General features: G+C 42.6%; 2 protein-coding genes, 1 long non-coding RNA gene and 2 other non-coding genes across 5 annotated transcripts; 4 read left to right on the top strand and 1 right to left on the bottom strand.

Moving 5' to 3' along the window:
* The first annotated feature begins 824 nt into the window (after positions 1 to 824).
* On the top strand, positions 825 to 5,870 carry rps8a (ribosomal protein S8a). Its single transcript, XM_041207886.1, has 6 exons — positions 825 to 875; positions 1,815 to 1,921; positions 2,561 to 2,660; positions 2,780 to 2,955; positions 4,164 to 4,293; positions 5,712 to 5,870. Exons 1-6 carry the CDS (start codon positions 872 to 874, stop codon positions 5,819 to 5,821), a joined length of 627 nt encoding a protein of 208 aa, XP_041063820.1. The 5' UTR covers positions 825 to 871; the 3' UTR covers positions 5,822 to 5,870.
* Positions 5,871 to 6,238: 368 nt separating this feature from the next.
* On the top strand, positions 6,239 to 6,369 carry LOC121289510. The gene has a single exon (XR_005945599.1). It is a non-coding gene; the product is annotated as a small nucleolar RNA SNORA35 (small nucleolar RNA).
* A 24,903-nt stretch (positions 6,370 to 31,272) lies between these two features.
* LOC121288862 lies at positions 31,273 to 34,336 on the top strand. Its single transcript, XR_005945463.1, has 5 exons — positions 31,273 to 31,414; positions 31,727 to 31,813; positions 32,673 to 32,740; positions 33,537 to 33,614; positions 34,137 to 34,336. It is a non-coding gene; the product is annotated as an uncharacterized LOC121288862 (long non-coding RNA).
* On the top strand, positions 32,981 to 33,049 carry LOC121289497. The gene has a single exon (XR_005945590.1). It is a non-coding gene; the product is annotated as a small nucleolar RNA SNORD38 (small nucleolar RNA).
* A 1,870-nt stretch (positions 34,337 to 36,206) lies between the features above and the next one.
* On the bottom strand, positions 36,207 to 47,075 carry best4 (bestrophin 4). The gene is given in 8 exon segments (XM_041207827.1): positions 36,207 to 36,937; positions 36,940 to 37,118; positions 39,380 to 39,528; positions 41,954 to 42,034; positions 43,598 to 43,750; positions 44,668 to 44,745; positions 44,895 to 44,959; positions 46,937 to 47,075. Coding segments are annotated over 8 exon segments (969 nt in total). The 3' UTR covers positions 36,207 to 36,812.
* Between the last annotated feature and the right edge of the window lie 25,014 nt (positions 47,076 to 72,089).

The raw sequence follows: 72,089 nt of genomic DNA, 5'->3' as shown, positions 1-72,089 counted from the left end.
GCATCCGCAGTTTTTTTTTGTTTTTATCTCTGTGTTTAATTGACTGCTATCCTCTTCAAGAAATGCCTACCTTGAAGAAGTACTGCTCCTCTCTCCGACAAGATTTCCGTATCTCACTTTTGCCTTGTTATTATCTGCTCCTATCACTGCTTGCTTGTCCCTACAACCACACCCCACCCCCCCCAACTTCTCTCCGCAACACCAACCCACACCCCCCCCCCCTTCTCTCTGCACCCCCCAACTTCTCTCCCCTCCACCCCCACCCCCACCCCCAAAACCAGCTTATATTTCACCCTCTCCTAACATTCACTCAGTTCTGTTGAAGGGTCATGAGGACTCGAAACGTCAACTATTTTCTTCTCCGCCAATGCTGCCATACCTGCTGAGTTTTTTCCAGGTAATTCTGTTTTTGTTCTGAAGGAAAATGTTGAATTGGTTAACTTTCATTATAAAACTTCCTAGCTGCCCCTCACAAAGATGGCACAAGTCTCGCGACAACTGCCCCTCGCATAAAGATGGCGCGGGTCTCTAATATAAAAACAAAAAAACTGCAGATGCTGGAAATCCAAAACAAAAACAGAATTACCTGGAAAAACTCAGCAGGTCTGGCAGCATCGGCGGAGAAAAGAGTTGACGTTTCGAGTCCTCATGACCCTTCGACAGAACTTGAGTTCGAGTCCAAGAAAGAGTTGAAAGAGGGTCTCTGTCCGGCTGCCCCTCACAAATGCCCCCAGCAATTGCCTTTCACAAAGATGGCGTCGCCCCTTCCTCACGTCCTGATTGAGTCATTCTCAGTGAGTTCTCGCGAGACTTGGAACTGACTTATTTCCCAGAAAACTTTGCGTTTTCCCTTTCCAATCGGCGCCTGAAAATGGGTAGGTGAGACTGTAGGGTTTGTGAGAATGAAATCCGAATCCATCCGGCAGTTGTGTCTGTTCGGGGTTGGCAAAAAGTCTCTGACTTGCTTCAAGTCGGTGTGGCGATGAGGATGGAGTGCGGCTGGGGCAGCTGCTGGAGCTGATTCTGTTGCAATTTTAATGTTTTAATCTGGTAATGGCGGAGGGATCCGACATGGCCGCCTTCAGCCTTTGGCTGCCATCAGTGGGGTGTCGAATGGAGAGGGCTTCACGAGCCGAATGGTACCCTTACAATTTGTTCATCGCCACCTCATTTACAGATACAAAAACTCTGAGCCGAGCGGCAAACTTTGCGGCCTGACTGTTGGGAATAGGTGGAGAGAGGACAGGAGGCTGCAGCTCTAGGACTGAGGCCTTGTTCATCCACACATAAATAATCTGTAGACACGGTTTAATAATTTCTGTTAATTATTTTGCCCCAGAACATGTTTCGCTAGGGACTGATTATCAATATAAAGTGATGCCCCAAGCCAGAAGCTGCATCCTCACCCAGGTACGACTGAAATTGTTAATATGGATAAAGGGGCAGTAGGACCTGACCATGTCCATCATAACTTGATTATGCTTCACTATCCTCAATTGGATTGTGGATTATGATTTCTTACTTTTCTCAAGAAGTAATTTGAGATTTAATCTAGTTTGCAGAGCAGTTGAAGTACATACCGATTTAAAACAACTTTATTGTTTGGTGTCTGACTTGCTTATTTTAAAGGTTTATCATAAGGGCTCTGATTTGTAATTAAGCAGATGTAAACAATAGAACTCATTTGCTCTGGTGAAGTTATATTCTGGAGAACTACTTTGGAGAGCTAAATACTGTTATAAAAAACTTGGAGAGCTAAAGCCTGTTTTGTATTCTGATTAAATGGGAGCTATTTTAAACTTGTTTTATTACAGGTATTTCCCGGAACAATTGGCACAAGCGTCGCAAGACTGGAGGCAAAAGGAAGCCATATCACAAAAAAAGAAAGTATGAACTTGGGCGTCCTCCTGCAAATACCAAGGTATGGGGAAACAGGACTGCTTTTGGAGTGTGTTCATGGCTGTATTAGAACTGATAGTAGAATGGTGGGGGGACTGGATGTGATTCACAAAAGATTATTGTAAGTAAAGTTAGGTGATTATTTTCTGGCAGTGTGAATGATGAAAATATGACTCGTTGCGATAGGTGGGTTGTCTTGACTGTTCTGGTCATATTTAGACCCACCAATGTTACTCTTGTCATAGTTACACTGACTACACTGCCTGTCTTAATTTTTCCTTCTGTAGGTTGTGATGGGATCATTTAAAGTATTTCTATGTCATTTGGTAGAACTGAACTTGTCTCTATAAGGTTGAGGGGCCAATATGGCAATACAGTGACTTGCATTTTGCGGCAATCTCTACCAAAGTATATTCTCCAGTTTAAGATTTATAGCCATTAAATTTTGGAAATAAAAGCATGTCAAACCTAGCGTGATTAAAGCTGCAGAACAATCTGCATGTAATGCAGTTGTTGTACAGGACAAGGGTTTATGTATTTGGTTCCCAAAATGTCAGACTTCCTTGGTGTGAATGGCAATTTGATTTGGGATTTGCACTGTTGATAATGACTGATATTGAAGTCCACAGAATGTTTAATGATGTTTTTGACACATCTGCAGATTGGACCGCGCCGTATTCACACAGTGAGAGTCCGTGGTGGAAATAAGAAGTATCGGGCGCTGAGGTTGGACACTGGAAACTTCTCCTGGGGTTCTGAATGTAAGTTATTTTTGCATAGTGACTGTAACAATTTTTCCTCTTTCCCCTCATATTTTTGTAGACATTTTCTGGTCAACTGTGTCATTTCTTAACCAGTGGTAAAACATTTCTCTTTACAGGTTGCACGCGAAAAACCAGGATCATTGATGTGGTGTACAATGCCTCTAACAACGAATTGGTTAGGACAAAGACATTAGTAAAGAACTGTGTTGTTCTAATCGACAGTACTCCCTTCCGCCAGTGGTATGAGTCTCACTTTGCCCTTCCTCTTGGCCGGAAGAAGGGTGCCAAGCTGGTATGTGGACCCACCTGTTTGATTGAATTAAATAACCACAAAGTTCATTTCTATTCTGCTGTTAGGTTACAGCTGCTTTTACTGCCAAGATTTTCTCAATAAACTCAAAACATAGAATGCCAGAAACACTCAACAGACCAGACAGCCTCTGAGGAGAGAGAAAGCAAGGTCAATAACCATTCATTGAAACTCTGTTGCAGATGAACAACTTCAAAAGTAAATTCAGGGAAATTGCAGATGAGAAAGAAGGAATAGTGTGAAGGGCAGAAGTAACTGAATTAGAAAATCTTCATGTCACAAGGCAAAGGGGCCTCACTGTCTAAGCCTTTTCCTTTTTGGCAGATTTTCCATCCCTCCTTCCCACTCTTACACTACAGTAGCCATTTGTACCTTTGCACTTAATTTTGTTTCTGTTATCATGTTTTTTGCCTTGAAACACTTAATCATTCTCCACCTCATTGTTGACCTCTCCCTTTTGTTGCTTTCCTGTAACACTTCCACTGGCTCTACTTAAAAAGCTAACATCTTCCAATTATGCTAAGCTTATTGACCAAAAATGGCCTTCACAGACGTTCCCTGAGCTGTTTGTAGCATTTTCCATTTTGATTTTCAGTGGTTCCGTCTTTGGTGAATCTTTATAAGATTTGATGCTCATTTAACAATTAGTGGTTTTAGGTATATTCCTTTTTATGATGCTTGCTTTGGAACCTTTCATGTTCCATTTTCTATAGAAACACTAGTAAGCAATTACCTTACTTAATAGGGTTCGTTTTCAATGCATTTTTCAAGTCTAGATACATAGCTGGGTGGTGACAAGCCTATTTACAGACTGGTTCCATAAACTGATTTTGAAGGTTGATTGTTCCATTTGCTATCAACTCTTAATAGTCACTTTTGCTCTAAGTTTGAATTAAGCTACAGAGTGAAAATTTAGTGCTGCATAATTCATTCAAATTGTTTGAATTAATAAATACACAATATTTTAACCAGGGTGTCTGGAGTATAACTGGTTGCTGCAAATGTATCTCTGGAAATGCTGGTATTATGTGATTATAGTACAAAACGTTATGCATAAAGTCATGGCACTGGTTTGTTTTCGTATTAAACCAACTAACTGCGCATAATGTCCATGTGGTTAGAATTTGCAGGGTCATTTTTTTAAATGCTTTTTCCCTATCCTGTAATACAACATGGCACTTTTGTTTCAGACTCCTGAAGAAGAAGAAATTTTGAACAAGAAGAGGTCAAAGAAAATTCAGAAGAAATATGATGATCGTAGAAAGAATGCAAAAATCAGTCCACTGCTAGAAGAACAATTCCAGCAGGGAAAACTGCTTGGTACGTAATTAAAGATCTTGCCATTGAACATATTTCTTCATGAAGAAGAACCTGAGTTCACAAAGACGCTGAAGCCTTATATCCTGATGAAGTTGCTTGACCTAATGAAAAATTTGCACGGTTCTGCTGATGTGCAAGAGTAATGGTGTTCAGATTAGGCAACAGGGCTTCTCTGATTGCTCTGGATTGCAGGCGGTTAGCCACTCGACTTTGAGATGAGCAAAGGGAATGTTTATATTCCTTCCTGGGATGTAATCATCGCTGGCAAAGCCAGCATTTGTTGCTCATTCCTAGCTGCCCATGAATTGAGTGGCTTGCTAGGCCAGACCAGATAAGGACAGCAAATTGCCTTCCCTAAAGGACATTAGTGAACCAGATGGGCTTTTGCAACAATCTGTGGTGGTTTCACAATCACCATTATTGAAATTAGCTTTATATTCCAAATTTATTAATTAAATTTAAATTCCACCAGTTGCTGTGCTGGGATTTGAACCAGTATTCCCAGTGCCTGGGTCTCTGGATTACTAGTCCAGAGACGTTACCATTACACAAATGTTTCCCCATAAAATGTGGCCTGAAAGAGTTGTGTACAGATGAAGGTTGGTTTAAGCTTGTGCTTGAACCTGTTTGTAGACAAGGAGTCTAGGACTTGTGTGATGTACTGGAGAGCTGTTAGTATCCTTGGTTCTGTAACCCAATGTATCTCGAGGGTTAAGGAAGTTTGCTCCAAAGATAGAGAGCAATGCTGTTTCTTATAATAACTAATGATAACTACCACTTAAACTGGAACTGCTAATTGTTGATGGGTCTGGAAATATCTAGCCCTTTTTTATGCAGTTCATTCCTTTTGTGCCAAAGTTACAAAAAGTAGCATTTTTATCTTGAGCAGTCCCCTGGGAAGATACAAAAAACTGTTTTCGCTCTTTTGGATTTCGATTTGGAAAGAGCACAGTTCCCTTCCTTTGGATGAGCCTTTAGTTAGAGGTCCTGTGACTTCATAGCCCACTTTATTTTTAATGCTCTATTGATATGTTGAAGACAGCGTGATTGGAGATTGGATTGCATGTAGACCATATATAAAATGGAGGTTCTAGACTTTGCCTGAATTGCAAAGTACTACAGTTAAAATCATCTCGAGTTAGGAAAGGGAGAACAAATTTGGGAAAGTTTCAATTGCTGATAACCTCACAGCATGCTGAATAGATAGGTGTCATATCAGAGCATGAATAGTTGTAATGGTTACCACACTCAAAAAGACAAAGCAAGCAGCCAGGTATCACTAGCTTTCTTTATATACGAATGGCTGCTTGTGCACAGGGCAGCCAAAGGAGGAGAGACACCAGCTGAGTAATATATCTACTTCATGTTTGGATTGGAGTGGTCAGTCTGCTATAAGGGGTAATGTTGTTCTTTTGCAGGTTGCATAGCTTCAAGACCTGGCCAGTGTGGCAGAGCTGATGGCTACGTCCTTGAAGGAAAGGAGCTGGAATTCTACCTGAGGAAGATCAGAGCAAAGAAGGGCAAATAAACATAGTACTTTATAAGGAAAATGTGATTAATAAACCATTTTTCACCAATTTTGTTGTCCTTGCTATAAGATTGTGAAATGCGAATCCTCCCCTTCAACCTTTAGTTTGTAACTTGTGACATAAATAATTTGCACACTACATTTGTTTGCCAGTAACTTGGTATGGAAGCAGAAATGTAGGCAAAAATGAAAGTTCCTACTGTGGAGTACTTAATATTAATGTGCTGCCCATGGAAGAGTTTGTGTGCTGTGACAAGCATCTCATTTCTTGGATCCCAAATGGGAAGTGAATGATTTCAGATTTGCATTTGGTGAAGTTGGCTGATTGTTATTCTATCTAACTTCCTTCCAAGGTGCACAGCAATATGCCTTGCTCAAGGATTCATCGTGTGCTGTTTTATAAGACTGGGTGGGTATTAGCACAATTTAGTGACTTGGTGTCTGGCTCGTGACTTCCAAGACTCATTCTTGTGCAAGATCAAATCCCAGTTTGCAGAAGGGCTGAGCCTCTACTTGTAGCTTCTCCCTTTCGAAGGCTGGGGACATTCTTTCCACTTGTGTTTTTTTATTAATCATTTCTATCGAACAGCGTTTGTAAAAGCACTGAACTATTTTACATGGGACTCTAGCCACCTGAGTGGGGAATAGGTTTGCAAAAGCAGCGAATTGTTTCCACATCATTCAAAATAATGAGTCTGGACAGTACATGAAGAGAAGCTCCACATTGGTGGCAAGGTGGAGAACTGGAGGGCACTGATTTAAGGTAATTCGCAAAAGAACTAAAGGCAACATGAGAGAAAATCTTTTTCCACTGTGACTGGTTAGGATCAGGAATGCATTGCCTGAGAGTGCAGTGGAGGCAAATTCAGTTGTGGTTTTCAAAAGTGAATTGGGTAATTGAAAAAAGAAAATTGCAGGCGTATGGGGAAAAGGCAAGCGAGTTGGAGTAGCTAAGTTAGCAGCAGGAGCCAGCATGGAGATGGCCTCCTTGTGCTGTAATCATTTTATGATTTTTTTTGTGCAGAAATCTGAACAGCTGTCTAGAAAAAGCAAGATTATCTTAGGAGCAAAGTGTTCCCTCGGCTCCCTTGACCTGGAAGAGCTGATTCTTTTATAGGCCAGGTGAAATTTTAACAAGCTGGAAATAGTTTGGTGTAAAGCACCATATGATATTAGCAATGCATGATGAGACACCATGTAAAAGTATTTTCGTTACACATTCTTAACTGCTTGTTCATTTGATCAACTATCCGAGCAGGACATTGCACTTATAAGAATAAAAACAGAAAATGCTGGAAATACTCAGCATCTGGAGGAACTCTAATTAATGTTTCAGAGTTGTCAGGACATTTGAACTTATTGGTTTTGTTATATACCTTATGCAGAGGAAGTATAAGCAGAAATAGCATTGAGCTGCAGATTGGAAAGTGAGTTTAAAATATTGAGCTAACCTTTTGGCATTTTAAATGTGTTATGTCACCTTGTGAAACTTAATTGCTATTTTAGATGAAGGTTAATAGTGAGCAAACTAGCATTTTGGATCTTAGTTCACGAAAATGTATAGTAAAGTTACTCACTGGTCTTTAAACTTGTGTTTTAAAGCTGTGATGTATCTAGGCTTTTAAAGTTGTAGATGGGGAAACACTTTTCCAGTATACACAATAGCAGTGGGTGATGATAGATCAATCTTAGTACTGGGAATAAACATGATTTGCCAGCCAGTGAACTTTTAACTTCTTGTGAATTCAAGACCATTTATTTATAAATGTACAGGCACATAATTAAAGTATTGCAGATCCTCAAAAAATGTTGGAAATATTCCACAGGTCAAGGAGCATCTGTGGAGAAAAACAGGTAATGTTTCAAGTCAGTGAAGAAACAGAATTCTGACAAAAGATCTGAAATGATAACTGTCTGCATAGATGCTGCCTGACCAGTATATTAAATTTTATCTAAAGATATTAATGCTGGTGAATACCACATGGTCGAATTTAACATTCTCTTTCGGGGGAGAGGTCAGTTATTGTAAGTTTTGCTGCCTTGTGATCGAGCTTTGTCTGTACACCTGGTCACCTCAAAAGATTTAAACAAACTTGTTAGTCATGACCTCCCTCTGACAAAACTATGCTGACTATCCCTGATCAAACCTTGCCTCTCCAAATGGAGATAGATTCTCTCCTTCAGAATTTTCTCCAATAGTTTCCCTACCACTGACATAAGACACACTGGCCTGTAGTTCCCTTAGATAGCGGAACTACATTAGCTGTTCTGCAGTCCTCTGGCACTTCCCCCTCCCCCGTGGCCAGAGAGGAATTAAAACTTTGGGTCAGAGCCCCTGAGATCTCTTCCCTTGCCTCCCTCAGCAGTCTGAGGCACAAATCATCCGGACCTGGAGATTTGTCCACTTTTAAGCCTGCCAATACCTTGTCACTCCCAATTTGCTCAAGAACCTCAGTCTCTCCCGAGTTTGATACCTGCATCGTTCTCTTGGGTGAAGATGGATGTGAAGCATTCATTCAACACTCTAGCAATCTCATAGATTGGGCCCTCCTCTTTCCCTGGTTATCCTCTTCCCATTGATATACTTACAGAATATCTTGGGATTTTCCCTACTTTTACCGGCCAGAGCTTTCTCATATCCCCTCTTTGCTCTGCTAATTGCTTTGTTAAGCTCCACCCTGCAGTTTCTGTACTCCACTAATACCTCCATCGATTTGCTTCCCTTGTAGCTGCCAAAAGCCTCCCTTTTCCTTCTCATTGTAACCTGAATATCTCTGGTCATCAATGGTTCTCTGGGCTTGTTATTCCTTCCTATCACTCTAGAGGGAACATGTAGAGCCTGTACCCTCCCCATTTCCTTTTCGAATGCCCCCCCCCCCCCCCAAACTGCTCCTCTAGATTTGCCCACGAGTAACTTCCCAGTCTACCTTGGCCAGATTCTGCCTTATTTTACTAAAATCCACTCCCCCAATCCAAAACATTTCTTTGTAACTTGTCGATTTCTTTGTCCATAACAAACTTAAACTGTACCATAACATAAAAGCAAAAAACTGCGGATGCTGGAAATCCAGAATAAAAATACCTGGAAAAACTTAGGTCTGACAGCATCTGCGGAGAGGAACACAGTTAATGTTTCAAGCCCGTATGACTCTTAAGGAAAAATAGAAGAGATGAAATATAAGCTGGGTTTTTTTGGGGCAGGTTGGGGGGGGAGACAAGTAGAGCTGGATAGAGGGCCAGTGATAGGTGGAGATAGCCAAAAGATGTTATAGACGGGTTGAAGATGATAAGGAATAATAATTCCTTATTATCTAAGGATTGTGCTAATTGGTGACATTAAGGGTAGAGAGCAGGACGAGCAAGGTACAGATAGCCCTGGTGGGAAGGGATTGAAATAGGCACTAGGGCTCTCTACCTTGCTCTTCCAGCTTTCTACCCTTAATGTCATCTATTAGCACATTCCTTAGATAATATTGCCACCTTCAACACCTTCTTGGCTATCTCCCATCTATCACTGGCCCTCTATCCAGTTCTACTTGTCCTGTTCTCTTTTCCACCCCCCCACAAATCATCTTATATTTCACCTTTTTTTCCTTAATTCTCTTGAGTCATATGGACTCAATGTTAACTGTGTTCCTCTCTGCGGTTGCTGTCAGGTCTGCTGAGTTTTTCCAGGTATTTTTATTTTTTGTTTTAAACTACCATGTTGTGGTCACTATCACTAAAATGCTCCCCCACCACCACCTCAGCCACCTGTCCAGCTTTATTCCCCAGAATTAGGGTCCAGTACTGTCACATCCCTTGTTGGACCCTCTACATATTGACCTAAAAAGTTTTGTACACATTTCAAGAAATCCACTCCATCCAAGCCCTTAACACTATGTCTATTGCAATGAATGTTGGGAAAGTTGAAATCATCAATCATCTAATATAATTACCCTTCTATTGTTTTTCCACATCTGTTTGCCACTCAGTTTCCCGCTGACTGGGGGTCTAGAATAAACACCTAACAATGTGGCTACCCCTTTTTTATTCCTAAGCTCTACCCACAAAGCTTCATTCAATGTCCCCTCCAAGATATCATCTCTACTGCAGTAACTGACTTCTTAACTAATAATGCAATGCCTCCACCTCTTTGATCCCCTCCCATCTTGCCTGAAGATTCTATATCCTGGAATATCGAGTTGCCACTCCCTCAACCACGTCTCAGTGGTTAAGAGTAGACTTACTGGCAAAAGGGCTTTGTAAGCATATAGTCCCATTGGGATGAACAGAGTTCTATGTCAGTATTTATGCTGTACAGCATCTTAGGTTCTGGAATGCAATGCTGAAAATGGTGGAAACACATTCCATGGTAACATTCCAAAGGGAAGGTGATATATTTTTTGAAGTGCATTGGAAGCACAAGGTCTTCCTGTGGCCTATTTTATATGAAACTGGACATTTGTGATTTTTGTATGTGCCACAGTTGTGGTTTCAGTGCTTTCAAAGGTGAGAAAATACATGGTAAGACAGGACGAGTTATGAACCAGCAAGTCACAGTATTACAGTGCATAAGGCACCTATTTGACCCATTATGTCTGCATTAGCTTTCTGAGCAATTCACTTAGTGCCCTTCTCTCTGTCACCCTGCACATTCTTTTTCAGATAACAGTCTAATTTCATTTTGAATGCTTTGAACATGCCTCTACCAAGCATTCAGGCTGTGCAATCCAGACCCTTAAGCACTCGCTGTTTTTTAAAAAAAATGCAGGGCTATGGAAGAACTGGCCCTAGGTGAATTGCTTTTGCTGGGAACTGTTACAGGCTTGAAGGCCCTACTGCTGTCCTGTTCTGTAATCATTTCAAGATTCCAACTACACCAGAGCAAGATATATTCCTGCGTTGATGCAGGGAAGGTTTGCCAGCCAGTATGGGGAATGAATGTATGACCTTGGTGTTAGCACCATGCTCTAACCACCTGAGCTAACTAGTCAATACAAGCATACAGTACAACGGCTATGAGTGAACTCAGTTCATTCAATCCCTGAGTTGTCTTTCTGTCGAAACATAAGATTTTGGGGTAATAACTAAAACTATCAGCACTTACCATTATGGAGCAAATCAGACCTCTAGTGTCAGCATTTGCTGTCCTACTACTCCACAAGCTTTATTACGCTCACCAAAGTTCAGCATTAAAACACATGCAGTTGGTGTACTTACCCACCAGATACCCAATAAATATGCTAGTTAGTGCTTCTCTATTCAAGAAAAGTTTTTAAAATATTGAAGTAGTTCTTTTAACTTTGTTAGAATTAAATGTTATAACTTACACTCCTGATTTTCTCTCAGCAAGTATTCTTCAACCTGAATTGGTTGACAAGACGCTTCTGCTTGACCTGGCGGCACAGGTCCCAGACCCATGTAGAGGATGTTCCCCCGAAATGAAATAATAACCAGTTGCATAATATCTGTAAGCATAATGGCATCAGCATAAACAGCAATTGTGGTCTATTACCTGCTGACCACAGAACCTGGACCATTAGTACAAATGTTAAGTCCCCCACCGCCCGCTCCATATTACTTTACCTAAAATAAGATGATCTTGGTTATAACCTGAAGGGTTGCCACACAAAGTCCACTGACTGCTTGGACAGGGAAACGCCCAAAATCACAAATGTGAGATGCTTTGATTATGGAACCATGTTAACTAATCAATAGTTATTGGAAAAACAAGAAGTCACTAGGACAGCCCAAACAGTAATAGAAAGCGTAACATAGGTAGTTGGAAAAATAATGGAATCCTTACCAAAAGAATAGAAGAAAATATAGAAGCCAAAAATATTCAGCATGGATTTCAAGTTTTACTTGACCAAATTAATTGAATTTTTTAAAGCGGTAACAGAGTAGATGATGGTAAGTTAACGCGCATGCATGGCTGCATAAAAAAATGGGGCCACACAATAAAATAATTCATCCATGCACTGCAAAGAAAAAGGGAATCAAAAATGCAATCTTAAAATTTTCAGATGGCACCAAATGATCATTGAATTCCAACATATGTACATTGAAGACATTACATTTTGGCAAAAAAAAAGTTTGTTCTTAGTGAAATAGAATCTAAATGGGTTAGAGGAGCAAAGGGGTCTGGGAGTGCAAGTACATAAATTACTAAATGTGACATGCTCACAAGGCCATAAAAGAAAGCAAACCAAGCTCTTGGGTTTATTTGTAGACATAGAATTTAAAAAGTAGTTATGCTAAACTTGTAACAAATCTTGGTTAGACCACATTTAGAATGCTGTGTGCAGGTCCAGTTGCTGCATTATGAAAAGGGTGTAGATGAAAGATCAGAGAACATTCGGGTCACGGGAAATGATCCTTGCTATACAGGCCATGCTGCAACCTGAAAGTCCACACATATGTGTGCTTTAAGTTAACGCGCATGCATGGCTGCACAAAAAAATGGGGCCACACAATAATTAAATAATTCATCCATGCAGAGGAGGTGTAGAAAAGATTTACAGGAACGATACCAGAAATATGTGGACATATCAGGAAAGGATTGACAGACTGTAATAACTTGAGGGAGGAGCAGGTTTAATGCTGGGATAAACTTCTTAACTTTTATTGAGGGCACATTTAACAATGCTTACACGCTTGTTGCCATCTTTCTACCGGAAGCCGCTCCAATAGCTTTTGACCTCTGGTTGATTGACAGGAGGGAGGGACAATTAATCTAATTACTGCATTTCCTCCCCCTTAAGTTCCTTATATGTTTACTACAATAATATGTCTGAAAACTATCAAAACATTTGTGACGTCTCTTGTATTTAACTTCCCTTGTAAACTGCAGAATAAACTCTCTTTAAAACAAACCTAAATCTAGGTGGTTTGGGTAGAGTGCCAAACTCCAAGTGATCGTTAGGGGATTATTCTGCCCCTTAGTGTCCTTGGCAAGCACCCCTAGGATATGGCTACAAATTAAGTCTTTGAGGTGCTCTGTGGGAACGGTCAGAGTAATAATGCAGCCCTTCTGAGGGAGGTTCCAAAACAGGAACAATGGGATCTTGAGCTGCACAAAAAAGATGCGTCTTTGGAACTGGGTGGTTCTGTGTTCAACAGTTTGTTGGCTGTGTCAGGAATAGCAGCTATAGGGCAACCACATGCTTCAGAGGTCAGCAGTGAAACATCAATCACAAGTTGATCTTTCATTCGTTGAGATGTTTCTCTTACCCGAATGTGATCCACACTGCTTTGTTCTCAACTTGAACTCAAAATGATAATGGGCCAGTTTCTGAAATGATGGCTCCTGGAGTCCAACATGATCCATTTTCAAGGTTACCCATGTATGCAGGATTGCCTGCTTTGAATGTACAAGCACTGCTGTGTAGGTTGTAGTTTAGTTCCTGAGCAGTTTGTTTCTCATAGAAGTCTACAGCACAGAAAAAGGCCCTTTGGCCCATTGAGTCTGTGCCAGTCAAACAAGTACCTAACTATTCTAATCGCATTTTCCAGCACTAACAAGTACCTAACTATTCTAATCCCATTTTCCAGCACTCATTCCATATCCTTGTATACCATGGCATCGCAAGCGCACATCCAAATACTTAAATGTTATGAGGGTTTCTGCCTCTACCACCCTTTTAGGCAGTGAGTTCCAGATTCCCACCACACTCTGAGTGAAAAAATACTTCCTCATATCCCCTCTAAACCTCCTGCCCCTTACCTTAAATCTATGCCCTCTGGTTATTGATCCCTCCACCAAGGAGAAAAATTCCTTCCTGTCTACCCTATCTATGCCCCTCAGAATTTTATACACCTCAATCATGTTCCCCCTCAATCTCCTCTGCTCCAGGGAAAATAACCCTAGTCTATCCAATCTCTCCTCATAACTATAACTCTCCACCTCAGGCAAAATCCTGGTAAATCTCCTCTGCACTCTCTCTAGTGCAATCACATCCTTCCTATAATGCAGATTCCAGAACTGCATGTAATACTCTAGCTGTGGCCTAACCAGTGTTTATACAGTTCCAGTATAACCTCTCTGCTCTTATATTCTATGCCTTTGCTAATAAAGGCAACTATCCCATATGCCTTCTTAGCCACCTTATCTACCTGTCCCGCTACCTTAAGGGACCAGTGGACATGCACATCAAGGTCCCTCTGATCCTCTGTACTTCCCAGAGCCCTACCATTCATCGTGTATTCCCGTGCCTTGTTTGTCCTGCCCAAATGCATCCCTCACACTTATCCGGATTAAATTCCATTTGCCACTGATCAGCCCATCTGACCAGCCTGTCTATATCCTGTAATCTAAGGCTATCCTTGCTATTTACCACCCCACCAATTTTAGTGTTATCTGCGAGCTTACTGATCAACCCTCCTACATTCAAGTCCAAATCATTTATATATGCCACAAACAGCAAGGGACCCAACACTGATCCCTGTGGAACCCCACTGGACACAGACATCCAGTCACAAAAACACCATCACCATCTGCTTCCTGCCACCTGGCCAATTCTGGATCCAATTTGCCAAATTGCCTTGGATACCATGGGCTCTTACCTTCGTTATCAGTCTCCCATGCGGGACCTTATCAAAAGCCTTGCTGAAGTCCAAGTAGACTACGTCAAATGCATTGCCTTCATCTACACACCTGGTCACCTCTTCAAAAAATTCAATCAAATTGGTCAGACATTACCTTTAACAAAACCATGCCGACTGTCCTTAATTAATCCCTGCCTCTCCAAGTATAGATTAATTCTGTCCCTAAGAATTGCTTCCAATAGTTCCCCCACCACTGAGGTTAGACTGACTGCCTGTAGTTCCCTGGTTTATCCCTTCCTCCCTTCTTGAATAACGGTATCACAATGGCTGTCCTCCAATCCTCTGGCACCTCTCCTGTGGCCAGAGAGGTATTGAAAATTATTGCTAGTGCCCCTGCTATCTCCTCCCTTGCCTCACTCAACAGCCTGGGATACATTTCATCCAGGCCTGGAGATTTATCTACTTTTAAGCCTGCCAGACCACTTAGAACCTACTCCCTTTCTATGCTAATTTCTTTAATTATATCACAGTCCTTCTGCCTGATTTCCATACCCACGTCGTCCCTCTCACTTGTGAACACCATCACAAAGAATTCATTTACCTCTGAAATTCTATACTGGTGAAAGCTGTTCCATTGTCAGACAATAATCTCATGCAAACCATGTATTCTAAAGGAGTGACACAGCTTTTCAACACCTGCAGCTGAAGTTGGCGTTTTTACTTCATAGACATCAAGCCTCTTTGAATGTGCATCAATGAGTAGCAGGAATATGGTGTCTAGAAACGGTCCCACATAGTCAATATGCAGTCTGACCAAAGGACAGCCAGGCCATTCCCATGGGTGAAGAGCAGACACAGGTAGCTTCTGGTGTTGCTGGCAAAGGGAAGTGTTTAACCACATTCTCGATGTCATTCCCTGACCACCAGACATAATTACGAGCCAATATCTTCATCCTTGATGTGCCTGGGTGTGCGCTGTGGAGCCCTACTGAGAATGACTCTCTGCCCTGGGAAGAGACCACGACTCCGGAACCTCACAGCAAAATTCCATCCTAGCAACTCAGCTCAGTAGTTCTGGGATAAAAGGGGCACAGGTCATCTGACACAAGGGTACTTGGTCAGCCTTGTAAAATGGAGTCATTAACTTTTGACAGTACTGGGTCTCTGCTCATCCAATTCTTGATCTGTTTAGCGCATACAAATCCTGAATCCAAGAAATTTAACAACACTAACTCTTGTGGATGAGTGTGTTGGCAGGGCTGCCCAGTAACGGAAGACGTCTAAATATGTCTGCATTGGCTATATACGAGCCAGGGTGGGACATGAATGTGCACTCATAAGCTGCTAGTTTCAGGGCCCAACGCTGGATTCTTGCTGAAGCTATAGGTGGAATAGCTTTGCCTTCACTGAACAAACCTGTCGGCGGCTTATGGTCAGACACAATTGCAAAATATCACCCATGTAGGTATTGGTGAAACTTCTTGACTCCAAATACAACCCACAGTCCTTCTTTCTCCAGCTGGGAGTAGCCCATTTTCAGCCTGGGAGGGTGTTCTTGAAATGTAGCTGATAGGCTTTTCTGACCTGTCCAGCATTTGATGTGACAGTCCATCTCCTGTGCCATAGGGAGAAGGATCACATGTCAGCATTAATGCTTTAGCTGGGTCATAACATACCACCAAGCGTGATGAATGAAGCAGTTTCTTTGCTGCTACAAAGGCTTTTTCTTGCTGTGAACCCCATGACCAGCAGTGCTTCGTCCTCAGTAACAGGTGGAGTGGTGCAAGCACAATGGACAGATTAGGTAAGAAACAGTTGTAATAACATTGTCCCTAGGGATGACTTAAGCTCTGTCACATTACAGGGTGATGGTGCATCTTTAATGGTTTGGACCTTGTCTTCAACAGGATGCAACCCCACAGCATCCACTCTGTGACCCAGTTAGGTTACCTCACGTGATCGAAATGTGCATTTTTCTTACTTCAAACACATACCTGCTTCAGTAAATCTTTTCAGCACTTCAAGGTTGGCTAAATGTTCAGCTTCAGTCAGTCCAGTGACAAGGATGTCATCTAAGTACACAACCACAGGTGGAAGTCCCTGTAGGAGACTCTCCATGGTTCGCTGAAAAATGGCAAATGCAGATGAAACTCCAAAAGGCAACCGGGTGTACTGTAAAGGCCTTTGTGAGTATTGATTGTCAAATACTCTCTTGACGGGCTGTCCAATTCCAACTGCTGATAGGCATGACTAGCTTTGTATATGACTTGCCTCCCGCTAACTTGGCGTACAAGTCATCGATTCTAGGAATGTCGTATTTGTCTAACTTTGCTGCTCTGTTGACTGTGTCAGTTTGTAGTCCCCGCATAGATATGTGGCCTGGTCTAGCTTGACAACTGACATGATGGGTGCAGCCCACTCAGAAAACCGGACAGGCTGAATTATTCCCAGGTTTTCCAACCTACACAACTCTGCTTCCACTTTTTCTTTTAGTGAATAAGGCACCAGTCTGGCCTTGAAGAAGCGTAGTGTTGCTTGGGATTGACATGTATTTTAGCTTGCCTGTCCTTCAGTTTTCCCAATTCGTCTTGAAAAACAATGTCATATTTCTTCAAGAGCTCTGGAATTTCATCAGACTTCAAATGGAATATTTCTGACTGGTCTAGTTTTATTTTTTGCAGCCAATCTCGATCCAAAAGACTGGGCCCCTTCACCTGTAAGACCATCACATGAACCTGGGCTGCCTGCTGCTTGTAGCTGATTGGAGCAGCAGCAATGCCTCTGACATGAATAGGCTCTCCATTGTAGGTTCTCAGTTTGGCAGATGTGCACTCCAATGTCAATGGCTGACTCTCTTCACTGAATTTGAACATATGCTCCCCAACAACAGTAGCTAAAGCACCAGTGTCCACCTCCATTTGCAGTTGCTTGCCATTCACCTGCACTGTCATTGCAATGGGCTCAGATTTAACAGCAATCACACGATACAGAGTATACATCAGCAGCATCAGCTTCAGCAGTGTCAGTTGACTCAATCAGATCCGTTCTCTGCTTTGCTATTTGTTTATTTTTTGTTCTGCACTGCCAAACTAGGTGCGCTTTCTTATGCCAATAGTTGCACTCTGCCTCTAAATCTGCATACGTCTGCTCCATGATTCCCACCACATCTATAGCAAATGCATACCTGACGCATGTAATTAGGCTTCCTGACTCGTCATTTGCTTGACGAATTGCACTGAAAATCTGCTGTCACTTTTTGCGCTATGCTCAGGGGCAGGCTCCTGCCTAACATGGTGCACCGCTCCATTATTCATTTTGCAGCACTCTCCATTGTGAGAGAAAGTTCCAGAGCGCATTTGAAATCAATATCTGATTCAGCAAGCAAACAGAGCTGTATGGCGTTGTCATTCACCCTGCAAACAAGTCTGTCCCACAGCATCTCACTCAAGACATCCCCGAATTCACAGTATTTGGTCAGCTGTTTCAGGTTCACCACAAAGGTAGCAATAGGTTCCCCTGGAGCACAAACCCTCATGTTGAACTTGAAGCGCTGCATAATTACAAATGGTTTTGGCTGAAAATGCAACTTGACAAGCTTCACCGACTCATTGTATGGCGTAGTACTGGATGCATTCGGAGCAGTCAGGTTTCTGATAAGATTATACATTTTGCTTCCACACACACTCAGCAGGATAACACTACATTTATCTTCATCAATAATTTCATTTGCAATTAAAGAGAAACCGAGTCTCTCAACATACTGAGTCCAATCCTCTGCATCTGCATCGTACGGATCAATCCTCCCGAGCAATGGCTTGGTCAGTCGGTAAGTATTTCTCAACTTTGTGTTATTCACAGCAACCAGGGCGAAGTATGCAGCGTAAGTCAGTTTTACGCTCGTCACCAACTGTAATAACTTGAAGAAGGAGCGGGTTTAGTGCAGATAAAACTTTTATTGAGGACATGTGGTACGATGCTTACGCACTTGTCGCCATCTTTCTACCAGAAACCACTCCCATAGCTTTTGACCTCTGGTTGATTGACAGGAGGGAGGGACAACCAATCTAATTACTACACTGACTGAGCACTGTTTCTTTCCTCTTGTGAAAAGAGAAGGCTGAGGGTTGGGCTAATAGAACTCTTCAAAATGATAAAAGGTTTTTATAAAATAGATAAAGTTTCCACTTGTGGAGATGAACAAAACTAGAGGCCATCAATAAAATAATATAAGACTGTCACCAGAAAATCAATTAGGGAATTTAGAAGAAACCTCTTTACTCAGAGAGTGTTAAGATTGTGAAACTTGCTACCACATGGTGTGGTAGAAGTGAATAGGATAGATGCATTTAAGGGGAGGCTAGATAAGCATATGAGAGAGAAGGGAATAGATGGTTATGGCGACAGAGTTAAATGAGGAAAAACAGAGGGGGTTCGAGTGCGGCATAGGTGCTGACATGGCCTGGTTGGACTGATGGCCTAATTCTGTGCTGTATATCCTATATCATCACTGATTAGGCTTCAGTTGCAGTACCATGTGCACACACATTAGGAAGCCTGTCAAGGTACAGAGAAGGTTAGTGAGGGTGACACCAGCAATGAGGGTTGTCAGCTGACATGGGAGATTGCAGAAGTTGGGATTGTTCTTATAGCAGCACACATTAGGGGGAGACCTAATAGAGGTATTTAAAATAATAAGGGATTATGATGTAGCAACTGAGTACAGGAAAATCTCCAGGCATAGATGAAGTAACAACAAAACACCTAAAAGCCCTTGGAGAAACAGAATTACAAGTGATAACAGAAATTTGTGATCAAATATATGCCCAAGGATACATTCTATGTGAGACATTCATTATTCGTTAAGTTACCTAAGAAATCTAAAGCAATGGAATACAATCATTTTAGAGCTATAAGTTTAATGATTTATCTCATGAAAGTGATCTTGAAAATCATAATAGAAGGAAATAACACATTTGAAGCATAAGATGGTGAAACACAGGCAGGATTCAGCACTGGAGTAGGAACAAGAGGGGCTATAGAACATAAGAACAATCTTCTCTAAATATTTGGAAGTAAATGAAAACATTTACATGTGCTTCATAGATTAAGAAAAAGCACTCAATCTTGTTTATCACCAAAAGTTAATAGACGTATTGCTGAAATGTGACATTGACAGTAAAGATGTGAGATTTATCCAGAGCCTACATTGGGATCAAATAGCAAGCATCAGGCTAGGAGATGGACAATCAGATATGTTTCAAGTGAAGGGAGGAGTACATACAAATTGGGAGCAGGAGTAGGCCACTTGGCTCTTCAAGCCTGCTTCACCATTCAATAAGATCATGGCTGATCTGACTGTAACCTCCCGCCTATCCCTGATAGCCTTTCACCCCCTTGTTAATCAAAAATCTATCTAGCTCTGCTTTTAAATATTCAGAGGTCCTGCTTCAACTGCCTTTTGAGGAAGAGAGTTCCACAGGCTCGCAGCCCTCTGAGAGAAAAAAAATTCTCCTCATCTTGTCTTAAGTGAGTGATCCCTTATTTTTAAACCATGACCCCTAGTTCTAGATTCTCCCACAAGAGGAAACATCTTCTCCATCAGGACCCCTCAGGATCTTAGAGGTTTCAATCAAGTCACCTCTTACTCTTCTAAATTCCAGTGGATACAAGCTTAACCTGCCCAGCCTTTCCTCATAAGACAACCACCCATTCCTGGTATTAGCCTAGTAAACCTCTGAACTGCTTCTAATGCATTTACATTTTTCCTTAAATAAGGAGATCAATATTGTACACAGTACAGTATGACAAGGCTGTGCACTGTTGCTAAACTTATTCAATCCATATACAGAACAAATATTCAGAGAATTAGATGTACTTCCAGGGGTAGAAGTTGGAGGCAAGAACATAACAAACTTGCAGTACGCTGATGACACAGCACGACTTGCAGAATCAGAAGAGGCCCGATAAAATATCATAGATCAAGTAAAATCTAGAAGCTTAGAATGAGGATTGAGTATGAACACCCAGACGACAAAAACAGTGGGAGTTAGAAGGAATACATTAGGGAAACTAGAGCTGGAGTAGGCCAGAGGAACTGAAGTGAATGATTGTCTATTTAGGACAAATGATAACAGAAAATGGTAGATGTGATGCTGAAGTCAGAAGAAGGATAGACACAGACAGAAGTCATTTTGTGAAGATTAAGGATTTTTTAACAACAAGAAAACTCAAGCTTGTAACAAGGAAAAAAAACTCACAAGCTGCTACATTCTATGCCCCAGAAACCTGGACAGTAAGTAAAGATCTGTGGAAGAAAATAAAGCTCTTTGAATGAGAATTTTAAGACATATGCTTAAAATTCCATAGACAGGTCAAAAGACAAATGAAGAGATGCTTGAAATTGCAAGAGTAAAAAGTGACATCCGGGAAAGAAAATGTCAGTAGTTCAACCATCTGATCAGAGCTCAAAAGTTACAGCGATCTTTTCTAGAGGGCAAAGTGAGGGCAGCAGAAAGAGGGGACATCCTAGGCATAGTTGGATGACAGACATTACAATGCGGCTGCAGACGGGCTACAGTAGAGGTGTGAGAATGGTACAAGACATGCAGGTGTGACATACCATGACAGTAAATCTCCTGACAGGAGTAGCTACAATCAGCTGCAGAAGCTTGATGTAGCAAATAGGGAAAAAGTGTTTCCTCTGGCAGGTGTGTCGGTAACCGGAGTTTACCTTCATTATTGGCATCCTTTGTCTACAAAAGATGATAAACATGCAGCAAATAATCCATTTCTGATGGGATGTCTCCATATAGCACAGCTCTGCTAATGGCTGTAAAGGCATCAGCAAAGAGGCAGGTTATGCCACAAGTGCCGCACATGAAACCACCAGGTGTCATTGTGGATTGCTGTTTTCAGTCTGTTGCCAAGTTGCTGTAGCCACTGGTCATCGTGGTGATATATGCCAGCCCACAGGAGATGTCACCATTTTCCTCTATCATCAGCTAGTGACTCCCAGGCGTGAGAATTGATTGTTAAGGCCTTCATGCCATACTTGCAAGCATCCTTGAAGCAGAGCTTTGTGTGTCCTATTGGTCATCTGGCTCTGGCCACCTCAAAATACAGAAAGTCAGAATCATAGAAAGTTTATGGCACAGAAAGAAGCCACTTGGCCATCGTATCTGCACCACCCGAAAAACAAGCCACACAGCCTAATCCCATTTTCCAGCATTTGTTCTGCAGCCCTGCACTTGAGGTGCATATCCAGACACCTTTTAAATGAGTTGAAGATTTCTGCCTCTATACTACCCTTTCAGACAATGGATCGCTACCACCATCCGGGTGAAAAAATGTTTGCTTATCTCCCCTCTAATCTTTCTACCAATCACTTTAAATCTATGCCCCAAGTCACTGACCTCACTGCCAAAGTAGATAGGCCCTTCCCATCCACTCTATTCAGGCTCTTCACAATTTTGTGCATCTCAATCAAATTTCCCCTCATCAAGTCAATCAGATATGATCTTCCCTTAATAAATCCATGCTGACTATCCTTGAGTAATCTGTGCCTTTCTAAGTGACAGTTTATCCTATCTCTCGGAATTGATTCCAATAATTTGACCACTACTGAGGTTAGACTGAATGGCCTGTAATTATTCAGCCTATCCCTCACTCCCTTTTTAAACAAATGTACAACATAATGAGACATCCAATCCTCCGGTACCACACCTGTATCCAGTGAGGATTGGAAAATGATGGTTAGTCCTCCTGCTATTTCCTCCATGCCTTCTTTTAACAGCCTGGCCCTGGCGATTTATCCACTTTCAATGATGACAATTCCATTAATACTTCCTCCCTCCCTATCTTTCTCACATCCAATATTTCACATTCATCCTCCTTATCTACAACATCTGCATCATCTTACTTTCTGAACTGAGGCTTAAGTTATTCGTTAAGAACCATACCAACATATTCCACCTTTACACATAGATTACCTTTTTGGTCTTTTATGGGCCCTACTCTTAGTTATTCTCTTACTCTTAATGCATTGGTAAAACACCTTTGGGTTCACCTTGATTTTGCTTGCCAATATTTTCTTTTATTTATCCATGGGATGTGGGCTTCACTAGCTGGGCCAGCATTTATTGCCCATCCCTAGTTGCCTTAAGAAGGTGGTGGTGAGCTGCCTTCTTGAACCGCTGCAGTCCGTGTGGTGTAGGTAGACCTACAGTGCTGTCAGGAAGGGAGTTCCAGGATTTTGACCGAGTCACATTGAAGGAACGGCGATATATTTCCAAATCAGGATGGTGACTGACTTGGCGGGGAACTTCCAGGTGGTGGCATTCTCATCTATCTGCTGCTCTTGTCATTCTAGATGGTAGAGGTCATGGGTTTGGAAGATGCTGTCAAAGGAGCCTTGGTGAATTCCCGCAATGCATCTTGTAGATGGTACACACTACATGTGCATTGGCGATGGAGGGATTGAATGTTTCTGGATGTGGTGCCAATCAAGTGGGTTGCTTTGTCCTGGACGGTGTTCAGCTTCTTGAGTGTTGTGGGAGCTGCACTCACCCAGGCAAATGGAGAGTATTCCATCACACTCCTGACTTGTGCCTTATAGATGGTGGACAGGCTTTGGGGAGTCAGGAGGTGAGTTACTCGTTGCATGATTCCTAGCCTCTGACTGGCTCTTGTAGCCACAGTATTTATATGGCTAGTCCAGTTCAGTTTCTAGTCAATTGTAACCTCCAGGATGTTGATAGTGGTAATACCATTGAACATCAAGGGGCGATGGTTAGATTCTCTCTTGTTGGAGATGATCATTGCCTGGCACTTGTGTGGCGTGAATATTCCTTGCCACTTGTAAGCCCAAGCCTGGATGTTGTCCAGGTATTGCTAAATTTGGACATGGACTGCTTCAGTATTTGAGGAGTCACGAATGGTACTGAACATTGTGCAATCATCAGCGAACATCCCTACTTCTGACCTCATGATGGAAGGGAGGTCATTGATGAAGCAGCTGAAGATGGTTGAGCCAAGGACAGTACCCTGAGGAACTCCTGCAGTGATGTCCTGGACCTGAGATGACTGACCTCCAACTACCACAACCATCTTCCTTTGTGCTAAGTATGACTCCACCCAGTGGAGAATTTTCTCCCTGATTCCTACTGACTCCAGTTTTGCTGGGGCTTCTTCATGCCACACTTGGTCAAATGCTGCCTTGATGTCAAGGGCAGTCACGCTCATCTCACCTTGGGAGTTCAGTTCTTTTGTCCATGTTTGAACCAAGGCTGTAGAGAGGTCAGGAGCTGAGTGACCCTGGCAGAACCCAAGCCAGGCGTCTGTGAGCAGGTTACTGCTAAGCAAGTGCCGCATGATAGCACTGTGAATGACCCTTTTCATTACTTTACTGATGATTGAGAGTAGACTGGTAGGGCAGTAATTGGCCAGTTTGGATTTCTCCTGCTTTTATGTACAGGACATACCTGGGCAATTTTCCACATAGCCAGGTAGATGCCAGTGTTGTAGCTGTATTGGAACAGCTTGGCTAGTGGCGCAGCAAGTACTGGAACACAAGTCTTCAGTACTATTGCCGGAATATTGTCAGGGCCCATAGCCTTTGCAGTATCCAGTGCCTTCAGCCCTCTCTTGATGTCACGTGGAGTGAACTGAATTAGCTAAAGACTGGCACTGTGATGCTGGGGATCTCCAGAGGAGGCCGAGATGGATCGTCAACTTGGCACTTCTGGCTGAAGATTGCAGCAAATGCTTCAACCTTATCTTTTGCACTGATGTGCTGGGCTCTTCTATCACTGAGAATGGGGACATTTGTTGAACCTCCTCCTCCAGTGAGTTATTTAATTGTCCGTCACCATTCACGGCTGGATGTGGCAGGACTGCAGAGCTTCGATCTGATCTGTTGGTTGTAGGATCGCTTAGTCCTATCTATCACTTGCTGCTTATGGCACTCAAGTAGTCCTGTATTATAGCTTCACCAGGTTGACACCTCATTTTTCAGGATGCCAGGTGTTGCTCCTGGCATGCCCCCCTGCACTCTTCATTGAACCAAGGTTGATCCCCTGGCTTGATGGTAATGGTAGAGTGGGAGATATGCCAGGCCATGAGGTTACAAGTTGTGTTCAAGTACAATTCTGATGCTGCTGATGGACCACAGCATCTCATGGATGCCCAGCCTTGAGTTGCTAGATCTAATCAAAATCTATGCCATTTAGCATGGTGGTAGTGCCACACAACATGGTGGAGGGTATCCTCAATGTGGAACGGAACTTCGTCTCCACAGCGCCTGTGCAGTGGTCACTCCTACCGATACTGTCATGGTGTGCAGGATCCTTTACAGATGCATCTGCAGGTTGGTGAGGATGAGGTCAAATGTTTTCCCTCTTGTTGTTCCCTCACAAACTGCTGCAGACCCAGTCTAGCAGCTATGTCATTTAGTACTTGGGCAGCTCAGTCAGTAGTGGTGCTACTGAGCCACTCTTGGTGATGGACATTGAAATCCCCCCACCCTTGCCACCCTCAGTGCTTCCTCCAAGTGGTCTTCAACATGGAGGAGTACTGGTTTATCAGCTGAGGAAGGGCAGGAAGTTTTAATCAGCAGGAGGCTTCCTTGCCCATGTTTGGCCTGATGCCATGAGACTTCGTGGGGTCCAGAGTCAATGTTCAGGACTCATGGGCAACTCCCTCCCGACTGTATACCACTGCCGCCAACTCTGCTGGGCTGTCCTGCTGGTGGGACAGGACATACCCAGGGATGTGATGTCTGGTACATTTTCTGTAAGGTATGATCCCATGTGACAGCTCTCCTAATTTTGGTACTAGCCCCCAGATGTTAGTAAGGAGGACTTTGCTGGGCCGACAGGGCTGAGATTGCCATTGTCATTTCCGGTGCCTACGTCAATGGCAGTTGGTCCGTCTGGTTTCATTCCTTTTTTTTTGAGGCTTGTGTTACAACTAGGCCGTTTCAGAGTCAACCACATTGTGTACCAGACCACATAAGGTTGGCAGGTTTCCTTCCTTAAAGGACATTGGTGAACCAGATGGGTTTTACAGCAATTGATATTGGTTCCATGGTCGTCATTAGATTTTTTAATTTCAGATTTTCATTGAATTCAAATTCCACCATTTGCTGTGGCAGGATTCAAACCCAGGACCCCAGAGTATTACGCTGGAATTACTCTCTTTAATCTCTGGATTACTAGTCCAGTGACAATACCACTACATCATTGCTTCCCCCATTCTTTCACGCCCATTCGTTGCTTTCCTAATTTCCTTTTTGATTTCACTCCTCCACAGTCCACTTTTGCTAAATCACTCCTTAGCTTAGTAAGATTTGCCTTGCCCCAATTTAGAACTCTAACTCCTGTTCTATATTTTTCCTTCTCCATAATTATGTTAAAACTAACTGAATTATGATCACTCCACTAAAATCCTCTCCCACTTCCAGTCCTTCCACTTGCCCAGCTTCATTTCATCCGTCATTTCCGCCAACTCCAGCATGATGCCACCACCAAACACATCCTCCCTTCACCCCCCCACTGCCCCCCCCCCCCCCCCCCCCCGCCCCCCACCCGCCCCCCACCGAAACCTTGGTCCACTCTTCCATCACCCCCTACACCTCAACCCCCTCCCACGGCACCTTCCCATGCAACCGCAGAAGGTGCAACACCTGCCCCTTTACTTCCCCTCTCCTCATCGTCCAAGGCCCCAAACACTCCTTTCAAGTGAAGCAGCATTTCACTTGCACTTCCCTCAAGTTAGTCTACTGCATTCAGTTTCCTTTACATTGGAGAGTCCAAACACAGACTGGGTGACTGCTTTGCAGAGCACCTTCAGTCTGTCTGCAAGCATGACCCAGACCTCCCTGTCGCTTACCATTTCAACACTCCACCCTGCTCTCATGCCCACATGTCTGTCCTTGGCCTGCTGCATTGTTCCAGTGAAGCTCAACGCAAACTGGAGGAACAGCACCTCATCTTCCAACTAGGCACTTTACAGCCTTCCGGACTGAATATTGAGTTCAACAATTTTAGATCATGGACTCTCTCCTCCATCCCCACCCCCTTTCCGATCCCCCCTTTTTTTCCCAATAATTTATATAGATTTTTCTTTTCCCACCTATTTCCATTATTTTTAAATGTATTTCCATCCATTGTTTTATCTCTACCTTTTAGCCCATTTTGATTCCTTCACCCCACTTCACCCCCACTAGGGCTATCTGTACCTTGCTTGTCCTGCTTTCTACCCTTAATTAGCACATCCTTAGATAATATCACCACCTACAACACCTCTTTGTCCTTTTGTCTATGACATCTTTTGGCTATCTCCACCTATCACTGGCCCTCTATCCATCTCTACCCTCCTCCCCCTTAAACCAGCTTTTTTTCACCTCTTTTCTATTTTTACTTAGTTCTGTTGAAGAGTCATACCGACTCAAAATGTTAACTGTGTTCCTCTCCGCAGATGCTGCCAGAGCTGCTGAGTTTTTCCAGGTATTTTTGTTTTTGTTTTTTCATTTCCTACTCCTTGGGTATGCAACTCTCTTGCATACTGCTTCTGTGCCAGAGCCAAGGAGTCACCTCCGTTTGATGCTCTGCCTTTGAAGGACTGCCGCATTCGTGATTTTGGGGCAAGACAAATCTTATTAAGCTAAGGAGTGATTTAGCAAAAGTGGACTGGAAACAGCTACTAGAAGGTAAATCAAGGTCAGAGCACTGGGAGGCATTCAAAGGGGAGGTTCAAGCACTCAGAGTAAACATGTTCCCACAAAGGAATGGGATGGGTGGCCAAATCCAGAGCTTCCTAGATGTCAAGGAGCTTACGAGGGCTCAAGCAGAAGAAAGCTCATGTCCAACAATGAGAACTCATTACTACTGAATGCTGTGAGGAGTATGTGCCACAGACAGTGAAAATGGCAATGCTGAGCTTTTTCTCTTGATATCTGTAAGTCGTCCATGTTTCACAGCAAGGTGCTGAGAACACAGGCCTTATAAACCACCAGTTTGGTCCTAAGGGTCAGCTTGATGTAATTCCATGTGTGTTTTGTGAGTTGGCTGTGCACAGTGTTCAGTGTTTGCTTTCCCTGTGTGTGTATTGAGTTCCGCATCAAGGGACAGAATTTGCTACCCACTTCCAGTGGGGTGTTATTTAATGTGATCAGGAGCAGAGATGCATGACTACTGTTTTCTTGGCGCTTATATTCAGGGAGAACAAGTTACAAGCATGGAAGAGAGTGTCTTTGGAGCTGAGTTTCCATATGGGTGACTAGTGCAGTCAGAGTTCATAAATTGAAAATAACTGGCAAAGTAGAGGCAAAATGAGAATGAATTTTCCACAATGTGTTGTTTAGACCTGGAAATCACAAAGTGAAAGGATAGCAGGTTTTGTAGGTACTTTCAAAATAGCCATGTACTTGGAGAGGACCAGGGTCATGGGGTATGGGACTGAGCTGTACAGCCCTTTCATAGACGTCCCCCACAAGGCACAATGGGCTGAAAATGGCCTCCAACGGGGTCTCAATTGCTGAACAAAAACAGAATTACCTGGAAAAACTCAGCAGGTCTGGCAGCATCGGCGGAGAAGAAAAGAGTTGACGTTTCGAGTCCTCATGACCCTTCAACAGAACTTGAGTGAATCCAAGAAAGGGGTGAAATATAAGCTGGTTTAAGGTGTGGGGAGTGGGTGGGTTGGGTGGGGGTGGAGAGGTGGAGGGGGGTGGTGTGGTTGTAGGGACAAACAAGCAGTGATAGAAGCAGATCATCAAAAGATGTCACAGACAACAGAACAAAAGAACACATAGGTGTTAAAGTTGGTGATATTATCTAAACGAATGTGCTAATTAAGAATGGATGGTAGGGCACTCAAGGTATAGCTCTAGAGGGGGTGGGGGGAGCACAAAAGATTTAAAATTTTTTTTAAATAATGGAAATAGGTGGGAAAAGAAAAATCTATATAATTTATTGGAAAAAAACAAAAGGAAGGGGGAAGAAACAGAACGGAGGTGGGGATGGAGGAGGGAGCTCAAGACCTAAAGTTGTTGAATTCAATATTCAGTCCGGAAGGCTGTAAAGTGCCTAGTCGGAAGATGAGGTGTTGTTCCTCCAGTTTGCGTTGGGCTTCACTGGAACAATGCAGCAAGCCAAGGACAGACATGTGGGCAAGAGAGCAGGGTGGAGTGTTAAAATGGCAAGCGACAGGGAGGTTTGGGTCATTCTTGCGGACAGACCGCAGGTGTTCTGCAAAGCGGTCGCCCAGTTTATGTTTGGTCTCTCCAATGTAGAGGAGACCACATTGGGAGCAACGAATGCAGTAGACTAAGTTGGTGGAAATGCAAGTGAAATGCTGCTTCACTTGAAAGGAGTGTTTGGGCCCTTGGACGGTGAGGAGAGAGGAAGTGAAGGGGCAGGTGTTACATCTTTTGCATGGGCATTGTGTGGTGCCATAGGAGGGGGTTGAGGAGTAGGGAGTGATGGAGGAGTGGACCAGGGTGTCCTGGAGGGAACAATCCCTACGGAATGCCGATAGGGGGGGTGAAGGGAAGATTTGTTTGGTGATGGCATCTTGCTGGAGTTGGGGGAAATGGCGGAGGATGATCCTTTGAATGCGGAGGCTGGTGGGGTGATAAGTGAGGACAAGGGAGACCCTATCATGTTTCTGGGAGGGAGGAGAAGGCGTGAGGGCGGATGTGCGGGAGATGGGCCGGACACGGTTGAGGGCCCTGTCAACGACCGTGGGTGGAAAACCTCGGTTAAGGAAGAAGGAGGACATGTCAGAGGAACTGTTTTTGAAGGTAGCATCATCAGAACAGATGCGACGGAGGCGAAGGAACTGAGAGAATGGGATGGAGTCCTTACAGGAAGCGGGGTGTGAGGAGCTGTAGTCGAGGTAGCTGTGGGAGTCAGTGGGTTTGTAATGGATATTGGTGGACAGTCTATCACCAGAGATTGAGACAGAGAGGTCAAGGAAGGGAAGGGAAGTGTCAGAGATGGACCACATGAAAATGATGGCGGGCTGGAGATTGGAAGCAAAATTAATAAATTTTTCCAAGTCCTGACGAGAGCATGAAGCAGCAACGAAGTAATCATCGATGTACCGGAGAAAGAGTTGTGGAAGGAGGCCGGAGTAGGACTGGAACAAGGAATGTTCCACATACCCCATAAGGAGACAGGCATAGCTGGGGCCCATGCGGGTACCCATAGCCACACCTTTTATTTGGAGGAAGTGAGAGGAGTTGAAGGAGAAATTGTTCAGTGTGAGAACAAGTTCAGCCAAACGGAGGAGAGTAGTGGTGGATGGAGATTGTTCGGGCCTCTGTTCGAGGAAGAAGCTAAGGGCCCTCAGACCATCCTGGTGGGGAATGGAGGTGTAGAGGGATTGGAAGTCCATGGTGAAGAGGAAGCGGTTGGGGCCAGGGAACTGGAAATTGTTGATGTGACGTAAGGTGTCAGAGGAATCACGGATGTAGGTGGGAAGGGACTGGACAAGGGGAGAGAGAAGGGAGTCAAGATAACGAGAAATGAGTTCTGTGGGGCAGGAGCAAGCTGAGACGATCAGTCTACCGGGACAGTTCTGTTTGTGGATTTTGGGTAGGAGGTAGAAGCGGGCCGTCCGAGGTTGGGTGACTATCAGGTTGGAAGCTGCGGGAGGAAGATCTCCAGAGGAGATGAGGTCAGTGACAGTCCTGGAAACAATGGCTTGATGTTCAGTGGTGGGGTCATGGTCCAGGGAGAGGTAGGAGGAAGTGTCTGCGAGTTGACGCTCAGCCTTCCCGAGGTAGAGGTCAGTGCGCCAGACAACAGCACCACCCTTGTCAGCGGGTTTGATGACAATGTCAGCGTTGGACCTGAGAGAATGGAGTGCAGTAAGTTCAGAGAGAGAGATTAGAATGGGTGAGAGGAGCAGAGAAATTGAGACGACTAATGTTGCGCCGACAGTTCTCAATGAAAAGATCAAGAGAAGGTAAGAATCCAGAGGGAGGGGTCCAGGTGGAGGGAGAATATTGGAGGTGGGTGAAAGGATCCGTTGAACGGGGAAGAGGACTCCTGCCCAAAGAAGTGAGCCCGGAGATGAAGATGGCGGAAGAAGGGTTCAGCATCATGCCGAGCCCAAAATTCATTGAGGTGAGGGCGTAAGGGTATGAAACTAAGTCCTTTGTTGAGCACTGAACATTCAGCATCGGAGAGGGGAAGGTCAGGGGGTATAGTGAATACATGGCTGGGGCTGGGATTGGAAGATGGGGTGGGGACGGAGGGACGGGCAGGGGTGGAGGGTCCTAGATGGGTGTTGGTGTCGATGAGTTGTTGGAGCTTGCGTTCCTTAGCACTTGAGAGAAAGAGAAAAAGTTTCTTGTTGAGGCGTCGGATGAGACGAAGAATAAAATGAAACTGGGGGCACGCGCAGCTTTGAAAAAGGGTACAGCTGTGCTGCTGGAGGGAGAGGTCGAGTGTGTTCATATGGTGGCGCATGGCACTGAGTGTGGATTTCAGAATGTGACAGGAACAGCAGTTCGAGAAACGTTTTATGTCCCAGAGATACCTGTAATCCTGGGTGGGTTCGAAACACGAGGGGTTGAAATCCACGTGGGGTAAGTCAGAGACGGAGACAGTCACTGAGAAAGGAGATATGGCTGTGAAAGCGGGTTTTAGTAAACACCTTGTCAAGCACCAGGAGAGAAATGGAAAGCAACGAAGGTGAACAAGGCAAAAGAGAGGTACAGAAATCTTGTCGCAGAGACGAACAGAACTTCTTCAAGGAGGTAGGCATTTCTTGAAGAGCAGTGGCAGTCAATTAAACACAATTGCTGCACTGAGCAGCTGCAACAATAGCCCGCCGCCCACCAATCAGGATCTTCGGCTTCATCACATGATAGGCCCCAGGTAAACCCCGCCCCTTCGCCTGACGTCCCGCTGCGAGTTATGTCACTTCCGCCATATTCGCCAATAAATGGAGGGGCTAGGCGGTAGTATCTTTCTCTTTCGCTGCTGGGGCTCTGAGTGAGCTGAATAAATGTCGGCTCCGACTTCTTTCGGGCCTGGAGCCTGCTCACCACGTGCGGTAAGGAGATAGTGAGGGGTGTCGACCGGTGAACCCTGCGCGAGAGATGCTGGGCTCACTGACGGCCGGAGGGGGAGCGGGGCTCGTGGGGTGAGGCTCGTGTGTGAGGCCTTGGGCCTCGTGGTTTTGGGTGGGTGGGTGGATTTTCGCCAGGCCTGAGCAAGTGTACATGATGTGAATTATTTGCTGCGATATTCTGAATCCTCTTTGTGGAGATCTATCTTGGAGAACTGAACATTTGCTGATTGACATTTTCCATTATCCCGGTAGATTTGTCCGGGTCTTTTATTCATTTCTCCGTATTTATTTCAGCGCCGCGCTTGGCGGCACGCGGTCGAGATTCGAGGCCCTCCTGGACTTGACCCGTGAATACTGGGCAACAGGCTGTGACCTGCCAAGGTACTAACATTAAATTTGCTTGCAAGTGCCTTTGCACCAAGTCGAGAAGTTAATCGTATTGTCCCAGTAATGGATCTTGTGATCCAGCTAGTGTTTGAAAATGTAGGCTCGTCGTTAGTAATGCAGGGTGACTCAGTTGTCTGCCTTGTGGTCTGGTTAGCAGTACCCACAACGTTAATTTTTTGATACTGCATGATTTGTGCATTTCCAATAGTTGTGCTCTTTCCATGCCCTGTAAATGGGCAAAAAAACTTAGTTTTATTTTATTAAAGCTTGAGGAAGGAGTGAATTTCCTGAAGTGCACAAAGTTTGGTCTCTGTTCTGGGAAATCAAAACTTGTATTGCATTTCAAATATGTGAAGTTCACTAACTCCCAACTACACCATCCTGTATCAGAGATAAAAACAAAAAAACTGCGGATGCTGGAAATCCAAAACAAAAACAGAATTACCTGGAAAAACTCAGCAGGTCTGGCAGCATCGGCGGAGAAGAAAAGAGTTGACGTTTCGAGTCCTCATGACCCTTCGACAGAACTAGGACTTGTGCGAATACTTGTTGCCGTAAAATGTGAATAATGAAAATGTGACCTTTTGTAGCTAGTTTTTTGTATTTCCCCTCATTTAATAAGCCTGGGTATTTTTGAAAGTCTGGTTCTAGGCCTGTGTCAGTCTTTTGGGTTTATGTACTACTGTAAGAGAGGTCAGTAGGTTGCTAAGCACGTGTCCCAGGGAAGAGTCCAGGATATGCATGCCATCTTGTGATCTGGTTTAGTGCAATCTTTTAAAATAGTTTTGAACTCTTGTATTTTTTGAAAATGAATAATAATGTAAGTTTTTAAATTTGCTCCTATTCAATCCAGATCTGAGTAAATCAGCATCATGAGCATGTGGGATTGGACATGTGCCAAGTTGGGGCATTAGAAACAAAGTAAGTTTTGATGAGCTCTAATATACCAAGCTAACTTGTTTTGTGCAGATACAGTAAACAGACTGACTACAAGTTAGATGTGATATGTTTTTGTTTGGTAGGGCAGTCGGGTTCTTCTATTTTGCTTTCTCTCTTCATTTAGTCTAAATCTAATAGTTAACACTGGAATTAATCCATTATCTAAAGTTGCTTTGGTATTGTTTTACAAGCCCTGTTCTACATTTTCAAATAGCCCAGTCTTCTCATGATGAAAGCTATTTCCAGTTCTGCTACTGAATTGAACTGCTGATACACAAGTGATCTGAGGAAGACTTGGAAGAGTTAAAATCTAATGGTGCATTTAGGACATGAGTTCTAAGTCTGCCTCCAGATAAATGGTTTATGGACCTGTTCATTGGGCTCCTGTCTTATAATTTGCTCGTGCATTTGTGACTCCATTCTTTAGACAGAAATTTCTGAGTAGCAGTGAACCACTGTTGCTGTCCCTATGAAATAACTTTTTAATTTGAATTCTTTAAAATAGTGCACTCAAGTGCATCACTCAGCTCAAGTCTAACAAAGTCTGGTTGTAGACTATAGGTTCTAGAATGTAGTCACTGCAGCATCAGCACCCTCTTGTGCCAGTATAAACAGCCACTAATCAGCCATCCTTCTGACCTCAAGCCATAGTTTTATGATGTACTAATTTAGGTTGCTTGACAGTCCTAACAGGCTGTGACTGGTGTAAATCTGATGAGCTTTTGTCAGGATTCAGTGTTTTCTGTGATATATTGTCTCCTTTCTGCACTTCTATTAGACTTTTGATGCAGATGTTCTTAATGAAGTGAAAAAACCCACGAAGTGACTATGGAGCAAGAAGTCTCAAGTCCATGTGGTGAGTAATGGTGGTGGCCTTTGGTGAGGGACACCTAGTTATGATCAACCATTCTCATCTAATGATGACAACATTATCCAGTTCTGCTACTGAAATATAATGATGCTACTCTAGTAACCTGAAGACTTGGGAATGGTTGTCAGATCTGTGAAGTAGTGTAGGAATAAAGGAATTGCTAGCTGAAAGGTAAACATGAAGTTAATGGGACTGTTGACTAATCAGCAGTCTGCTAATCTGCAATAAACTCATGTTGAAAAGTATTTGGCACCATGGATCAAAGTTTGCCCCAAACATGCTACACTTAACCATATGCCTTGGGTCTCAAATTTCTTGACTCAGTATTTTGTTTAGATATAGTGTTGGTGAAACTGCAGAATAATTTTAGCACATCTATGTTTTGAATTTACTTTAGCATTGCTAATGGCAGCATTTACATATGTACTGTAATTAGTAAATTTTTATACCATTTAATTGAATTTCAGAATTTACTACGTTGCATTAATTAGAATTTTCTCTTTCCAGTTACTGGGATTAGCTCAGCTCAGCTGAGCATGTCAAGTGAAGATGCTGGAGTTGAAGATCAGTACCTATATTTTTATAATGTAATTTGAAACTGGTTTATTAAAACACTTTAAATTTGTCTGGTTGTACAGAAGACCTTAATATCATCCTGCACAATCGTTTTGTTAATGACCAGCTCCAATAAAAACCTTGCATTTGCATTGCTGCTCTTTCACATTATTATTTGCTTAGTCATTCCTTTGTAATTCCCATAGTGAGTTTGAGCAGGTGAGGTGTGAAGTATGTAATCTTGGGAGGTGTTTGAGCCTCAGATATGAAAACAGGCCAGGTTTTTATTTGCTGGGCCCAGGTAGAACTTGGTGGTTAAAACAGTGCAGCCCTATTCTGAACTTTGCAAACAGCAGCCATTTCTTGTGGTATTCATTAATTTTCCTCAAGATTGCAAAGGCAAGTTTCACTTAGTGAAATTTAGATGTTAGTGCTCAAACCAGTGTGCGGTAGATAATGCTGGAGCTTGCAGCTTGCCAATAACAATGGGAGAACAGTTAATAAGTTTGGAAGCTAACAACATTTGGCTTGTTAAATCTAGTATAAATCAGTGGAAACTATTTGAATTGAATAGCAAACTTAACACGCTCCTTAGTTTAATGCTTTCAGGAAAAGGCTAGGAGTTTGAACAATGATCTTTAAAGATTGCTGTTGTATTAAATGGTTTTTGTTTCAACTTCTAGTCACTCATTTGTACAGTATAAAATCTCTGCTAACTTGCAGAATGTTGTAAATGGGGTAGTTGCCAGTGCTGATGGAGCAGCTGAATCCTTCATTTAAACATTAATTAAACTCATTTGAGGATGGTGAATGCACTCAAATGTTTAATGTTGAAGAAACTGGTTCCTTCTGGAAAAGGGATGCCTTTGCAAGAGAATGCCAGGCTTTACAGCAGCAAATGATCTGTTGACATTGTTGCTTGATGAAGTTGTAACAAATGATTTCACAAGTGCCAGCTGATGCTTGTATACCATGTCCAAACACCCAGGACAGTGAAGGCCTATTTAAAGGATAAACTACCTGATGCACAGAGCAAACAAGGCATAGGGAACTGTAGTATTTTTTTGACTGGTTTCTAACCCCTTTTGTCCAGCTGTCAAGGATTATTGAGCAAATTATCTTGCCAACAAAGGTTTGCTTCTGGAAATTCTGCCCATCCTATGGCTCTTGAGACATTAAGTAGTGCCTCCATTTCTCAGATCAAAGGGTGATTGCAATGTTCAAGGCCTGGTACCCTTTGGTCAAGCTGTCAGGGAAACTGAAGGTGACAATGCTACTACCCTAAGGAATTATGGAAGAGCTATAACTTTGTTAAGGCCTTTGATATCTGGCATCAAATGAGGTTATCTCACCCAATGCAAATGGCATGTGGAGCCTATTGATAAGAATCTGAGATGATTGTAAAAATGAGCAAGCAACACAGAATGTTGCAGAGTCACTTGCCTCATACAAATTTTGTCGATTTATACAGAGGACCTGAAAGAAATGGCACGAGTTTGATGGTAAGCAAGAACAACTAACATCACATGGTGAAGCTTTTTCAAGGCATCAAGAGGCGGTGGCCATCTTTGAAGACACCCCTGGCAGCATAGATTGAGTGACCAAAAGCATTAACAATGCAGTCAAATGTTTAGGAAGCGCTACGGAGAAAAAGTGCAGCTGTCACTTTGTGGGGGGGGGGGGGGGGGGGGGTGGGGGAGGAGAGAGAATTTAAAAGCCCCACTGCTGCAAAATTTTGCTCATAGCCAGCAGAAAACCCCTTCTAGTCTTCCCAACCTTCTGTAAAACCCACATCTACCATTTACCTAAGAGACAAGGCTTTCGTAGCTTGTGTACCCAAACTTGGTTTTATGAATTTGAACAAAAGCTTGGCAGTTAACTTCCCTGGTGCATTCTCCATGGCATTGCCTCTACCAATCAGTCCACTTGCCAATCAATCAGCACTCATGCAGTATAAGTTGTCCCTTTTACTATTTGTATTGTTGCCAACTCTCTTTATAAGCAAAATCTTGACGCTCATGATGTTTTCTATATTTCTTTATAGTGTTCATGTACATGTTTGCATGGAAACATTTATTCTAAAGCTGCCTCCCCTCCACCGGAACACAACCCCCATCTATAACAACATGTCTATTTTGCATAACTTTTCCAGGAACAAATTAACATTAAGTGAGGACTTCCTACGACCATCACATTCTTATATAAAATAAATTCATTTACATTTCTGAACTTCATTTCATTAAGGGCAAGCTTTAATTTCTCAAGATATTTGCATTTTGAGCCAGTTTTCATGTTTCAAGAATAATAATTAAATCTCTTCTGCTTGTAACTTATATCCATATATTTAATGCATGAGATAATTCCTTCTTGGCGAAGCATAGGTGAATTGGGGATAGCCAGCATAGATCTGTTAAAAGCAAACTTTCTGATGAGCCAAATTAAATTCTTCGAAGCGAGAGTTGATTTAAGATGGTGTAGTTAATATAAGTCATAGCCTGTCGCTGGAGTCAAAATATAGGAAGTTTTATTTGAAGGTGTTGTCTGGACAGAGACCATTCTAATAAGATTTTTCATTGGGTTTTCTACTGTAATTAGTAAAGCTTGTACCTTTTTTGAAATTTTGATGCTTTAAATCTGAGGAACCCTGAGACTGACACCAGAACTAGAAGGTTTGCTGTTCTTGTGTTGATCCTCGTTTTCTGAGTCCTCTTCATTGATGGGTGTCACCAAATCAAGTTCATTAGGTTGGAAGAGCTACTGTCCACATGTTTGCATAACAATCTTGACCCTTGATTGCTCCTGCCTAAGTTTTTGAGACTAATAGTCGATGAGGCAGCAGTATCAAGGAATCGACTGAGTAAGGGGATCTGCATCTTGAGTTCCATTTATGACTCTTGATCAACTTGTCTGTTGAGAACTGGGCTATCAGTCACACTGAAACAAAGTGAAAACATTCTTCAGCTTATGCTGTCCACTTTACAATATACAGTAAAATGTTTTCACTTTTTAAAATGGGTTTTTTTAAATGGGGGTAGAAACCCATCTTTATTTCATTGATTTCTACTTCCCACATAGTGTATCCTTGTGGCTTCTGACAGTCGCAGTAGAATTATAAAACCCTTAATGACTGGGACTTGGGTTCAGAATTTAGCTCAGGACCCAGTAATGAAATGGAGACTAATTTCTGAGGATTATTAAATGCTGTAAGTTCTGCGTAATTTGAGTTATGTATTTTTGCGGTTCTATATTCATGGGAATATTGATGCAAAAGTTCAAATACAATGGGTCTTGTGATTGCTGTGGTACATAGATTTATCCATGAGGAGAGCTAATCATGAAACTCATTGATGGTCTATACTGGTGGAATCGTGGCAATGAGCTGGTTAAACTCCAGTCTCACTCATACTTGGAGATCCATAAGTGTTCAGTGTTAAACCTATTATTGAGTTCCCTAGAATAAAAACATATATTGTGAATAGTCTGGTCAGATTGCATTTGGAGATGGGAATTGGAAAAATTTGGAATGTAACAGTTTTGAAGTGGGAGGAGGGTGAAGAAAGGAAGATGTGTCGTAGGTTGAAAGCGGGAGTTATTAAATGACAAAAGTGAGTGCAAGATAAAAGGGTTTGTAAATGGAACAGTTATTCCCAAGAGTCAATTTGTAAATGACAAAAGCAGAACTATTACCAGAACTTGCTATCAGGGAGCAAATGGGAACTGTGATCACGATCTGAAATTGTTGAACTCCATTTTGAATTAGGAATCTTGTAAAGTGGCCTAATTGTAAGATGAGGTGCTGTTCCTAAGCTTCATTGGAACCATGTGTAGGAGATTGGGGTCAGAGTGGAGCAGACAATTAAAATGGTAAGTGATTGGAAGCTTGGGGTCATGCTTCTGGATGAACAATCACCCAGTCTGCATTTGTTTTCCATAATCTACAGGAGACTAAATTGTGAGCTGTGAATACAGTTTCCTCAAAATTACAAGTAAACCAGTGTTTTACTTGGAAGGAGCACAGAGTTCTTTTGGCTCAGCTAGGAGGTAGAATTGCCCTGTATAGAGATATGTTTTCTATGCCAGACAAAAATTTTAGGGAATGATTGCAGAAACTGGACAGTTTTTATATCACCCAGTTTGCTACTATCTGGGAGCTGACCAGTTTGGATTTTCCCCTGCTTTCCTGGAAAGGCAGCAAGGAATATCTCCCAATTCTAGTGGGGTGCTGAGTAATATATCATTGGGCCTAAATGGTTGTTGTGAATTTTCGACTACACCAATCTGGCAACAAACTGGACAGGGCCAGAAGAGGCCCAAAAAAGTGGGTTTTAAAACTGTTGCACTCTCCTCATTGGTACTGACAGAGCAAAGTGTTCTTACAAAGAAAGCCGAGGCCTTCCCAGTCAGAAACTTGCCCTCCACTCTTGAGAGCAGCAACCTAGATGGGAAGTTGAAGGAGTCCTAGCAGTTAAAATATTCCAGGCTTCATTTCTTCACACACGGAAATCTGACCTGGACTAAAAACCAGAGCCAGATCTACCTTGATTCTTGAAAGATTTGCACAGTATTGGATTTGCATATGTCAGTTTTATTTAGTTGGTAGTACCATTATATAACTTAAGCTTAGATATAAACATGTGGATGTGAAGGGATCCGTGTTCAAACCGGCTGCTGCATTTACTGAAATAGCAAAGGCAAGTGAACTTCAAAAGTAATCTAATAGTTGTAAAACTCTAACTTGAGGGCACAAAATATAGATGCGTTTTTGTTTTTTGTATGACTGATCAAAATTTCTCATTTTATATTTTCTGTTTTTTCCCCCCTCTATTTCTTGTCTCGATTCCTGTGCCTGTATCATACTGACATGCTCAATGAAGTATGACTGTCCTAATTCAGTTGTGGGAAGAAGCTGTTAGTCAATTATACACCCTAAAAAGAACATTGAGTGGTGAATGTATAGATGACAACAAGCAAAAAAAGGAAATATTTTAGTGATTTAAATAAAAATGATAACAACAAAACTGATAACCAGCCTGTCTGAAGTGAAATGTGATAAGTTTCACTGTTCTAATTAGCCCCAAACATCATTAACCAGGATAACATTTTAATTTCAAATTCCTATTACTACTAGTTTTTCTTCATTGCTCCCCTGACTATGTGGTCTCTCATCACTCCACTGAAATAGAATTTTTACTGGCCGCACATCAAAGGTAGATCCTAAAAATGATGGTTTGTGGGTCTCGGCTGTAGCAATGATGTAAAGAAGCTGAGCCGTGGATTCATTCCAATATTTGTCTTTCTCCGTTGGTGGAAGATTCTGCTACATATCCACAGAGAGAAAAGAAACCTGCACAAATAGAGAGCTCTAAACACATTTATTTATTATAAGGGAGATCAATGCTGAGGATTTTTTTTTTACATTCTGCATCAAACCATTCCAACAATTCTCCTTTATGTAAGGAATATATCTCTTTTTCTCTGGATAAGGGATTAAAATTAAAATGGCTGCAGTTTGAAAGACATGTCTACTGGAACAGGATGAAATATCCACAATGTTGCAGTCCTGGAACAGACTGTGCTATGAAAGACAGAATGTCAGGAAAGGAGTCCTGGACCAAGGGAACTGCCTGGCAACAGTTTAATTGGTTTCTGACCAGGTTTTGTGTGAGGGTAGTGCAGCAGAATAGCTCCTAGCCTGAAAGGAAAAGGACCTAAAACCTCTCTCTTCTGTGTGTGTAAGATTCTAGTAATTCTACAATAATAGCTAGCTAACTGGCTTTTTCTCCTCCTATCCATTTAACCTGCTCTCTCTGAAAACCCCTGTCAAGAGGAAAAGCATTGAAAGACAACTGCTCAACCAGCGAACTAAGGACTGAAAGTGCTAGAAAAGCACCTCATGTCATCAACAAGAACTGAAAGAAATTTGGGAGACATCGATCAAGATCAACCCATCAAATCCTGTACTCCAGAATTGATGCTATTGAACTGTTTTATCCCACTCTTAAAATCCATGTTTTTGTGCCTCTTTTGTGTCTTGTATGTATGTGTATAGGGATCTAAGAGGTAGAGTTTAGGTTATAGAGTTAGATTTTAGCTCATATTTCTTTCCTTTGCGGCTGGTTAACAACAGTTTGTTCAATAAACAGTTAATTGCTTATTGGCCAGGATTTTTTGCTCGTTGGGTGGGCATGCGCCGACCCGAACAAGTGTAAGATGACGCCGGGCAAGCATCCTGACGTCATCGCGCACTTGCATGATATTTCAGTCGGCAGGCGCACATGGGCAAAGTGCATCCGCCGACAATTAACAAGCTAATCTAATTGAATTAAATTTTTTGCTGCCCACCCACTGTTGACAGGCAGGCGAAAAGGCCAAGCAGCCTTTGGATTTTTTAGAAAACCTCATTATCAGGTGGGATGAGGTTTTCAACAGCAATTATAAATTAAATAAAAATATTAACATTTCATACATAACATATCCCTGGTCATGTGGCAGAGTCATATGAGGGGACATGCTTTTTAACATTTTAAAATTCTTCATTTTTAATTTTCAAAAATCTTCTTCTCCCTGAGGCAGCTCTGTGCCTCAGGGAACTTTTCCTGTGCACATGCGCAAACTTACATGCTCGCCCTTCTCTTCCCCCTCCACAGGCAGTGCTGCAGTGCACATTTCACACTGGACGGGCCTTGACTGGCCTGCCAGTGTGAAATCCTGATCATGGGCGGCGGCCGGATTCCTGATTGCCCCGACGAAGGCACAATCCTGGCCATTAAGTTTTCAAACCTGGTGCTTGTATTCTGTTAGTTAACCCAAATTATACAGTTAGGCAGAATTGGGGCAATCTGGTGGTTTGGTCAAACTTTTCATATTTGTGGGGCTCGGGGAAACAGTGGGACTTGATATTACAGTGCACTATCCCCAGTAAGTTGTGACATTTACCTTAACCTTCGAATAGCTCCTTCTGCCCTATTGTAGTAGCATGAGATATGCTTTCACTGCACCATCCATGTGGAGCACTGAGTTGTGGTTGGTTTTGTACACAGTACTAAGGATTTGCTGCCTGAAATATTTTCCCTATAGAAAGGAACTATACTGAATCAGAAGCCATTTCATGGAGTTAGGACAGTGTCACAGGCAGCACTGTGAATAGATGAGCCCTTGACTCAAGTTCTGTGGAAGGGTCATGAGGACTCGAAACGTCAACTCTTTTCTTCTCCGCCGATGCAGCCAGACCTGCTGAGTTTTTCCAGGTAATTCTACTTTTGTTTCCCACTGGCTCAGTGTTGATCCAAAGTTTGTGTTTAGCAGGAAGCTGGCATGGATTCAATAGCCTTCAATGCAGTACCTGACTATGACACTGGGAAAAGTTCTGAGGGAAATCTTTAATTTATCGTTATTATTTAAATCATTATTAGATAGCAACATGGAATTACTGATTGCTATCCTTTCGTTCTGCATTTAATCCCCATTTAATTTTCTTTATCCCAGCACGCTCTGACTGTGTGACAATCTTGTCTTCCAAGCTCAGCAGATAATCCATAACATGTTAGCCACTCAAACTCTAAACAGCACTGTGCCAGCTGCACGATGTCCTTTTTTTTGGGTGGCTTGAGGGGGACAACAGGGGCACTTTAAAACTAGCTGCTGACTTAAATGAAATCACTAAATTGAAATAAAACTAAGGAAACTGCAATTTTAACCATTTCCACATGCAGCACATCACTTGCTTTATTTGAAATAGTTAATGGTCCAAAACCACAATATTAATGTACCTGATGATTGCGGTCAATCAACTTGTTTGTTTCAAAATCATCATCATCCTCCCCAAATGCATTAATGATCTGTTCTGCTACCTGATTAAGAATAAAGACATGAAACCACCTTCATTATTGATGTTAATTTCATCTGTGGCTATTTTTCGTTCTGCTTTTGCCAATTTTCTTTCTCCATGACACTTTGCAGTACAAGAACTAAATACATTTGCAGCAAAGCATAGTAAAGGGGTCTGGAGTTGGACATCAAACCTGAGCAAGGGTAGGAGAGGAAGTTGAGGGAAGATGATTTTTTTTTATTCATTCATGGGATGTGGGCATTGCTGGCTAGGCTGGCATTTATTACCCATTCCCAATTGCCCTTGTTCAGAGGGCGTTTAAGAGTCAGCCACATTGCTGTGGGTCTGGAGTCACATGTAGACCAGACCAAGTAAGGGTGGCAGATGTCCTCCTTTAAAGGGCATTAGTGAACCAGATGGGTTTTTATGACAATGGTTTCATGGTCATCATCAGACTTTTAATTCCAGATTTTTATTGGGTTCAGACTTCACCATCTGTGGTTTTTGGATTACTAGTCCAGTGATAATACCATTAAGCCAATACCACCCCAGTTTAGGAGGTTGGCCTTACAAAACTTAAGGTGGAGAGCGAGATATGGAAAGGCAAAGTAATTTAAGAGAGTTCCAGAGTGTGGAACAAGTCTGAAACCCTTTCCCTTGCTGGTAAGAAAGAAAGACTTGCATTAACTTACACCTTTCAATTACCTCTATATCCAAAAGCACTTTACAACCAATGAAGCAATTTGAAGTGTAGTCACTGTTGTAATATGGAGCAGAGGCAGGGAGATGCAAAGTAGACCAAGGAGGAAGAGTGGAAGGGATTGCCGAGATAGTGAAGGGCAAGATCTGTGGAGGGATTTGAAGCTTTGAGAATTTTAGAAAGGAACAGAGAGCAAACAGGCTGACAAGGATTCAGCTTGGAGCCAATTGAATGTTTAGATCGGATGCAGACGGATGAGTACTAGATGAATTACTTAAGGTGGAATTCAGAAGGTCAGCAGGGTAGGAGAGAAATTCTGAATTAGTTGGGATTTGTGTAAGGAGGAAATCACATTGTGTATTGGAAAAATTGAGTCTAAAAATAATATGCATGATTGAGTTTTGTAAGAGTGGAAATGAGGTAAGACTGATGTTTTGAAGGTGAAATTTGGCCATTGTGAAGGACTGGATGTTGGGTTTGATAGTCAGCTCATTATCCAAAGGAAGACAGAACTTTCATTATTTGAGATTGAGGCAGTGCACAGGGTTCCTGATGGAAGTGAATCAGAATGGCTTCAATCTTGTCACTGTTGAGCTGCAAGATATTCAGTTTCAGCTTGGGGGTTGGGTAGGCTGTCTTTCAGCACAGTGACAGACATGGAATTTAAAAATAGAGTCAGAAGGTAAATTTAGGATTGTTAGCATACATAAAAGAACTTACTCCATGCTTGTGAATAATATATTTCTAAGGGGCACATACAGATGAAAAACAGGAGGGCCCAAGGATGCAAACCCACTTAATATTAACGCAAATAACTACCATCCAAATTCCCTGTGATCCAGCCGCTTAAAATGCAATGTATCCAATTGAGTGCAAAGCTCTGACCTTAAGACAACCCGCATAAAAGAAGAATTTCAGTAGAGTGAAGATGGAGACATAAAAGTCTATGTTATCTTCTCTGTAGCCTGTCCTTGGCTCAAGAAACTGGCGTCTAATCAGACAGAAGGCAAAGAAGGAATAGACTGCAATAGTAACCACCTGTGAAGTAAAACAGAAGATATCATGGAATGTGGACTCTGTAAATACTTAGGAAAGGATATTTCCTGTTCTACATTCTGCTAGATGCCAAGTGTGTACATTCCTAAGTTCACAGTATTTCTGCAGGTGAATCTTTACCAAGTGCAAGCCAAAAGTCACAGAAGCGAATGAAAATTCATTAAAAGCACCAAACTGCTCCATCAAATTCATGATGCCCTGGCACAAGTACCCAACAAAAATGTGATGGATTGGAAGTCCAGCAAATTGCGCCAGTGAAAGGTAGGACATACATTGGTGCCTATGATTGTTTCATACAATAACTCTGATTTCAATGAAGGAGTTAATACCAAAAATAGCCCAGTGTACCTTTTTTTTATAAATTCTATTCTTTCCTTTGTTCTTTTTTCCTCTCCAGTTTTCTTTTCTCCACTTCTTTCAAGTTGGCCATTATTCACATGTGAGCATTGGCAGCAGCTGACAGCTGAAAGAGCTCAATCTTGGCCTTACTCAGCAAGCGATGAGACTGCAACAGGACAATGTTCCCTCTAAGCTGCGCAGCCAGGCAAAAGTCAGCCCCTTTAAGTCACCTCTCATAGACAGCTGTACAAAAAAATTTAATGGGTCTGTGCACTTAAACAAATTACCTGTGCACTACAAAATAAATGAGAGGGTATGTTGTGCGGGACTACTTTTAGGGGTTCTTTGCTTAATACTCTGTAGGCAGTCCTTAGCTCATTTTCTTCTCCTGAACCTGGAGTCCCGAGTCCAATTTTAGCACCCAGACTGTTGATGCAGCTGAGATCTACTAACTCAGCATACGTAGAAGATTGAAGCTGGGACCTTAGTTACATGTATAGCCATAGATGGACTTCTCTAATTTCTATGGATCAGGAATTGGAGTTCAATGAAATTCTGACCTGAGTGTACACTAGGGGGATGCTGATTTAGTCATTGTGAAATAACAGGCTGCATTTTGCCCGATGTTGATTCAATTCCTGCAAATGAGAAACGGAGAGATTTCTGTTAATGGATCAAGCTACAACAGCTCAGTAGTGACATCAATTAACTAGTGCTTTAACACAACATTGCAGGTAATGCAGTCTCCCCCGCTGCGTGCCCCTGTGCAAAAGAGAGCTGGTCTTACCTGTTCTTGTGGGCTCAACTCATTCACACATTTTCCTGGCACACTGGCACAATGCTGATGACATGCTGGATAGGGGGGTGCGAAACATGAGCCAGAATTTCAGTCATCAGCAGCAGTGCAGTGCTAAGTAGCTTCCTGAAGAAGGGAGGGGGAGAAAGAGGGAGGTAAGGGGAAAATTGTTATTTTAATAAGGCCTCCCTTGTACTGCAGGACTGGAATGCTCTTTTTAGGTGCTCCAGCCAATTCAATTCACTCCACATGATATCAAGAAACGGCTATAGGCACTGGATGGTGCAAAGGCTATGGGCCCTGACAATATTCCGGCAATAGTAATAAAGACTTGTGTTCCAGAACTTGCTGTACCCCTAGCCAATCTGTTCCACTACAGCTACAACACTGGCATCTACCTGGCAATGATTGTTTAAACATTGTTCCTGATTTAAAAGGCTACCCTCCTGAACAAGCTCTATGTCCGCTGGGAGCAGCCTTAAAATCAGTGTAAATATTGAGGTAAATACAGGGCAGACAGCCCAACTTTACAGGCTGATGGGCCCCTGCGACACCGTCAATGCAAAAATGTGGTGTCAACCTGGTAAAGCTACAACACAAAATTTGCCCATTCTGGCAAACTGCAACTTCTGGAATCGATTGTAAGTCAGCTTCCTGGAAGTTGTGGTTCTGTTGCAGCCCTCAATAGCAGTGAACATCTCATCTTTTTCCGTTATTGGGACTGCCAGAGCCGGGCCTGCCTTTCATACAAGTTGATAACCGGTCGATCAACCAGACAGTTTCAGAGAATGAAGCAATAAGCATAGAACAATCATTTAATTTGCTGTTGGTAAATTGTTTAGTCTGATGACATTATCCTCCCTTTATTTAAACCAACCGCACAATAACGGTGTCACCAACTTGGAAAATAATTCATTTTCTTTGCTGTAGTTAAACCAGTTGGTGCATACAGTTACTAATGATGGGTGAAGGGAGAGGGAGGGAGTTTTGCATAAGAGGCTGAAGTAAGAGGAACAGAGACTACAATGTTGGAGAAAGGGAAGACCAAGGCCATGCAGAAATTTAAACAGAAGAGTTAGCATTTTAAATTTGAAGCATTGGGAATGTCAATCAAAGAGGGCCAGCAAGGCTAGGAGTGAGTGGGACTTAATGCACGATAGGATACAGGCCAGAGTTTTGTATGAATTGGAGTTTATGGAAAGGGAACAATGAGAGACCCAGTAGGAGAGCATTGAGATTGTGGATCTAGAGGTGGCAAAGGCATAGATCAAGCTTTCAGGAGCAGGTGGGCTAATATAAAGATGGTGGTGGCGTCACTATTGAGTGAGAAAGGCTGTCAATGCAATGGATCCTTGAGGAATTCCCAAAGTGTTGGTGCGGGGGTTATGTACAACAACTTTTGCTAAGAAGTGTTCTGCTTACAATGTGAAGGGTAAGAATTTGACCTTGAAATAGCAATCCCACCAAGCTGACAACAGTGGAGATGTTTTGAAGGAGGATGCCGGAGTTGACCATGTTAAAAGCTGCAGCAAGGCCAAGGGGCATAGTATGCCACAATTACAGCCACAGAGGATGTCATGGAATAAATAGCTCGACACGGAATAAAAATTAGCTTAGCGCCGCCTTACAGGCTGCTCTGCATTTCCCTCCATCCCCGCCAGACTGCTGCTGCAAGCGCAGAGTCCAAGGAACACAGAGTGATGGGGTATTGCTCCTCACGGCCACAGAATGCCATTCATAATGTTGGAGCAGCTATGGTGCTGTATCTAGGCTGGAAAATTAATTGGACGGACTTAGATGAGGAATTGCAGGAGAGATGGATGTGGATTTTGGAGTTGACAACATAGTCAAGTAATTAGAAGAGGAAAGAATGATTAGAGTGGGGCTGTCATTATTTTGAGGAGGAGTGTATGCTTTTGAAAGGAAATGGAACCATTAAGGAGAGAGAGTCATGTCAGCAGGGACCAAGAAGGAAAGCTGAACGGTGATCAGGGGAATTAAATCACAAAGCAAAAAATGTCTTTTTCCTGTACGGTATATTAAATATAGGCTGATGAGCACAATGAACTCCTTGTACAACAGCTTGTAAATACTTCCTTTCCAACAAAAGAGTAGTTTGGAGAATCCAGCAAATCAGGCATCTGCAACTTTTAGTGTGTAAGAGATTGTCATTGCGCACCTTAATGGTAGTAACCTGAAAGTTCATTAAAATCTCAAATTAACATATACAAAGATAACATAATGAATGCATTGCTTAGAGCTTTCAATTTAATTGATGTTGACAAATATCTGGGAGAAGCTGGTCTACCCACCTTCTGAAAATTGAGAAATGTATATGAAGTAAATTTGACTTGTCATGAAGCTATTAATGTATATAATGTTATTGGAATTTTTTTTTAAAATAGAGGTTTAGTCTGTGGGTGTGTGTGTGTGGATTAAAGCCAGCTAGTCTGGGTGCTTTGATGTATAGTAGTTTTGAGATGTAAACAGAGGAGTAGATACATTTGCATTTTGTTGAATACAGCATTCAAGAGTGCGAGTAAAATCTTACACCTAGCTAGGAGACAGCAAGCAATGTTTATATTATTAATAAAATTGGTACTATGAAAGGACTTCAAAGGGCCTGGTGATACAATGAGAATTTCCATTCAAAGAGAAGTGCTGGGTACAACCTGAGAGGAGTTTGTGTGTGAAAGGCAGAGGCATGTAACATCTAAGCAGATGTAAGCCTACAACTGTCTGCAAAGGAACCAAATTGAAAGGAACCTCATGTTGAATTCATAAGGTAAAAATGCTTTACCTGGTGTCTGATTAAGTCAATGGGTTATTGTTGCTTTAGTGGAGATTAATTTGGGAATTTGTTAAAAAGTTATGATAGTAATTTGTAGCCATGTGTATGTTTTTAATTTGTTGTAAATTAATAAATGTCTCATGTAGTTTGATATAAAAACCCCTTGAGAACTGGTGGTCTTATTCCTGAATTCAGAGCTGCATCTCAAACATACCAATTGAAAATTTAGGTTATGACAGTTGTTTAAAGCTTCCCTCTGGGATTTTAAATAACTCAGACTTTATAAACTGCTGTTTAGTAGTGATCCATTTGAATTCTTGTGACTTTCATAGCTGACACTGTACCAAATCCGTTGAATTGAATTTCACGGCTTGCCATTTGGATTATGAACTCTGGAAGTTTGTGCAGTAAGATAACCACTATACTACCTTATCCACTTTGGGGTGAGTTTTTAGCAAGCAATATTGTGGTCTAGGTGATGAGTAGATATAGGTCATCTTTGAGTTTAACAGGATTGCAAACGTTTCATAGGGTCAAGCTCATCCTCAGCAAGTGACCAGAGAGTGTAATGGAGTCATTGGTAAGAGAGCAGAGTTTATGGTTGGAAGTGGGAATAGTGGCTTTGATTGTCCCAAAGTTCAGTTGTTTGTTAGATGTTGGGTGGACAATCTGAGAGGTGGTCATGGGGTCCAGTGATGTGGTAAAGCAGGGAACGATCAGCGCACATGTGGAAGCTGACTCTGTGATTACAGGTGATATCACAAGTGGGTAGTATATGGATGAGCAAGAAGAGGCAACCAAGGATCCTTGCAGGATTTGGGAAGTGGCATGGCAGGGCCAAGAAGGGAAGCCATTGCTGCAAATGTGGCTATGTTTGAACATGAAACAACCCCATGGAGCTGGGCAATGGAAAAGGATGGCATCAGCACCCATACAGAATGCTGTGCAAAACGCAAGAAATGTAATGAAAGATAATGTGCCATGATCACATGGGATGATATTCGTGATGATAGAGTGCTCTTGGTGCTGTGAGCAGAGTGGAACAAAGGGATTCAAATAGGGAATTTTGGGAGAGATAAGGATGGAGATATGAGGTGAAGACAATTTTGAGAACCTTAGAAAAGGGAGGTTAGAAAAGGGCAGTAGTTGAAGCGAATTGATGGAGCAAAGTAGGATTTTTGAAAAAAGGTGCTGAAGTCTACTTAAAAGGGATGGGGCTGATGGGTAAGCAAAAAGCCATTTACACTCGTCAAGCATGAGAGTTAGCAAGTGTAAGTGAGTGGTCAGGAGCTCCATAAGAAGACATCAAGGAACAAGATGAGTTTGTAAGGAAAGGAAGAGAAAGTGTAGTGTTAAGAGGGATCTGATACTGGGTGATTAATGACCGGGGAATATCAGGAGAAGTGGAGAGACGGAGGTTGATGAGATAACAGCAGCATGGATGATCTCAATCTTTCAGACTGCCTACACCAATGGCCCTTTGATTTACTCTTATTACCTGAACTGACAATATTCTCGGTTGCTTGGTGCAGGTTGTCTGTCATTTCAATAAGCTTCTAAATTATAGTCGCGCATAGAAACTACTGTATCAAACAAAAAAGTATCATAGCTTGCCTATCTATGGCATATGAAGGAGTGGATTGTAGTGCACGAGACCCAGAACATCAGTTTGTGCAAGTGCCTGAGGGCATCAAGTCTAGCTCTGCACACCATACCATGGGCAGTGAGAGCTGTCTGGTCTAAGTCAAATATTCAATAGTCAAACAAATGAGTTAGGATTGGGCCATGAAAAATTACTGGGTGTGCTCTGCTGTGTCTGAATTTCAAGCCATCTGCCCTTATAAGTGTTGCAACCTCAGCACAGCCACCGACACCTTCTTGGGTTCAGTGTCATCAATCACTCCCATAAGTACCTGAGCATCTTATCTTAATGGGAGTTCTTTTGTGCTTCCCCCTATCTACTTGTACTGTGACGGGACAGAGGGTATCAATGGTACCCCCTTCCGACCTGAACCATGTATTTATGCCTTTTTTATATATACTTCAATCTCTCTGAAGGTGGAACCAGCAAACCCTTGGCGAGAGATAAGGCCAGCTACATTTGCTAAGCTGCTTTTTTATGGTAAGATAAAGATACTCAATAGTGTTTATGATCAAACTCACTTAATTCAATCAGAACAGCTTTATATGATATAAAGTAAAGAGCATGCCACACTTCCCCAAAGTCATAGGGTCAACTTACTTGACTTCTAAAACAAAAACAGAATTACCTGGAAAAACTCAGCAGGTCTGGCAGCATCGGCGGAGAAGAAAAGAGTTGACGTTTGACTTCTAACTGTCTTCCAGTATTTCTGACCTCAATCTCTACAAGAAGCTTTGCAGCATTCAATTTAAATAATCCATCTGTTTCACCTGTTCACAGCCAACCAAGGATCAAAGATCTTTTTTAACATAATAGGGTTGAGGTATTTTCAATTTCCAAGATAGGCTATTGAATTGTTTATTATTTACAGACTTTAGAAAAAGTACATTCGTCACACAAATTAAATTTAACTCATTTTCAAACTCACAAGTGTTTTAAGGCTCCAACAGATTGTTCGGGACTGTGTTTGTGATTTCCCCACTTAGTGAAAGATCTACAAGAACCAGAAGAATCCCAGGCATAGACAAGGGAATACGCTGCTACAGAGGGAAAATAAATCACTGGCACCTCATTCTCTCACACCTCATAGCAACCAGTGAAACCAGAACATCATCAGAATTCTGGGAGTAGGCTCGCTCCCCATTTTGTTGGCTGAATGCACAGTGCAATGTAAGATAGGTATAAGGAGATTCAAGTCTAGGACATAAAAAGAAAATCAAAATAATTAGCAAAAGCAATTAGACAGTAATAATTTCTCACCTGGTGAAGGGTATGGCAGACTGTCCACAGCAGTTTGTTTTGCAAGGAAGATTTGGGGATTTGGTCTTCCTTTTAAATGCAGGCTTTTCAGACACTATCTGCTCATCATTGATTTATTATTCCAATATCACCATAAATAATTCCACAATCTCTTACACAATGTATTGCTCCTTTGTGTATTGCCACACAAACAGACACGCACTCACACCATCAAGCAAGGACATATTGCTATTTGAGGACCACAACCTGAATTCTTATTTGGTTGGTATTTTTCAGAGATTATTATTTGTAGTCTGGTCTCCTTAAGGAAACAAGAGAATGTAAGATCACCTATTCCTGTATATATGTTTATGTAGGATTAGATTTTGGTTTAATCTCATAAGATTAAGGTTTTTGATTTCTCTTTAATTTATGGATGGCTAGAAATAATGAAAAGCTTAAATTGTTCGTTCCCAAGATACTCAGAGTTTGATGTATCAATATACGTTTTAGCAGATTGGTGTTGTTGCGATACAGGTTTTGTGATCTGCCTGTTTGATTATTCTGAAACAATGGGCCTTAGATAGTAAAAGATGGCATCTAGTATTTTGACAGGAACTGCATAATTGCTGAGGATTTTGTAAACAATAGCTTTATTTTATTTGTTCATGAAATGTGAGCATCACTGGCTAGACTGGCATTTATTGCCCATCCCTAATTGCCCTTGAGAATGTGCCTCCTTGAACTGCTGCAGTCCATGTGTTGTAGGAAAACCCACAGTACTGTTTGAGAGAGAGATCCAGGATTTTGATCCAGTGACAGTAAAGGAACAGCGATATAGTTCCAAGCCAGGATGGCGTATGACTTGGAGGTGAATTTGATGGTAGTGTTCCCATGCATCTGCTACCCTTGTCCTCTAGTTGGCAGAGGTCGTGGTTTTGGAAGGTGCTGGCATAGGAAGGAGGTCACAGAAACACAGTGTATGTTGCAGTGTATAAGGTGCCCTTTCGTCCCATTGTGTCTGCACTGGCTCTCCGAATGAGCAATTCCCTTAGTGCCATTCTCCTGCCTTCTCCCCGTAACCCTGCATATTCCTTCTTTTAGATAACTGTCTAATTCCTCTCTGACTACTTCACCTGAACCTGCCTGCACCACACTCTCAGGCAGTGCATTCCAGACCTAAACCACTGGCTGCGTAAATAAGTTTTTCCTCGTGTCGCTTTGCTTCTTTTGCCAATTACTTTAAATCTGTGCTCTCTTGTTCTCGATCCTTTCACGAGTGGGAACAGTTTCTCCCTATCTGTTCTCTCTCCCCTCACGATTTTAAATACCTCAATCAAATCTCCTCTCAGCCTTCTTTTCTCTAAGGGAAATAGTCCTAATTTCCTCAATCTATCTTCATAACTGAAGTTCCGCATCCCTGGAGCCATTGTCTTGAATCTTTTCCGGGACTTTTTGATTCTTCGTGAATCATAGACAGAATGTGTGACTAGAGGCCTACAAAAACCTTGAGCTTTCCTTAACAATTTGTAGAGAGAGATGAGAACAAATGCTTTGAAGAAGCTTATGTTGTTACCCAGAGAAAATCAGGGTAATTGTGCTTTTTTTCTGCCTATGACTACAGCTTATAGACACCAGGGATGAATTTTAACACCACTACCCCTGTCCCCCCAAAAACCCCACCCCAACCAAAACAGTTTGATTTGGGTCCGATGGGATATAAAGCTGTGTAAAAACAAAACTCAACCCAAACCAAAAGCACCTTGAATATGCCCATATACAGTTTTTACAAACAGACAGCAGATGAAGAGTGACAGGTGACCAAGCTGCTTCCATGGGGTGGGCCACTCACTGAAATATTTTCCCCCCTGTGCAAAAGTAAACCTCTTAACATCTCAAGCGGTCAGACCCCTTCCACCGCAATCCAATGTCTTCCATGATTCTCAATTCTCTCTGGGCTCCCCAATACCCTCAACAGGCAGCTCCCCCAATCTTTTCCCTTCCTCCCTCAGATCTCCCCAGTCACTTCCACCATCTTCTCCCCTCATTCGCTGATCTCCCCCACCCTTCTTCCTGTGACCTGATGCCAATCTGGCTGGTTACGGTCGGGAAACAGGGTCCAAAAATGGCGAGCATGCGCTGTCATTAAATTCAGCTGGACCTGAGGGAAACCTGTTCCTCCAGGTGTCCTGACCACGAAACCTCCCCCTGCTTCTTTCCTCTGGATAGCAGGGCCATTGTCTACATCAAAAAAGACTCGATCAAACACAACGGGCAGGATTTTTGGGTTGTCAGGCGGGCACAGCGGGCAGGCCCAGGAGAGGCCGGGAAACAGTCTCCAGCCGCGATTTCACGCTGGCTGGCCAATTAAGAGCCAGCCAGTGTGAAAGGGGCGTGGAGAACCTCAGCGCTGCCAGGGTGGGGGGCAGGAGGAGTGTGAACGCAAAAGTCTGCGTGTGCGCGGGACAGTGTGCACTGAAAGCTCCCTGAAGGCATCGACCTGCCTCAGAGAGCTGAAGAAAGTTAAAATCAAAAATAAAGATTTTTAAAATCTGAACAAAATGTCCCGACATGGGACTCCCTCACAATAACATCAACAGAATAGAAATTCTGCCCCAAAATTTACATTCATTTTTTATTTAATTGTGGAAGCCTTATCCCACCCGTGGACTATCGCGTGAATGCGCGATGACGTTGGCATGCTCGCCTGATGTTATCACGCACTATTTTACGCCTGCCCAGATCAGACACACACCTTCACCACTGCCAACCCCACCCCCCCCCCCCCCCCCCCCCCCCCCACCCCCTCCGCAGGCCATAAAATCCTGCCCAATGTTTACTTTGCTACCATATATGAAGTCAAATTTAAATTCTTTTACACTTCTGCTTCAATCCTTTGTTGTTTTTGTGGTGTTGGGATTAAAACTAAATAGCCGGATAAGCTCCTCTGATGGTACAATAAACAGATGTGCTCTAATGACTCACGGTTGAATCAAAGTTTGTGTTTAGCGGGAAGCCAGCATGGACTCAATGGGCCGAATGGCCTTCTTCAGTGCCGTAAATGCTTACCTAACTCTAGTTAACTGATCTCAGCCAGTGCTTTAATTGGTCTTCATAGCTCTAGATTATTAAGGAGAAAAATTAATGTGTATGTTCACTCTTGACCTCTGTGCAGTAATCCTTAAGTGAAGTGTATGTGGACGTTATAATGGTAACAGGATTGAGTTTCGTTTTAATACAGCATATTGACTATCAAGACTTGTATGTGAATGAAGAACTTCCCTTTGAAGAAGTTCCAGAGAGTGACCAGCACCTGTGGATCCTTAACCAGTAATGAGTCAACACCATCAAGAGCAGATGAAGAAAACGGGCAAGAAAATGTAACCGCTTGACAAACAGTTTCAAAATGGACTTCATAGATTCCATAGTTCTGTGGGTGGAGTCACTGGCAGAAATGATTAATAAAATAATCCGACAGGAATGAACAATAATAATGTGTTAAGTGATAGGCATTCCTGTACTGTCTGCTACCTAAACATCAGAAAAACTGAATATCCTATTTATAATCCAGCTGTAATAATCAAAAACTCACTTCAAATTTCCCTTTTAAGGGAAAATTCCAGCCTGGGCACTTTTATTTAATACAGCAAATAAACAGTCTACTGTGTAAGCCCCATCTGAATATAAAGATGCAAATTATATACAGGATTTGTTTTAATAAATTAAAATGTATTTGGTGTTTATTTCTTTTTCCTCTATTTACCATCTTGCTTACAAACTTGGGCCATGAGAGTGGGTAATATGTCCATGATGTTGCTCTGCCAGTCAAAAAAATAATGATAGAAAGCATTACAACAGGAATTGGTGTCTCAGGCTGTTGAGGAGGAAGGAATCAGCCAGGTTTCCAGCCTTATTTGCCATCTAGAGTAAGTACAGCAGCACAGGTACAATCACAGATCATTGTGTTGGTGGGAATATGAGAGTAGCATATGGTGAGGAGTGGGATAGAGGTCCAGTAGGCTGAGTGTCCCTTCTGAGCTGTATGATGATACAAGCATTTTTTTCAGATATTGGATCACAGAATCCATGTTGAAAATATGTACCTGCATATGTATATTTAGTATTGTAAGGTGAGATGGTTAAGGCGGGCCAACAGTTGGTCAGCAATGATAACATATGCACCATCCACAATGGAGACATCAGTTATGCAGGCCATAGGAACTGTAGGAACGCTGCTTATATTTGCTTTCCTGCTGCCATGAAGGGTCTAGGTTTAAGTTCCAAAAATAGTCGATTTCAGTTTGCTTGGAGAACGTTTACAGGTGATTGTAGAAGAAAGGCTTCAAGACCTTGTAGATGCCCTCCAGCATACATGACCTAGCACAGGAACTATTTGTTCTGTGGCATCATAATCCTTCATGACTTCATTTGTAATGGTAGATTATTTTGAAAGCATTAAGCCCATAGGAACTTCAGGAAACTTTGTACTAACATTGACTCATCAATTAATAGCAAATGTATGTAGCAGCCTTTTAGTATCCCTAAATTTTTGACATTTGGCTATGTAACCATCCACCCATACTGTTCCCCCACTTACAGGAGCAGTGGAGTAGGGCATGTTCACAACGGACACCTCAAAGTTCATAATGTAGAGAGATAAAAATGCGAACAGAACACCTTAAATGTGTATCCTACAAAACTGATAAAGCAGTAAAATCATCTTCAATAGAACCTGCAAACTTATACCTTGTTTAAAAGGCAAACAGACAACATGGCTGAGTTCCTGTCTGATCAACTGTTGGTGCTTGTGAGGTTCCTCTCATATAAAAGCTGAATGTAATGGCAATCTTTGCTACTATAGGTGGCATATGGTTGATACAGGTTTTTGTGGTCCTTTTGCACACCACTGTCACAGCCTCTCTGGTATGTCTTATTCATTGCCCTTATGTTATGCTAAGATGGCTGACTTTGCCTTGATACACCTTTTAGCCTTATGTGAATTCAGTGACCATATGCCCTTTGCACTCCTGAGATATGTTCACTATCACCTGCTTATGTGTCTACCAATACTTTTGCGCAGAAAACTCCTTCATACTGCTATTAAGACTTCAACATCTCTTTCAGTCACTAACCCAAGTCTGACTTGAAGTAATACATTTTTAGATTTAACTATGGAATGCTGTATCATTAATAACCTTATGGTCATGAGAAGCAAGCTTTGGAACTTCATTTTTGATGGGGTAAGAGTAATGACAAATTCTTCATTATGCATTGTACCAATATGGCACCACTTTTTCCATGTCTTTTAGTTCAAATCAGTAATAGACAGGAAAGCTCTTTCCTCCACTCCATGTCCTAATAAGAAGGTTCCTTTAAAATAAACAAAAACTGCAGGAGCCTGGAGTGTAATCAAAGTAATTTATTGTACATATCAGTTGGTTCAGTCAACTCTTTCTCCATTCTAGTCAGATAATTTGAGATAACTTTAATGTCTGATTTCTCCTAGAGTTGGGTGAGTTGTAAGTTCAAAATCTGCTGACCAGTGGTGATTTATAAAGTCTCTTATCAATGTTTCCCACCGAAAGCATTGCTATTTTCTACTGGATTTATGAACTTTCAATAGATATTCTTTATTTATAGCTCTGTCGCCTTCCAGGGATTGTTCTAAGGCATAAATCAAGCATGGCTCTGAGTCCAATTAACTGGAGTCTTGTCTGCTATTGGAGGCAATAAGCTGTGAGAATTTTAAACCCTTATGTATAAATTTAAAGGTTCCAGTAATGTTGATATGAATGAAGGTTTTATCATGGATGCAAATAAGGTCCTGGATCAAATAATTGACCAAGCCTAATGGCATTCACCTGAGGATACTGAAAGATGTGGGATACGCACTGTGTGATCTATATGCTCATATATTTAGCAGCTCCCTATGCCTGGAACTGTGCCTATGGATTGGAGAGAAGCCCATGTAATGCCTGTATTTAAAAAGAGCAGTATGTCAGAACTGATAATGACAGGCCCATTAGCTTGACTTTAGTTATAGGCTAGTTGCTAGAAAGAAGAATTAGTATATACTGTACGACCAAGCAGACAGAAAAAGAATATTAGGGAATCTCAACATGGCTTTTGGAAAAGAAGGTCCTGCTTAACCATCATAATACAGTGATTCATAGAATTATATGCAATTACTTGGATTTAAAGGACAGAAACAGGGAAATCAGCCCAACTGGTTCATGCTGTGTTAATGCTCCACACAAGCTACCTCCCATTTTATTTCATGTAACCCCATAAACATATCCTACTATTCCTTTTCCCCTCAAATGCTCTTATCTAGTTTCCCCTTAAATACAACCTACATACATCAGTAACTACACTTCATCCTATTTATCATTTAACCTCTCCTGCCTTTCACCCTTTCACAGACCTTCCCTTTTATTCTTTATCCGTCTTACATGTCTTCCCTGCTTGCTTAAAACCTGTCACATCTAAATTTTTCCATCAATAGAAACAAAATACTGTAGATGCTAGAAATCTGAAATAAAAACAGGAAGTGCTAGAAAAACTCAGCAAGTTTTTGGTATATCTGTGGAGAGGGAAACAGAATTAACCTTTTGGGTCCAGTATGACTTCTTCGGAACTGAAGAAAGGTAGAAATGTGATGGGCTTTAGGCTGTCAAAAAAAGGATAAGGGGGGTCAGCTGGAACAAAAGGGAGGGTCAGTGAGGGGTTGGAGGGCAGGGGGAGATTAAATACCAAATATGTCACAGAAATAAAAGGCAAAGGGAATGGTAATGGTTGTAGGAAAGAAACAAAGTATTGATCCAAAGTAGGTGTAAAATGGCAGAATTAGGTTCAGCTCTGCCTGAAAGCAAAGACATGAAAATGAGATACAAACTGGCACTTGGTTGGGTTGGGTTGGGGGGGGTTTGGGGGGGTGGGGGGGGGGCGGGGGTGGGGGTGGGGGGGGGGGGGGGGGGGGGGGGGCTGGGGGGTGGTGGGGGGTGGAGTGTGGGAATTCAAAATGTGGGATGGAGTTCATGAACTCAATGTTGAGTCCAGAAGGCTGTAAAGTGTCTAACTGGAAGATAAGAGCATAAGACGTAGGAGCAGAAGTAGGCCATTTGGTCCATTGAGTCTGCTCTGTCATTCAATGAGATCATGGCTGATCTGATCCTCAACTCCACTTTCTTTTCTTTACCCCCATAACCCTTGATTCCCTTACTGATTAAAAATCTGTCTATCTCAGCCTTGAATACACTTAACGACCCAGACTCTATGGCCCTCTGTTGTAAAGAATTCCACAGATTCACTACCCCCTGAGAGAAGAAATTCCTCATCTCTGTCTTAAATGGGCAGCCCCTTACTCTGAGATTATGCCCTCTGGTCCTAGACTCTCCCTCAAGTGGAAACAATCTCTCAGCATCTACCCTGTCAAGCCCCGTAAGAATCTTATATGTTTCAATAAGGTCACCTCCCATTCTTCTAAACGCCAATGAGTGCAGGCCCAACCTACTCAACCTTTCCTCATAAGAAAATACATCCATACCTGGGATCAACCTAGTGAACCTTCTCTGTACTGCCTCCAATATCAGTATATCTTTCCTTAAATAAAGGGACCAAAACTGTTCACAGTACTCTAGGTGTGGTCTAACTATTGCCTTGTATAGTTTTAGCAGGTCTTCCCTATTTTTATACTCCATTCCCTTTGAAATAAAGGCCAACATTCCATTTGCCTTCCCTAATACCTGCTGAACTTGTGTTAGCTTTTTGGGATTCATACATGAGGACTCCCAAATCCCTCTGTGCTGTAGCTTTCTGCAGTCTTTCTCCATTTAAGTAATATTCAGCTCCTCTATTCTTCCTGCATAACCTCACATTTTTCCACATATTCCATCTGCCAAGTTTTTGCCCATTCACTTAACCTGTCTTTTTCCTGCTGTAGACTCTCATCCTCAACACTTGCCTTCCTACCTATTTTTATGTCATCCGCAAACTTGGCAATAGTACATTCACTTCCCTCATCTAAATCGTTAGGAAGATGAGGTACTGTTCCGTCTGATAGAACCTTTTCCAAATCTAGCAAATTTTGGAAAATTAACACCAACACTTCTACTAGTTCATTAGCTAACTGTTTTAAGACTCTAGAATGAAGTCCATCAGGACCTGGAGACTTGTCAGCCTGCAGCTCCATCAGTTTGCTCAGTACCACTTCCCTAGTGGTTGTAATTTCACCAAGTTCCGCTTTCTCGTCCACCTCATGCTTTACAGCTATTACTGGAAAGGTTTTTGTATCCTCTATAGTGAGGACAGAAGCAAAATATTTGTTCATTTCATCCACCATTTCCTTATTATCGACTATTAACTCCCCACTGACACTCTCTAGAGGACCAATACTCATTTTACTTACCCCTTTCCTTTTTAAATACCTGTAGAAATTCTTGATATCCATTTTACATTTCGAGCTAGCTTCCTCTCATACTCTAATTTCTTTCTCCTGATTAACCTTTTAGTTATTCTCTGCCGTTCTTTATATTCTGATCAATCATCTGATCTGCCACTCATCTTTGCACAGTTATATGCTTTTTCCTTATGTTTGATGCCTTCCTTAACTTCCTTAGTTAACCACAGATGGTGGGGCCTCCCCTTAGAATTTTTCTTTATAGTAGGAATACAGTTATTCTGAGTATTCTGAAATATCCCCTTAAGTGTCTGCCAGTGTTTCTCTGTTGAACTGTCCCCTAGCCTGGCATCCCAGTTCACTTCAGCTAGCCTCAGATTTCATGCCCACACTGTTGCCCTCATTTAAGTATAAAATACTAGTCTTAGACCCACTCTTCTCCATTTCAAACTGGATGTAAAATTCAATAGTATTGTGGTCGCTGCTACCTAGGGGTGCCTTCACACTGAGGTCATTTAGTTTTTTATGAATGCTACATGCATTCAGGTACAGAACCTTTAGTTCTGGCTTTTTATTATTTTTGTGACATCTATTCTTGACTAATGGTGTATTCTTAGGTTTTAATCACTCTGTCCTTTCCTGCTATTCTATGACTTTCATTTCCCATATTACTATTATGGTCTCCCACCTTGACTCTACCCCTTCATTTGTTTCATCTACTCAAGCCTCCCTCCCTCCCCTTCGTACTCCCCTTCTTTAGTTTAAACCCCTCTCTACTTCCATAGTTATGTGTTTCACAAGAACACATGCCCCAGCACCATTCAGGGTTAGACCCTCCCAATTGTATAGCCCCCACTTTCCCCAGTACTGGTGCCAGTGCCCCATGAACATGAAACCACTTCTCCCACACCAGTCTTTTATCCACACATTCATCTCTCTAATCATATTTGTCCAATGCCAATTTGCATGTGGCTCAGGTAATAATCCAGAGATTATTACCTTGGAGGCCCTGCTTCTTAATTTGGTATCTAGCTCCTCATACTGATTATGCAGAACATCCTTCCTTCTCCTGCCTATGTTATTAGTACCTACATGGACCACCAAAACTTGATCTTCCCCCTCCCACTGCAAGTTCCCCTCCTGCCCTGAGCCGATGTCCCGAGCTCTGGCACCAGGCAAGTAACATAGCCGCTTGAACTCTCGCTCTTTGCTGCAGAGAACAGTGTCAATCCCCCTCACTATACTGTCCCCTACTATCACTAATTTTCTGTTTTCTCCCCCCACTCAAACGTCTTCCTGTACCGTGGTGCCATGGCCAGCCTGCTCATCCTTGCAGACCTCATTTTTGTCCATACAGGTTGTGAGCACCTCAAACCTGTTTGACAATTGCAAAGTCTGAGGTTCCTCCACTACTGTCTGCTCAGTCTCTTAACCTGCCTCACTGACAGTCACATCCTTCTGTCCCTCAGTGCTGACCAAAACAGATGACCCTATTCTAAGATGCCTGACTGTCTTCTGGAATGAAGTGCCCAGGTATTTCTCCCATTCCCTTCTGTTGCACAGTTTGGCTTCCAGATCAATAATCCTGATCTGGAATTCCTCTAGCTGCTTACACTTTCAGCAGATGTATTTGTCCTGGATCGCCTTGGCGTCCAAAATCACCCACATTCCACAGCTGCAATACAACACCTGTCCTGCCATTGTTATTCATGTTATTTCATTAACTAATTTAATTACCTTTTTAATTAACTTACAATCATTTCTTTGTATACTACACCTCTTTCTCCCGTGCACCAAATTCCCTCGTGAACCTAATTTGCTACTGCTCAGTCTTCATCTCACTCAGGCAAAGTCACCGGATTCCTCAGCGCCTCCTTCTGATCATTTGGTTTGAAAAGCCTGCCATTTTTATAGACCTGCTGATGAGTCACTGATGAGTTTAGTTCCCTGCTACAGCAATTAACACCACCTGAACCAACTGCTTTCCGGTGAACTGCCACTCCTGGCAGTTCTCTACTTAACAAGCTAGCCAACTTACTTGAAGGTTAGTATTATGTCAGATCTTGATTCTTAATCTATTGTTAAACCTGAATAGGATTTACCAGAATTTACCACGTGAACCTAATTTGCTACTCAATCAGTCTCCTTTTCATTCCAACAGACTGGGGGCAAGTTAGCTGCAAAATTTCTTACATCACAACAACATCCAAACTTCAAACATTACTTTATTGGCTATAAAGTACTTTGCAAAATTCTGAGGTTGCGAAAGGTGCTTTCTAAAAGCAAGTCTTTCATTTTTAAGGGTAGTGACATCAAAGGGCCAAGAATTAATTACAGGGGGAAAGTAATGGCATTAAGCAGATTTTCTCTGTTTCTCTTTCTCTTCATACTCATTGTTGGAGCATTGGGAAGAGTTGGTATGTATCACGGCTGTGGCTTCATCGTTGGAATGGCAGGTTAGAAGGCTTTAACTAGTTATTTCACTCTGTTCTAGAACCATGCTGCATTTTAGGAGTAGGTAGAGACCTCTCTGGAAACTAGTTAATTCTAGAAATAGCTTACCAGCGTAAGGGTAATGACGCTGTTTTTCCAGATGTTAGACACTGGGGGGCACCTTCTTATAGGATTAAAGAAGCAGACATTGGGAAATGAATATTAGGAACATAGAAAATGGTCGATGAATAAAAGACCGTGGTCCTCCTAGTTCATCTTTTACCATCCTAGTGGTCGCATGATACAATGACAATGGAATTGCTGACTAATCATGACAATCAATCACCATCAATTAATCTACAATAGATCCAGACATAGGATGAGGAAAACCATAATGGTGGAGAATATTAATGTTTATATTTTGTCTATTTATTTTCCTTCTGCTTGCTTGTTGTTGTCTCCCTGCATCATACACCTTCCTCAGCCAAGAAGACAGGCTGGAGACCAGCTCCTGAGCCTATTCCAGTGCTGTGCTTTGGCTACCACGCGTGAAAGGGACACTTTCTCTCTGTTATTTCCTTTTGGCCTTCCTGGGGGACCTGAGTTCCTCTCATCAATCTCTCCACACAACAGCAGCTTTGATCAGAAAGTAACTGAAAATCTTTCTTATGGCCCAGGGATTTTTTTCAATGAGAGCTGAGTTGTTAGGGATCAGCAAGATCCCAGATATGATCCCTAATCTAAAACAAAAACAAAAATACCTGGAAAAACTCAGCAGGTCTGGCAGCATCTGCGGATAGGAGCACAGTTAATGTTTCGAGTCCGAATGACCCTTCAACAGAACTAAGTAAAAATAGTATCCTATTTTTACTTAGTTCTGTTGAAGGGTCATTTGTACTTGAAACGTTAACTGTGCTCCTATCCGCAGATGCTGCCAGACCTGCTGAGTTTTTCCAGGTATTTTTGTTTTTGTTTTGGATTTCCAGCATCCACAGTTTTTTGCTTTTATATTTTGATCCCTAATCTATGCTGAGTTATCAGATTTTGCCTCACCATTATATTTACTGTGAAATCTGGCCCATTATGGTAAATCTATGGGTCACTGCTCTGAATTTTAAAGGGGAACCATAAAACAAGGGATCAACAGGAGAACTGAGGCTGCTTAATTTTCCAAAATAGTCCTGTTCCTTTCTTCCTCCAAAAGGAGCCCTATATGTCCTCCATTTCTCAATAAAGCATTGGATCAAATGGAAGACAGTAATGTCAAGCAGGGGAATCAGCCTCTAATCAAAATGCTCTTATTTGTTACTGCCTTCCTTTGAGGATACATTCAGCTTGGTTGTAGTCAAATCATGAGCCGTCATTCTGTTTTATTCTATTGGTCCCCAGCACATTTTCTCCACCTGTTAAGAAACTTGGTCAAAGTCAGACATTAATACAATACAAGCCAGTCAATATAATTTTTCCACCATATCAGCTATACCCTTGTAAGCGGAATATGTCAACAATTACTCGAGTAATTTTTTTTAAATTTAAAATTTGTTGTGTGTGATAAGCCTTCAAATTCAACCTCAGTATTCTGCTGATAGTCATAAGTCACTCATGCCATATCTTCATATTTTGACATAATCAGAAACAGAATGATTTATAAGACTTCTGATGTCCACACAGTCACTGTTACCTATAGTTGTTAGCACTTAGACACTGCAGTTCTGGGATTGCAATTGTGTCGGCTTGGCAGGTGAAAATTCCACTTTGGGGAATGCAATTTTACAATCATGTTATTATGTGGTAACTGCCCCAGGGTAAGAAACTCTGCAGGATCATTTGCCTTGTCAGTACTGTGAGTTTTTCGGTGGAAGAGGGGGAGCAGAGATCTCATTAAATAGGAAAGATTTATTTAATATCTTCCATTCCAATGTAAACCATTCAATTTATTTACTCTTGCTTTTAAAATACGAAACCATTTTTAAATTTGAAATGCTTTTGTTCTCCATTCTGCTAAGAAGTAAAGGGGAACTTAATTTAATCTTCGCAGTTATAAAGAGAGATGTGTGTAAAATTATTTGTGTCTAATCCTTTAGATGTCATGCTTAAAAGTTATCATTAAGAAAATATCAAAAGTAAAATTTATGATCAGCAGGAATGACAGAGACTGAAAACCCATTCCAATATGTGGAACTATTGCTTTAATTAATTCTTTCTTTGATTAATTTGTCACTATTTGCTCCTTCCCTTTCTTTTCCTGCTTGGATCTCATCCAATATGACAATCTGAAGCTTCCATCAAATTTGAATGGGGATGAAGATATGGTCTGACAGTACTACAAGATTTTAAATAGTGTCCTACTAGAATGCAAGTGTAGCGTTTTCTCCTTGTGGAAGCAAAGTTCCATTCCCTCCAGTCCCTTGACCAAGTGGCTATCTCCCATATAGAAGCCTAGAAGGCAGAAAGCGTCGGCAAGTAGGAAGAGAGATGGGAAGATTTTAGGAGCTGAGGCCAGTTCTATTCTTGACCGAGGTCCAAACATTCACTTCCAGTTAAAGTATGATGATCATGAGTGGGAACCTGGACACTGAAGGTAGTTGTAACACCCCTACTGCTATTCTGACTGAAATTCACTAATGCCACAGACATTATGTTCAAACATTGGACCTTGCTGTCCTGTATCCAGCAGCTACTCACGTTCTACCCAATACTTCTGGTTAGAAGGTATTTTAGGGATACCATAAAGCTCACCTAAAATCATACCATGAGTGGAAGGATGGTGGTGGGTGATTTAATAGCCTCTTACTAAAATGCCAATATTGATTAAAAGACTCAACAGAGACAGCTGAGATATTCTGGAAAAACTGCCATTCTACACAGAAAACAGGATTAAGGTGGGAAACAATAACATTGGCATCCATATAGCACACTTTACATCCCAAGGCATTTCAGACAAAGTGTATGGGAAAATGGTAGCCAAAGTAAAAAAGAATGGGAGGGGGTGCCTAAAAGTTTGGTCAAAGAGGTGGGTTTTGAGGAAGTTCCTAAAATACAGGAGGCAGGGGAATGGGTTTAAGGATGGAATTAGAGTGCAGGGCCTAAAAAGTTGAAATTATGGCTGTCAGCAATAGGATGAAGCGAGGGCCATGCTCAAGGGCCCCTTGTCAGCAGAACAGAGTTTGGGATGAGGGAGTTGTAGTTGGAGAAGTTACAGTGTCTGGGGAGAAGTTTATGGTGGGATTTGCATGCTTGAATATAAATTTTAATTTTTTGGTGGTAGAGGAGTCTTTTGAGTCTTGAGTCTTTGAGTAAGTGAGTCTTGATGTGGGATAAGAGACAGGCAATAGAGTTTTGGATAAGCTAAATGGAGGGTGGGAGGATAGCGAGTAGAGTTGGAAGAGTCAAGTTTAGGGATGAAGAAGGCATTGGCAGATGAACTGAGTTAGGGGCGGGATGGCATTGGTATGGAGGTGGGAATAGGTGGTTTTTGATTGGAGAGGATTTGAGGTCAGAAGCTCAGCTCAGAGTTACATTGGATGTAAAGTTACAGATGGTTTGGTTCAGCCTGAGACAGCCTCTGACAAGGGTTCAGAGTTTGTGGCTGTAGAAGATAGATTTGGTATTTCTCATGTTTAGCTGGAGTCACTTACAGTTCATCTGAAGACAGGATGATAGGCAAGCAGTCTGATAACACAAAGGCAGTAAAGGGGCTGAGGAAGGTGGCAGAAGTGAATGTGATCATTGTACATGTGGGAGTTGCTGATTTTTCTGGATGCTGCTGCTAAGAGGCAGCATATTGATCAGGAAGAGGAGGAGGAGGAGGTCAAGGATTGATCCTTGGAGGATTTCTAAGCTGATGGCAAAGGGTGGTAATGAAAGCCACTGCCAGAGATATCCTGACTATGATTGGATAGATAAGGGTGAACCAAATGAGGCACACCTTCCAACTGGATAGAGAGACATTGGAGGAGGGAAGTATGGTTGACTATGTCAAGGCTACACAAGGACAGATAATGGTCCATGGTTATAGTCATAGAGAATATCATTCTTGGTATTGATTGGGACATTTTGATGTGTTGGGAGGGACGGATTGCTCAGGACACCATGGAACTCTCTCAGAATATGTTAAAAATCTATAATTTGATCTGAAGTAAAACACGCAGAATGGATTGTGCTGATTAGCTAGTTCATACTTGCAAACCTTCAGCAGTGTTATGAAATGACACTTTGTGCTCATTTTCTGTGACCTTGAGTGACATTTTTGAACTTGATCCAAGCCATTGTTCCTGAGGAAGAGCTTTCTGCTCAGCACAAAGTTTTGATTGTTGGGAAAATTGTAGGTCATTTCTCTTCAGTGTAGTTACAGGCACTGGAAGAAGATTGGAGCTATATCTCATGCCACACAGACTAATGGAGAAGTTGGCACTTCACCAATCAACTCTTGAATTTGTTATAAGCAGAGCTTTTCTCTTTGCACTTGGCTCATGACTGATTTTTGAACATCTTTTCAGTTCAGTGTCAATAATTTGTCTCTAGTTCCTCAGTCAGTAGGTCAGGATAAAAGGCCCATTGTATACAATGAATATTCAATTATCTCTTGGCTAACCTTTATATTGAGGGTTGTATTTGCTTTAACCTCTGAAATGTAACATAACCTACTCAAGTCACAAACACTAAATCAGTGCTCATGTACACGAGACCTGCTTCAGAGATTGGTTTTATACTGGCCCTGATGTGCATATACCAATATTAGTTGACATTTTGAACTAATTCCGGCAGTGATGCCAGATCTTCCTTGTTCTGCTGGCTGTTCCATTTTCCTGCACCACACACATCAGCCCGTCACTTAACGCCACTGCCCACCCGGCCTCAATTTTGAGGCTGCTAGGATGCAGTCAGGGACGGGGAATGGAATCCTGGCAAGGCACCCTTCTTGGGTGATAATGGTTTGGGGGAGGGAAGCGCCTCTGTCCACATTGGGCACCCCCCCAACTCCACCCAAGATCTCCCTCCCCTCGGCAGGTGCTTCTTTCCCCATGGCCTTTACACCAGTGCGCCCAACTTCCTCTCTTCCACCCCTCCCCCTCAGGCCTCCCTTTCCACCCCTGCTGTGAGACGTCCCACACCTACGCCCATCTTGGTTCCAGGACTTAGAACCTGGGGACAGTTTGTATTCCCAGGAGTGGCCACTACTCCCGGTGGCACTAGTGAGTCTTGGCCAGCAGTTATTGAGGCAGGGTTTTCTCTGAGTGAGGGACGGAAATTTGTCTCCAACCTGGTTGCAGGGCAACAAGCATCGGTGGGGATGTATTCCCCACTGATTCCTTGGCTGGTGGGCAGGAAACTCACTAACCGTGTAATTCTGCCTATGTGTCTGCTTCTGGAAGATGGAAATCAAAACACACCATTATCTCTTGTAGCTACTACTTTTAAAACCCAGAATGCAGACATTAGGTCCAGGGGGCTTAGCAACTTTATCCTGTTAATTTCTCCAGCACTATTTCTTTAGTAAAACCTGAAACTCCCTTCCTAATAGCTGTGTGGGTGCACCTACATCAGATGAACGGCAGTGGTTAAAGAAGGTGGTAAATCACCACTTTCTCAAGGGCAACTAGGGTTGGGCCTTGCCAACGACCCACATCCCATGAACAGATTTTCAGAAAACCCCTAAGTTCCTCATTTCCACTAGGCTTTTGGTGACCTGCAGGACAGTATGCATCCAAACAGCTGCGACAGCGAAAGCTGTTATACTCTTTACATACCAGCAGATTTTTTTCCATGTCTTATCTGTGTGATTCTCATTCTGGCTCTTTAATGCTGATACTCGGAGTTAAAAATGGAATATAATCTACTCTTCCCCATTTTATTGGGTGTGATAATGTCACTACCCTCCAGGATAAACAAATGAATTGAAATTCTTTCCACATATGTGACTGAAAACATTCACTTTCTGGTTAGAAAGTATTTCGAGCATTAAAGGTATTAAACTACACATCTTTTATCTTGCACCACCTATGTTCTTTTTTTTAATAATCTTGAGAGAAAGCACAATGAAGTGAAAACATAAACTTCATTATACATTCAGCACAGGAGGAAAAGTGATTAGATTCTTTCACTGAAGTCTTCCCTCCTGAATGTTGTTAACATATTTATTATTATGCCTTTTGTCTCATAATTCAATGGTTGTGCTGTGATGGTCAACTCTGGGTGAAGCATCTCCTGGGCAGGAGTGGCTCAAGAGCCCCATTCTCACATGACAGTCTCTGTTTTTTAAAAATTAATGCACAGGATGTGGGCTTCATTGGCTGGATCAGCATTTATTGCCATCCCTAATTGCCCTTGAAGGTGGTGGTGAGCTGCCTTCTTGAACCACCGCAGTCTATGCGGTGTATGTACACGTACAGTGCTGTTAGGAAGGGAGTTCCAGGATTTTGACTCAGTGACAGTGAAGAAACAGCGATATATTTCCAAGTTAGTGGGGTGAGTGAATGGGAGGGGAACGTCCAGGTAGTGGTGTTCCCATCTATCTGCTGCTCCTGTCCTTCTAGATGGTAGTGGTTGTGGGTTTGGGAGGTGTTGTTGAAGGAGCCTTGGTGAATTCCTGCAGTGCATCTTGTAGATGGTACACACTGCTGCTACTGTGCATCGGTGGTGGAGGGAGTGACTGTTTGTGGATGTGGTGCCAATCAAGGGGCTGCTTTGTCCTGGACTGTGTCCAGCTTCTTGAGTGTTTTGGGAGCTGCACTCATCCAGGCAAGTAGGGAGTATTCCATCACACTCCTGACTTGTGCCAGCACCCACCCTCCTCCCTCCTGCACGCCGGCAGTGCTGAGTATTTCAGTGCATGCTTCATGCTGGCTGGCCATTAGTTGTCCAGCCAGCGTGAAATAGCGGTCAGGGGCCGACCGCGGTCGGCGGGCCGTTCCCCGGTCGCTTCCGGGCCTGCCATCCACGCCCACCCGCCGAACTGAAAATTCTGCCCAAAATGTTTACTCTGCATACATTGAGCTGTTTCTCCCTAAACAGTTTCTAGCACCTGGATTATTACTCCAGACGACCTGTGACCTCTCAAGGTCACTTAAGTTGTGGGATAAGTTAGTTGCTAGTGTAAAATCTATTGAGCTATGCAATAAATGTGTCAGAACTTAATCTCATGCTGCTTCAGCCTGGATTATTATTTTGAAGGAGTACTGAATACTGTTTCAAAACAGTCATTGTTGTCTCTTCCCCCACAATATTCCACCATTGTTTTATTTGGTGCATTCCCACAGAAGTAAAGAACTTGCATCTGTTTAGCACTTTTCAGGATCCCTGGATGTTCCAAAACACTTTACAGTCAATTACTGAATGTACTTTAGATGTTGTAATGTAGGGAAACTCAGCTGCCAATTGATGCAAAGTAAGGTCCCACAAACAAAAATGAAATAATGACCAGAAAATCTGTTTTTTCATTGTGTTATTTAAGAGATAAATGTTGACCAGGATGCTGGGGAGAACTATCCCACTCTCAATAGTGCCACTTAAAACTTAGCCTAGAATTAACATCTTATCCGAAAGATCACCTCTGATAGCGTTCGTATTCCCTCAGTGTTGCATTGATGCATCAGCCTAGATGAGGTGCTTAGGTCTTTGGAGTGGGGTTCTGACTCAAAGGTGGGAATTGTACCACTGAGTCAGGATTGATACCATTCATCCAAAGCTTTGCTGCCTGAAACTTGCAAAAGTCCCAGCACCTTTGTATTTGTTGACTTTGGCTCCTGGTCCAGCATTGCCTCAATTTTAAAACTATCATCTTTGAGTTCAACTAACTCCACAGCTTTGTCCTTCCCTATCTCTGTAACCTCCTATTCTGATTTCTCGCCTTTCCCAATTTTCATCACTCCATCACTGGTCACATTGCTTTAGCTACCTAAGCCCTAAATTCTGGAACTCGCTCCCTAAAATTCTTCACCTTTCTACACCTCCCTTCTCTTTTGGACAAGTCTTAAGTCCTATCATTTTGACCAAGCTTTTTGCCACCTGTTCTAGTATCCCTTTATTTGGCTTAGTGTCAGATTTGTTTAATAACACACCTGTGAAATGCCTTGAATGTTTTGTCATATTAAAGGAAATATATAAATGTTGTTGTTGAATGATGCTGCTGAGTCATCAGCATTGACACAGCACTGAAATCAAAGGAAGAGTTTTTCTGGCTGAGGTTTTATTGCCTCAAATGGAACTCTTGTTTCTTTAGGCAAAGTTAAGAAGTAAAATCTTGTACAGTTCTATGGCTGCACCTGAATAGATTAATTGTGACTGTGTAAGCACAATGAAGTTACACAACAAAAGCAGCACTTGATAATCTCCCACTGGTTAGGTGGGCTGTGCCCTGTATTATGTTCCAGACTTTGTTCCAATGAGGGTGGTTCTGTAATATATGAGAGTTGTCTGCAGAATTCATTCCACTGGCTGATACAATGACGTCACTCTATCTGTGCTCTTGCAGGATTGTGGCTCTGCCCTTATTGACAAATTACATTTCCAACCTGAATCATTGTGACTTCGACTTCCTTGATGCCCAGGGAAGTTTCTAAAATCCAACATGTTAAAGCCAACATTGCTGGCTTGTGTGGGTGGGTTGAGAGCTCAACATCCCCACAACCAGAAGATATCAGCTCTGGCTCAGTGGGAGCTCTCTCACCTCAGAGTCATAAGGTTGTGGAGCTCAGGCCCTACTCCAGGAAGCAGGGGCAGAATTTTCCGGTTGGTGTGCGGGGGTGGGGCCCGACACACCGACGTGTAAAATGACGTGCGGTGACATCGGGATGCACACCCAATGTCACCGTGCGCCATCACGATATTTCAGAAGGCGGGTGCGCTATGAGTTCCAAGGCGCACCCGCCATTAATTAACGGGCCAGTTAATGCCCTTGAGGCAGCAATTGAAGACAATTTTTCGCAGCCCGTTTGATTTTCAGTGTGTTGCATGGGCGCAACTGGCAGGCGGGTAGGCCACATTTTTAAAAACCTCATCCACTGGCGGGATAAGAGGGGTGAGTGAGCTCACTAATGCGAGTTGTTAGAACTTTAGTTTATTACTTACTGCTACTTGCTTCTGTGAACAGGACAACTTCATTTCGCTTCAGGGCTGCTTTGACAGAAATAACAGGCTTCAGTTCATGACTCTGGAGGAATCATAACACTTGGGGTCTTCCAAGTATCAGACAGCCTTCCCTTACCCTGGGAATGGGAGTTGTGCTCTCTACTGGAGGCACCTCCTCTGAGCAGGAAGAGACAGCCAGAAGGGGGAGGAGGCCAGGAGTCCATATTCAGCCTCCAGGGGAGCCACCTGTGGGAGGACAGGCGCAGGCACAAGAGGCACAGGGCCAACAGGAAATCCAAAGTGGAAGGGGCCGCAGAAGCCGATACTGTCCTGCTGCCAGGGTTTACAGGCAGCGATGCAGTTACCTCAATATGTCTGAGGTGCAATGTCAAAGGAGGCTCTGTCTTTCAAGGGAAACAGTGACTTCCATTTGTCAGATGATTGGCCCTGAGATCTGCTCCAACAGTGTTGGTGGACACCCCATGCCAGTGCCGCTGAAGGTCAGGGTTGCCCTCAACTTCTATACCTCTGGCTCTTTCTAGGGGTCAGTGGGTGATCTTTATGGAGTCTCCCAATCAGCCAACCACAGTTGTGTCAAACTGATGACAGGCGCTCTGTTCAGGCGTGCATTGACTTCCATTCACTACCGCACAGACAAGGCCAGCCAGACAGAGCGAGCCAGAAGCTTTGCAGCGATTGTTGGGTGCCCCCGCGTCCAGGGTGCAATCGACTACGCACTTGTGGCCATCAAGGCGCCAGTGGGTCAGCCGGGACCCTTCGTTAACGGGAAGGGATTCTACTCCATAAACATGCAGATAGTTTGTGACCATAGGATGCAGATTCTGCACATCTGTAAAAGGTACCCAGGCAGCTCCCATGACACTTACATTCACAGGTGCCGAGGATCTTCAGTGCTCCAGCCTGACTGGATGGATGGCTGCTGGGTGACAAGGGCTATCCCCTCAAAAGGTGGCTCATGACGCCTCTCCACCATCCAAGAACAGAGGCTGAGCAGCGGTACAATAGGAGCCATGCCTCCACAAGGATGGTTGTAGAGAGAACCATCGCTCTTCTCAGGATGCGCTTCTGATGCCTGGACCGTTCAGGGGGCGCACTCCAGTACCCCCAGATCTTGTGTCACTGATAGTGGTTGCATGCTGCACTTTCCACAATTTGGTGCTGGAAAGGGGGGGACACAGTGGAGGAAGAAGATGTAGGTACAGGTGGTCTGGCAGCAGGCAACGAGTCCAGTAGTGAGTCCGAGGATGAGCACGGTTAGGAGAACGCTGAGGGGATAGACGCTGACCTGGGCACACTGCAGGGATGCAGGGCCACCCGGGAGGCTTTGATCCAACGATCCTTCAGCTAACCTACCAAATATGAACCACCAACACATACCAGGGCTGCAGGTTCCATACTTGATACCTGAGAGCAACATGAACTATGTGCCATTTCAATAAAGCTCAATGACAACCAAGTCACTCATAACATCATGGGTTACCCTGCACCTGAAGAACTAATGAAGCACCCACAGTCTTGTTGAGAACAAAAACATTTAATGATTGGCAACTTGCCATACAGAAATCAAAGTACATTAAAAGATAAAAGCAAAGA

Source organism: Carcharodon carcharias, chromosome 16, assembly GCF_017639515.1.
Source record: "Carcharodon carcharias isolate sCarCar2 chromosome 16, sCarCar2.pri, whole genome shotgun sequence".
Classification (NCBI taxonomy): Eukaryota; Metazoa; Chordata; class Chondrichthyes; order Lamniformes; family Lamnidae; genus Carcharodon; species Carcharodon carcharias.
The sequence above is the reverse complement of the archived record's forward strand: the minus strand, read 5'-3'. Positions and strand labels throughout refer to the sequence as shown.

What these genes read in the sequence shown, in the direction of transcription:
- rps8a (XM_041207886.1), top strand. An exon ending in GGAAGAAGGGTGCCAAGCTG is followed by an intron (nt 2,956 to 4,163) that starts GTATGTGGACCC and finishes CTTTTGTTTCAG; the next exon opens with ACTCCTGAAGAAGAAGAAAT. An exon ending in CCAGCAGGGAAAACTGCTTG is followed by an intron (nt 4,294 to 5,711) that starts GTACGTAATTAA and finishes GTTCTTTTGCAG; the next exon opens with GTTGCATAGCTTCAAGACCT.